The 72,089-nt window shown below is 34.8% G+C and overlaps 3 protein-coding genes across 7 annotated transcripts in view; all 3 read right to left on the reverse strand.

Moving 5' to 3' along the window:
- The window catches only part of LOC110622638 (BEL1-like homeodomain protein 9), a 7,889-nt gene extending 1,362 nt beyond the window's left edge, over positions 1–6,527 (reverse strand). The window contains exons 1-2 of the mRNA XM_021767227.2: positions 5,075–6,527; positions 1–182 (exon numbers count right to left, since the gene is read on the reverse strand). The exon at positions 1–182 is cut by the window's left edge and continues 189 nt beyond it. Of these exons, the coding sequence (XP_021622919.1) occupies positions 1–182; positions 5,075–6,010 (1,118 nt within the window). The 5' untranslated portion in view covers positions 6,011–6,527. The remainder of the gene's footprint in view (positions 183–5,074) is intronic.
- Positions 6,528–19,319: 12,792 nt separating this feature from the next.
- On the reverse strand, positions 19,320–42,349 carry LOC110622708 (DExH-box ATP-dependent RNA helicase DExH3). Of its 4 annotated transcripts, none has more exons than XR_006351950.1 (20): positions 41,871–42,349; positions 41,624–41,775; positions 41,456–41,543; positions 41,131–41,367; positions 39,936–40,031; positions 36,767–36,955; positions 36,469–36,628; positions 36,239–36,369; positions 35,332–35,502; positions 34,798–35,070; positions 34,166–34,360; positions 33,476–33,679; positions 27,435–27,504; positions 27,179–27,327; positions 24,067–24,375; positions 23,916–23,975; positions 23,052–23,204; positions 22,855–22,965; positions 19,749–21,096; positions 19,320–19,438 (listed from the first exon to the last, which is right to left on the reverse strand). XR_006351950.1 is itself a non-coding variant. In XM_021767311.2 (19 exons), exons 1-19 carry the CDS (start codon positions 42,084–42,086, stop codon positions 20,626–20,628), a joined length of 3,435 nt encoding a protein of 1,144 aa, XP_021623003.1. In that variant the 5' UTR covers positions 42,087–42,349; the 3' UTR covers positions 19,320–20,625. The 4 variants fall into 4 exon arrangements, 1 of the variants encoding a protein (XP_021623003.1); XR_006351949.1 differs by having other exon boundaries at positions 19,320–19,645; XR_006351948.1 differs by having other exon boundaries at positions 19,320–19,649.
- A 9,089-nt stretch (positions 42,350–51,438) lies between these two features.
- On the reverse strand, positions 51,439–54,377 carry LOC110623663 (protein NRT1/ PTR FAMILY 5.6). Of its 2 annotated transcripts, none has more exons than XM_021768668.2 (4): positions 54,030–54,377; positions 53,648–53,865; positions 52,550–53,088; positions 51,439–52,424 (listed from the first exon to the last, which is right to left on the reverse strand). In XM_021768668.2, the coding sequence occupies exons 1-4, from the start codon at positions 54,163–54,165 to the stop codon at positions 51,524–51,526; spliced, it is 1,794 nt and encodes a 597-aa protein (XP_021624360.1). In that variant the 5' UTR covers positions 54,166–54,377; the 3' UTR covers positions 51,439–51,523. The 2 variants fall into 2 exon arrangements, with proteins under 2 accessions (XP_021624360.1, XP_021624359.1); XM_021768667.2 differs by having other exon boundaries at positions 51,439–52,451.
- Between the last annotated feature and the right edge of the window lie 17,712 nt (positions 54,378–72,089).

A 72,089-nucleotide genomic window follows, 5' to 3' on the forward strand; every position in this document is an offset into this window, starting at 1 on the left:
TGACCCTTGTTGGTTAACTGAAGCTGGTCAGTTATTGCATTCTTCAAGGACCTAAAATGTCTCGACATGGTTTTCACTGCCAAGTTTGCATATGGAGCAGCATTGCCGAGCCCAGCAACACACTCAAAGGAAGTCACCACTGCTTGAATCTGCTGATAATAATGCTTGTACCTCCTGTAAACCTAGAGAAGAAATAAAACACTATTGAATTTCAGGAAACATGCACAAACAGGTATAATGAGAGTGGCAAAAAAATATTCTACCAATACTAAGTGATGAAGAACAGGAAGAAAAAGAGAGATCAAGAGAAACAAATTCTCAAGAATAAAGAGACATTCTAAAAAAAAGTTTATGAATGCTTAATAATAATAATAATAATAATAATACAACAAAATAATAGAAAATTTAGTCCTACATGTAGAGTTTTATCGTCCTATATAAGGATTAGAAACCCTAAAACAATTGAGTACTAAATAGAAATTCTAAGCAATAGAATACTAATTAGAAATCCTAAATGACTTAAGCCTATAATAATAATAATAATAATAATTACCACTAATAGAACGCCTAAATGATAAAACTAAAATTCTAAACTTTATAATTTTAGGATTCCTATTTTTAATTCTCTTCCAATACTGAATTATTCTCCCTTAGCTGAAGAAAACCGACTTCGAGCTCTGTAGCATGGAAGGATGACGAAACAAATTCAAAGAACAAGAAACTTTATCTTCTTGGAAGGCAGCAATAATTTGAAATAAAGAACTTCACATTTTCCTTTGCATCCAGTAAAAAAAATAAAGTAATAATAATAATAAATCTAATAATACTAAAAGTCACAAAAATAAAACTAAAAAATCTAAACTTCCCAATTTTATGATGAGTATAATTCCTTATTTTAATTCTCATACTGCATCACTAAGCAATACCTGGATGATCATTACACAATCATTTCTACCTTTTTAGCATAAATCTCAAGAGATTTAGAGCATTAGTAGCTAAAATGTTGCTGTCAATTTAGACTAAACCACAAATCACCACTTGATTCGTTGAAATCTCATTTATTAAATACAGTTATAGGAAAGAACTAAAAACAAATAAACGTATTCGGGACCTTATTAAAGGGGAAAATACAGTAGTGCACACATTTAGATTGAATAATGGAAAGGTTCACCCCATAAATCAACTTTGTGGTAGTTTTTTTTTCAAGTCACTATATGATGATCTGCACAAGAATAGCAAACCTGAACCTAGCAGAACTTCTGCTTTAGCTTGTTTGTAGTTTCTCTACTTTCCTTGGTTTTGAACAATGCCCAGAACAAATACAGCAGTAGAGTTCTATAGTCCTAATCATATTAGGATAATAATCCAAATTCAATAAGGGATAGAAAATTTGGTCCTATTTGTAGAGTTTTATAGCCTAATTATATTAGTATTAGACAACCTAAAACAATAGGATTCTAATTAGAAATCCTAAGCAATAGAATGCTAATTACAAATCCTAATAATAATAATAATCAATTTAAAAATAATAGAACTCCTAAATGATAATACAAAAACTCTAAACTTTCTAATTTTAGGATTCCTAATTTTAATTCTCTTCCAATACTGAATTATTGTCCCCTAGTTGAAGAAAACTTCAAGCTTTGTACTTAGTAGTGTGTAAGGATGACGAACCAAATTCAAAGGGCAAGAAACTTTATCTTCTTGGAAGGTAGCAAAGAGCTTGAAATAAAGAACCTCACGCACTTCCAATTTTATTATGAGCACAATTCCTAATTTTAATTCTCTTCCCATACTGCATCACTAAGTGATACTTGATCATTTCTCCTCTTTTAGCATAAATCTCAAAAGCTTTAGAGCATTAGTGGCTAAAATGTTGCTGTCAATTTGGACTAAAACAGCAAAACACCGTGCAAGTTGTTGCACTTTATTAAATATATGTTATAAGAAAAAGCTAAAAACAAATCAACTTAATTCGGACCTTATTCAAGGGAAACATATAGCTAGTACACACATTTAGATTAAATGATGGGAAGGTTCACCCTATAAGTCAACCCTGTGGTAGTGTTTTTTCAAGTCACTATATGATGGTCTGAACAAGAACCAACAGCAAATGTGAACCTATTAGAACTTTTGCTTTAGCTTGTTTGTAGTTTCTCTACTTTCCTTGGTTTTGACCAATGCCCAGAACAAATAAGGAAGGAGTTGGTCCTTAGTGGCAGCTGCAGATCCTTTTTTTTCAAGTGGGAGTGAAACATGCACATTGCACGCATGTGAAAAGACAAACAAAAAAATATCATTTATATGTAACAAATAAAAATAAATACATGAACATCAACAATGCTACTTCATATAAAAAATGCTATTTCTTTTTCTCGTGCCAAAGAGAGATACTAATGCGCTTCATTGATCAAGAGAAAACATACATTAAAATTATTATTAAGTACGTATTCAAGTGAAAAGATACAAATACAGATTTACAAGATCGAATGGAACAAATTTAACGTTCGATTCTATCTCATTTTCTACATTAAAATGACAAGTCTAATCAAATTCGATCAAGTTGATTAGTTTTTGGAACAAATCAAAATATAGCGATTAGATTGCCACATTGTTCTCTAGGGGCCTAAATAATTGAGTGGTGGCAAGCGAAATTAAACCAAAGCCGTCAAAGCTTATGCTTCATGACTAGTAGTCCTCCCTAACTTCATCCTAATTGAGGTTGAATTCAACTGACATCTCTAAGGAACCCCATGAAGTCTTCCCAATTAAATTATATAATGCTTTCAATGTTCACTAGGATAGGCACATCCTCGGGGAATGGCATTTTCCTAAGCGTTTAAACATAAATCAGAAAATTTTTTTTTATCATTTAAAAGACCTAAGGGCAAGCTATAACGTCTATCAGGCTATCAGCCAAAGACTGCACCATAGAGAACTTGAAGATAACTGCAAATCCAAGGGTGAGGATAACTTGTAGGAAGCTTAAAATGATTTTGTTCCAACACCTCAACACCAGATTGCCAAAAAATGGAATTGCTTTAACAACATATCCACCACAAACATAAAGACAACACTGATTAGCTTCAAACCATTTACAAATATCTTAAACATCATTTACTATGTCGATTTCAATAGAAACAAATATGACATGAAAATGCACACATCCACACACAAACACACACAAAAAAGAGCATATTGTGATATAGTTGTGCTAGCTGAAGCACAACAATAAGAGAGACTAATTACTCATGTGAATCACCATTGTGCTGGCCTTGTAGCTTAGTGGCACTAGATTTCTGCAAATGGGCAAGAAGGATCTCAGGACCAAGTCTTCTCTTTTTAGACTGCTAAACTAACAAACTAATAATTCACCAAAAGTTCACGTGTAATCGAATTCAACTGATAAAAAAGCAATTACAAGTGATGATTCCAACAGAAACAAAACCAACTCAGCCAGCTTAATAAAGTTTTTGATACAATCACTCATCTTGAATCATATTCATTAGCATTCAAGTGCAAGAGAGAAGTTATAGCAGACGGCACTTCTCCTCAAATACCACATAAGAGAATACATTCAATAAGGCATGCAAAGCAAGGGACAGGCAAGATGGTAAAAGACTCAACCTCTTGGTTAAGATCTAATTCATGTTTCTTCCTCTCTACCCAAATGACATCTCCCACATAATCATTTTTAAAAAAAAAATTTGAGGAAAAAAAAAAGAGTTACAAATAAACTTTAGCATACTTCAATCCTTGGTCTTCCTATTTCTAAACTTCCAAATGCATATACAAAAAGCAAAGATGTCCTACAATGCAATAATATCTTGTTGGTGAATATAGATAGATAAGCCTATGGCATATTTTGGACAAAGCACCACCACATATTTCATCCATAAGCAAAATTCCACATAGAAGTAGCAAATTATCAAATTCTACTAGTGTGCTTTATCCACTTCACAATCATGGCAATATTGTCAAATTCGGTCATATATTCCAAATATTTAATAGATCAGATGAATAACTCTTTCAATTAGCATGTATACTATGTACAACTTATCTCAAATGCATAGCAAGATCCATCTAACCACCATACATCATTTAATTCAATGTGACTCTCTCATGATGACCAACCACCAAATAGACTATCATAACAGGCTATAGGGATCCAAGTGTAAAATCAAATTCCATGATGAAGATGAGCACATAAAGTGCACATGAAGGAATAATTCCATCACTAACTTATCTTTGTTCTTCAGAAGGTCAGAATCACATCCCATATTGATAATTTTGATATTAGCATAACCCACTTGAATTGAAACCAGTCCTTGAAAAAGTCCAGACACCTTGTCTTCTACTCATCTGTTTTCTTTAGGAATGGAATAAAATTATTGCTTTCCATACCTACTTTTTTGAAGTATAAATCTTTTCAAGGGGATTCCTTCAATCACTTTATGCACAATGTGCCCAGAACATAGTGACACGGTCACTTGTTAGAACTCTTTCTATGGCTGTCAGACACTTTATAACACTAATCTTTGTGCATATATTCCCTTCTATCGACTTTTCACAAAAGATGATTTTGTGATCATCGAGGCCCTCTATTATACCCCTCGAATAACAAGAATGAAGAATCCTAATAATACAGTTGAAGGGAAGCTATAAATTACAGACGTTACAGAATCACTTATTCATGCAACATCACCATTTGTATAATGGTTCAAACAACGTCTGTCCCAGCACATTATTAGAATCAAATAATTCATTTAATAATAGCAATTGATGGCTCCCACAGCGACAAAATGCTTGGTTTTCACAGAGAGAGGTGTTGAAGGAAGATTGAAATATGCAAATTACATCTACCAACAGGAATTTAAAACAACCAGACAATAGGACTAAATGGCAGGAAATAAACAATATAAAGAGTGGTTTCACGAACCATCAAGAATACTAAACGTGAACTAAGTATCGACAAAACTAGAAGTTAAACCCAAGAATGGCTTCACTAGACCAACCTTTTTAGCTCAAATGCAAATGAGAAAAATAGAAGAAAGATATCACATGAGATGCATACCTCATCTAGCATTGAAATTAGCCTTGACTTCTTTCTCCGGCTTTCACCTCCATCACCACAAGTAAGTGGATCATCCACAATTCCGCATGCGTTCAAACACTCCACAGGAGGATCCATCAAAGAGGCATCCATCGTGATCTTCTCGCTGTAAATTCCCCGACCCATATCACAAAACTCTTCGAGCAGCTGCTGTGCAGGCTTCAAAAATCTCGATCCTTTTAAAATCGAAGCGTATCCCGTGAATGGCCCAAGAGGGACCGTACTTCTAGAGAGGTCGTTCGAGGTCGAGCCACTGCCTCCAACAATGCCAGGAACAATATATCCATCACCACCGCCAGCAGTAACCTTATCACCGTAAACTGCAGATCCGTATCTTTGCAAATTAAGCTCTAAAGGGATATTACCTTGGTGGGTGTGGTGAGAAGACAAAGATAAAGACAAGCCTTGGCCAGTGGTATTAGACTCGCGAGCCAAAGACAAAGGTTCTGGTTTAAACGCTACAGCTTCACTACCACCATTATATGGCTGGTCAAAATCTCTCAGGTTTTGAAGATTATGCGCAGCGTAAAAAAAAGGGTTAGCGTTAATATCTTGAATTGAGGTAGGATTTATTGGCAAAGAGGATTGCGGATCCAAGTAAGGATGATGCGAAGTAGTAGCAGAAGAAGAAGCAGCATTCACGATCCCAGCAACAAAACCCATTAGATTAACGCCTTCCTCTTTGACCACAGAAACTCCGTTTGCTTTACAGGTCTCACTAACACCCGAGAGAGAAGGATTAGCACAAGCTAGCAAATCTGAAGAGAGAAGCGAGGGATCATATAGAGGGAGTAACCCAGTACAACCCTGAAGGTCAGGATGGTTTTGAGCCACAACTCTTAACTTATCTCTTCTGCTTTGCTGTGGGACATGGTAGGGCTCAAAACCCTCCGCCATAGCTTACACAGAGACCCAAAAAAAAAACAAGTCTGTACTCGTACCCTTTTGTGAGAGAGAGCAAATTATTAAAAAGGAAAAATTAAAGAGAAAACAAGCAAAGAGAAGAGGTAGGATAGGGCATTAAAGACGAATAAACGAAAGAAAAAGAGAGAGAAGAGTGACAAAGAAGTAGTGGTGATGACGAAATGAAAGGCTATCACGTTCATCTGCTGCTGCAAAAATGGCAGGTTAGCAGAGATACGTGAAGTGAAGGGATAGCTTGAAAGAAAGAAAAAAAAAAAGGAACTTGGGCTATGTTATGGAGGTTGGGTTGCTCACTTCACGCATACATAGACACTCACTCACACACACACACACACAGACACACACACACACACACACAAACACAACAGCTGCAATAACAAAGTCTATGTTACTGAGTCCTCTCGTTCTCGCTCTCGATCTCACTGTCTCTCCATTGGGAGGTCACTGGAGAGCATAGGGTTTCGAGAAACCGGACGACGACCGTCTATTTCCGGTAATAATTGAAGGGAACTACTGTGTTGCAGATATTTCTGACATGGTTTTGTCGTTTTATATAATTTTTTGTGTTTCTGGCTTTTTTTTAATATTATTACTATTAATTTAGAAATAATAATTAGGTTTAATTTGGTGAAGGAGTAGAGGTGATGACGCACGTGAGAACGCGGGAACAGAACTATGAATGAAAGCTAAGAAAAGGCTGAGCGATTTAGAGTTTGGCCTTCTCCACACTCATCCGCCAAACTCTTGAAATAATAATTAAAATATACAAAAATTTAAAAAATAAATAAATAAATAAAGCCTCTTTTTTCTCGCTCTTTTGCTTACTCGTTTCTCGAGGGTTTTTTTCTTTTATTCTTTTTCTATATTATGATTAATTAATTATTTTATTTTATTTTATTTTATTTTATATTATTATACGTAAATTTTGAGAAAGCCAAAGGCAATCCCAAGGTGCTAAAGCCAGGATTTTCCTATTCAATTTCTGAATGAAAAATTAATAAAATAAAACATTAATATTACATAAAACATTGTTTATCTAAGGAATTATCAATGTTCTTGAAGTAAAATTTGTGGGTAAATAGTTACAAAGCTGTTTTAGAAACATTAAATGTTTTATCAATGGATTATTATTTTTATATTAATTAATAAAAAATTAAAGAAAGTATAATTTATTTTTTTAATCATCAAATATTACTTTTTTCCATAATTTTTATTTTTTTTAAATTATTATTTATTTTTTTAAATTATAATAATATATAAATTAACTCTTGTAATTTTAAGTTAATTTTTTTACTAATAAATTATTTAAAATTATAAATAATAAAAAAATAAATAGTTGTAATATTTATTATTGTATAATAAAAAGTTATATATATATATTAATTAAATCTTATAAATGTGAAATTTTTTATTTTTTATAATTTATTTAAATAAATTATTTTTACGACATTAATTAGATATAATTAAACCAAACATACGTATACACTATTTAAAAGTTTTCGAATAGAGCAAAGATCTTACTTTACAAAAAGTTAAAATAATATATCCTATTTTTTATTATAAGTTTTATTTTTATAAAATAAAGAATAAACATTTAGATTTATAGAAATACTCATCATTTTTATTTATAGTTATTTAAAATTATTTTTTATTTTTTTATACTTATAATTTTTATTTTTTTAATTATTATAAAATTATTATTCACTTTTTTAAACTATAATAGTATATAAATTAACTATTATAATTTTATTTAATTTTTTTATTTTAAAATATTTTTTAATATTGAATGTAATTAAAATAGATATAATTAAAAAATTAATGAAAAATTATATTTTTTTAATATTTATAAAAAATATAATGAATAAAAATTATAAAAATATATTTATAATATAAAGAGAATATTAAAAGAATGCTGTAGGATTAAAAGGGGCTGAAAAGGTAAAGACAGAAGAGGTTAGGCGTTGGCGCAGCGTTAAATGCATGCACAGCACATGTGATTATGATTGCTAGGAACTGTTAAATTACATAGCTAACTCCCATCATTTATAATCAAGTGGGCCTCTAATTCCGATTAGCCGCTTACCTCATCATTGCCATTTCTTGATTCTATAAAATCTCTCTCTTTTTTTATTTTTAAATTAAATATATACACAATTTCAAGTGACGTGGATTCCAATTTTATAATGTTTCTGCCCCACCAACTTAATAACAAATCACGTCTTTCCACGTTGTTTTTTTCTTAAAATTGCAGATCGTCTTTTTTTTTTTTTTTTTCTAACGTGCATGAGCATTTGCAAGACCTAAATGGTGTGTAAAAAATAAAGAGAAAAAATAAAATTCAATGGAAAATATTTTCACCGCTTTGTTTAGATGTTTAAAAGGAAAATAAAGGAAAAACCAGCCTGTGAAAAAAGTAAAATATTTACTTTACTCTTATATTTATTATTAATTAAAATAAATTATAACATAAGAATAAAGTTGTAATTGTATTAATTTACTATTCATTTCCTCTCTAATAGGAAAATAAATTTACTTATGGGTTCTACATTATATTTTTTAATTTATTTTTTTCTAATCTTTTATTTTCTTTTTTATTAAATATCTGAAATAAAAATTAATTTTATTTTTCATTATTTTTTTCTTTCTTCTCTTATTTTTGAGCGATCCAAACAGGGTATAAATTATAAAAATTCAGAGACTCGAACAAATAGCTCATTATAAATTTAAATTCATATACAAATCAAATCGCTCAAAGTAACCCAACCCAATTTAGGAACCCTAGGTAATAGTTGAACTTTGCCATAGGAAAGCTTACAAGAAACCCAAATGACTCCAGAATCTCCAGGCTTCAAAACTGATATAGCCTTTAAGCGAGACATATAACAAAAGAAAGGCTGAGAAAATCTGAAGAGGCTAACATTAATGCACGTAGAAACTTCTTTGATAGATCCCTCACTCCTTTTCATTTTATAAAAAGAAAAAATAAATAATTTTTTATAAAATTATGTAAAATTTTTATTTTTTTTAAATGAAATTTTTTTAAATTAAAAAATTAAATTTCTTCTATTCAAATAAAAAATTTATTAAAAAAGAAATCAATTGAATTAAAAGGAGGATAAGACTGCTGCAACATAAAAATCAAGATCTAGAAATCAAAATAAACTATAAATAAAGAACTACATAAAACCATGGTGAAAAGGAAAGACCAAAATCAGGCAGAGACACAGTAACAAAAGTCTTTAGACAAGGGAAGCCAAACAGAAGACCTAGCTTGACTTGATCGAACGAAAAGAAAAATGAGAAATCAAAATTTTAATTATTATTATTATAAAAAAATATAAAAAAATATATGTGATTTTATTTTTTTATTTTAAGATTTATAATTTAATTTGTGTTAAAATAGTATTTATAATATTGTGTTATTAACAAATAGCTATAATTTTATAATTTCATCAAAAAAAATTGACGTGACAAGTAAAATATAATTATTGGCCGAGAAAAAAAGATAATATAAAAAAATATAATATAATTTCTCATATTTTTATTTTAAAATTAATAATTTAATTTATATTAAATTAATATTTCGTGATATAATTTTTATATTAATATTTCTCGCTATATCTATAAATTACCGTTATTTATTAACAATCTAATACCACAAATGCTATTTTGATATAAGTAAAATATATACTCTTTGAAATAAAAAATTGAAAAAATTACATAATATTTTTTATAATTTTTCCTTATTATTATTATGCTTATGCTTAGGTTCAATTGTAATGTCTTTTGTGTTGTTTTGTGAGCTATGTCCAAACCAATGATATTATGTTATGAATGACATGGATCCATTTTACCATAATTAAAAATGTAGATGTAAAATATTTGGATTTTCTTACAAACGGTAAATGCAAAAGATATATATAGAATATGTCTGGCTTGCTGTAAGCTTTAGTAGCATTACATCTGCTTGTGCTCTAGCACTAACGATTTGAATCAAAGTCATTATTACAACGTGTACTTGACTTGCTAAGATTTGCAAGCCAGGTTATGTCTTAAATCTAGACTTAGTGTCAAAAGATAATATTATCTGTAGATGTTAGGTGATTTATTTTTTTATAAATAAAAATTATTTTTGACAAAAAAAATAAAGGGACAATGGGGAGTTACACTTCTAAACTCATATAGATAAACAATACTTTACACCTAATTTAGAAGCGCAATAATTTCTTCATACAACAAATAAATTGAATAAGTTAGGTGTGTGAGGTATATTAAATTTTATATCAATTTAATCGGGATAATATGCACTCTTATAACATTTTGGATATTATTCTGCTCTTGAATTAGATTTTGAGATAAGATAAGTTTAATATGTGTTATTGTTAAATTTCATATCGAATTAGAATAGGAATAAAGGGTTTTAGGGACTTTTCTCCCTTGAATTAATTAATTTTTAGGTGAATTAAGACAAATTCAAATTTAATATGGTATCAGTGTTTTTTTGTTAATATTAGGCATCCACTCCTGTACAGTCGGGAGGGGTATGTTAAATCCCACGGAATTTGAAGCAGGAGCAATGTATCTTTTATAAAAATTTTAGACATTTCTCTCTTAACTAACTTTTTAATGAGTTAGTTCTTATTTAAATTTAATCGTTCTTAAAAAATATTAAATTATTAATTTATTAACCTAATAATAAAAAGTATATAAAATAAATCAACATATCACTTAGATTTAATTAATTTCAATTAATTGAAACCACCGAATTAGTAGTCTAACAAACGTATGCTTTAATTAGTAGTTAAAAATTTAAAAATCAAAATTGAAAAATAAATCTCCATGTGCTTAAAGAATTGAAATTCTAAAGTATAGAAAACATAAAATTCAAACTAAATATACATTTATTTTTCAAATTTAGATACGACATATCTTTCTTGGTTAAACTTCCTAACGTCAATGATGATGGAGTGTTAGAGATGGTGGACAAAACAGTAGTGTGGAAATTAGAATTTTCAATTTCCTCATTTTCTTTTTTATTTTATTTTATTTTTTAAATATCTATTTTTATGTTTATTTTACCATTTATTTAATTTTTTCAAAAAACAGTAACCATTTCACTTAAAAATAGCTTTTTATATATTTTTTATTTTTATCGTCGCAAATTTTTTTTTTATAATTGATATTATATAAGAGTCGCTCAAAATAGACCACCATAAAATAGAGTCTACGTGGTAAGATCTGACAAGTGGATAACACCGTCTCATTTGAGGTAAAGAAATAGAGACACTTTAAACATCCAATTTATCATTAAAACTCATCATTCTCATATAAATCAAATCTAAGCATAGAGTTAATAAATTTTAGTATATCTTATTATGCAAATAATTGCAAAATTACTACTCCATTAGCTGACGAGATTTCTTATCAAACAGCCGATTATTCATTGCTGAATTATAAAAAAATGTTATATTTATCTTCATTTTCATATAATTTAAAAGAGGAGCAATCATAAAAATAACGGTAGGCAATTCTCTTACATAATTACCTTAAAAAATTCTAAATAATCTTTTACATTCTTTCTATTCGTCCTATTCTCTCATTTAATAATTTAAGTATTGGAGTGGCGGGCATCAACTCTCACCACCTCACATTTTCTTCCTTTCATATTTTAGCCAATCACAATAAATTTTACTTATGACTGTATAAATAATATAATAATATATAAATTGATTATTATAATCATATTTTATTTTATTTTTAAGAAATATTTTAAAAAATATATTAGTATTTAATAAAATTTAATATTTTTAATAGGAATATAATTAAAAAATTAATAAAAATTTATTTTTTTAATATATATATAAAAAAATAATATGAATAAAAATTATAAAATGAAAAAAATAGTTTATATAAAAGAACCTGATAAACAAATATAATGACAGGCTATATGTTAAGAACTCTATTTTTCTTCATTATAAAAATAAATATTGTATGAGGAAACTTAAATTCGAGATCTTGTTTATATTGGAAATTTATATAACTGAAGATCATAGCCCCACATGTTTATATAATGGCTTATCAGCCTAACGAGTAGATCATGAAAAAGGAAAAGACACAAATTGCTTTATGTTGGGATTTGTTTATATAAAAATGGAAAGAAAAAGATGGCAAATATTTTTATAATCAACAAGATGGAAAGCTCTTTTTTCAAAGTCTTAGTTCTATTTTGATTGAAATTGGAAATTTATTTACTTTTTATTTAGTGTGACATAAATATGAGTATAAATTAGTAAAATATATAAAAAGAGAACATTTTTTATTATAAAATAAAAAGATTTAAATTTAAAAACTCATTAATTTCTAAATGTTAAATATAAAAGAAAATCAATTAAATTTTCTTAAATTAAAGAATTTAAAATGATTTTATTTAATTTTTTAATAAAAAATTAATCGGATAGTAAGTGCATTTAAATAAATTTAATAAATTTTAAGTTCTATTTTCTTAATCTCTAATTTTCATTTTAAAAAAATAAAAATTATTTTGCATGAAACACAATTTTGGGTGAACATTAGCTCAATTCTTGTAATGCCTTTGGAATTATTGGAATCAAGTTGGACATTGGGAAAGGATAAAATAACTTTTTGACTTTAAAATTTGACATGAAAGATCAAGCAATAACAATTTTGGGTAAAAAAATAACTAAATCACATTCATTAATAAAATTACTTAATTTTAAAAAATTATTTTAATTAAAAGATAATAGTTTTTTCAAATTAGAAAAAAAATAACTATTTTATTTTAGGACTTTTTCTATCACTTTTCTGTCACTTTCTTCTTTTTTTTATATACTTTCTTTTGCTAGTCAAATTAACGGATGATTATTTATTAATACTATTATTTTATTTTATTTTAAATAAATTTATATTTATTAAATTTACTAATATATTATTTATTATTTTTAAAATTTTTCTATTTATCATTATCATCTAACCAATGCAAATTAAGGTTTCAATTTGTTAATTTTTTTCCAAATTATAAAAAAGATTCGTTATCAATTAAAAACTCTATAAAATTTAAAATGCTTAATGAGAATATGATTTTCTATATTACTAAATTGGTGATAAAATATTTTTTAAAATAATTTTTAATAAATAGTGGAATAAAGAAATTTTATGTACATTAAATCATTATGCAAATTATAAATCATAGCTTTTTTAAAATTTAGTTGTTCATTGGATGCTTGATTGGCAGATATTTTTCATTCATAACATGTTTTTATTACAGGATTGTGTCATGTCTTAAAATTTGGTGGATCTTTGCTATAATTTAATGAGTATTTTGGGAAATTTCTGTTAATTGTTGATGACAAAAAGTAAAGAAGATGTGGTATTTTCGATCTTGACAAAAGGTACGTGGAAAGAAAGAATTGAATTATTTTGCATACATATTAAATCTGATTGGATTTTATTTACAAATTGGGTTTCTATGACATATAATTTGGTAATTTTTTATGACTAAATATTTTTTTTCCCTTAAACTTATTGGGGATTTTCAATTTTATCTGAGTAATTTATGATATAATTTTTAAATTATTCGTTATTAAAATAATAGAGATTAAATTATGAATTTTAAGTGGGAGTTTAATAGTCACTCACACTTTAAATTATGTAGTATTCATTTTAAAATCGTAAAAATTTTATTATCATCAAATCTAAATTATTAATTTCATAATTCACATTGTAAGAAAAATAAAAAAATATAACTACTAAATTTCATTGGTAAACAATAAGTAATAAGGATCATCAAGATTCATACAAATGGTTGTTGCACTATTCAAGAAAGGTGAATAGAAAATAGGGGGATAGCTTGAGTTGGGTATTTTTTTTTTCAATTAAACGACACTTGATAGAAGTTAACACTACTACTGCAGCTCAGCAGTAATCAATTTAAATTGAAAAAATTGATCAAATCAAATTAATTTAAAATTTTAATTTAATTTTTTATTCATTTCAGTTTAATTTTTAATTTTAAAAATTTCAATTATTTCGGTTCGATTCGGTTTTAATCAGAAAAAATTAAAAAAATCGAACCGAATAATAATATATTATTTTCAATAATATAGAGAGATTAGATCATATATATAATGTTAAAATATTCCAATTAAATTTTAGAATACTATGTAAAAATTAAAAAATTTATTAAAAATTCAAATCGATCAAACCGAACTGAATTAAACTAAATCAAATCGATTTGATTTGATTCAATTTCTGATCAAAATTGATCGGTTCAATTTTCATAAATATTAAAATTTTAATTTTTGATTTATTCGATTTGATTTTAAACCGAACCGACTAAATACTTGCCCTTAGTTAATACTAACGAATATGAAAACTGTCGAATATTATTTAAAAAAATGGGATAAATTTTTTAGTTCCTTAGTCTTAAAACTTGCGTAAAGAAAAAAATAATCAATTTTGTTGATATTAATCAAATTTTTTGAAGAATCTTTGATTTTTAAACGGTGATAAATGGTTTTGGTCATAAGATAGTTAGTAAAGGATATTTTATAAAGTGGAAGCTTCATAATTGATTAGAGTTAGAAGAAAAAGAGTTAATAAAAGTAATTAGAGACAATAATGAGAGATGGGTATGGAGGTACTTAGCTAATAGCTTAAAGGTGAAGAAAATCATAGAAATTTGAAATGTTATGAAGAAATGACACAAACATACAGCAATTAAAGTACAAATAATGCAAGACTTTTTTGGTAATGAAGCCAAATGAAACACAGCAATCTTCAACTAACAAAATGAACGGTTGAAATCACTCCACACCAACAAGATTACGACTTGATGCACTGTCAATTAATGAGTGATGTACTACTAATTTTGATTAATTAATTAAATTTAATTTATTATTAATAATGGGTATTTGCTAGTAATATCAGACAATAGTTGTCGGTTCTCTTTTTCTAGATCCTACTTATGTCTCAGAATATTCAGCATCTGAATCCATTCAATAAAAAACTGAAAAAATTGATGTTATATTACTCTTCATGTGGAATAAAAATTTTATCAGAATTTAATTTAATTAATTTTATTTTTAATAAATATTTCGTTTAGAATGAAAAAAATTTATTTTTTTAGTTTAAAATATTTTCATTTTAAAATAAATAGAAAATTTAGATGATTTTATAAAAATTTATTTAAATTTTTTTTCATAAAGTGAATTATGCTAAAGGAAAGATATATGTTGAAGGATATATATTATAAATGTATAATTTTATTTATATCAAATGAATTCACAAGAGAGAAAGCAAGCTCAATTTGATTCAGTAATGGAGTTTTAATTATTATCTAATTGTTTGCAAGACCATCCTAATTTAATAAATAATTAGTAACTTTCCCTATTTGAAAAGGATAAGTGTTTAGTAGAGAGAAAGTTATGTAATCTTTATTCTATGTACACATATTTATTTATACATGAATGTGGATGAATTAAAAAAAAAAATTAACAAAATTTTGATAGCCGTACAAGTAATGGAAAAGGCAGAAAAACGTTCCTAAGAACCAAGTGAAATGGTGCATTTTGATTTTGCTTGAAATGCATCGTTTAACTTGATTCTTGGGAATGTTGAGCATGAAAACATTATTGTTTATTTTTTTCACTCGCCCCGCAAGATGAAGACGATAAAAACATTGGAAGTCTCATCTTGGAAAACAGGCGGTGGAAATTTATGGTACCGAGGGGCTTCATAAACATATCTGCAAGTTGTAATTTTGAAAGGACGTGATGAGTAGAGATGAAGTTTCTAGTTATCTGATCTGAATGATATAGCAGTCGATTTCTAAGTGTTTCGTGCATTCATGAAATATTGGGTTGGTCGTGATATGCTGAGCAGCCTTATTATCACAGTGAAGAGGGATGGAAAGGAAGAGATCGACTTGCATGTCCTGAAGAAGGTACAAAATCTATTGTAGTTCACAAATGGTAGTAGCCATACTTCTGTATTCGGCTTCTACTGATGATCTGCTAATTGTTGTTTGCTTTTTCATTTTTCAGGAGATTAAGGAGGAGCCTAGAAATATGCAGAATCTTGTGAGAGACTTGCGAAAGCTAGGGTAAGCAGCCCAATTAGAGTCACAATAAGTCGAAACTTGAAAACTATTGTTCGTTGGAAAGAATAGCCCTTTTCGTGAATTCCCTTTGAGGTAGCGTATCACATGTAGAGTAGCATCGAGGTGGGGTTTTTGGGGCACCTGCATGTATTGACTGAGTTGCTGCATGGAGTATGTAATATCAAGTCTGGTGAGCCTGAGATATAATAAACGTCCCACCAATCTTCTGTATTGATTTGGGTTAGGTAAAACTTTTCCTTTATCTTTATTGAGTTTCACTCCTATGGAAAAAGAGAGATGCATTTCTTTAGCATGTTGTGATCCAGTATCAAAGATCATATCTTTAACATATTTTTATTGATGCAGGAACATCCCTTCATTAGATCTAGCAATTTCAAGCCTTAGGAAGTATTGTACATGACTAAAATCTTTAATTGTGAAGACAGTGTGCAAATAAGTTTTTTGAATCTCTTATTAACTTTTCATTTGGGCCTGCAATGAGCATATCATCCACGTAGATAATTAAAGTTAGAAAGGTAGTGTCTGAACCTTTAGTGAATAGGCGGTGGTCTGTCTGAAATTGTTTGAACCCATAATAACATAGTTTAGAAGTGAGCTTAATATTCTATTGCCTTCCAGCTTATTTAAGCCCATATAGGCTTTTTATCAGTTTGCATACTTTCCTTTTAGGTACCATGTAACTTTCTGGAGCTTGAATGTATAAATCCTCTTCTATGTGATTATGTAGATAAGCATTGTTGATGTCTAACTGGTGTACCTGCAATGTTTTTGAAGCTGCAATAGCTAAAAATACTTTTATCGTTAGCAATTTGGCAACAGGGGAGAAGCTATTATGGTAGTCTATTCCAAACAATTGGTTGTACCCCTTTGCTACCAATCTTGCTTTATATTTGTCCATTGATCCATTAGAGTTGTATTTTACCCTGAAAATCTATTTAGATGCAATAGCTTTTTTTCCTTACAGGCAATTCAATTAGGATCCATATATTGTTACTTTCTAGTGTATCTAATTCAGTTTGCATAGCATGTATCCAATTACTGTCATTTCTAGCTTCAAAGTAAGATTTATGTTATGTTATAGTAGATAAAGCAGCCAAAAAATTAATATACTCATGATTGAGTGAAGGTGAATCTGTGAAAAAATTAAGGGAAGGAAAAGACATTGTGTCTATTGCAAGACCTAAGGTAACTTCTTTTACTAATATTTGAGTAGTATAGTCTTTTAGCCATTGTGGCTTCACAATATGTTTGGTACTTCTTCTGACTTCTGATTGTGCTGTGAGTGTTGAATTTGTAATTGCTAATTCTTGTTCCGTGTGTTTTTCATTGTCATTTATTAAACATTTGAGTAGTATAGACTCTGTGTGTTTCCTTGATATGACCATAGGATTCATTTAAACCCATTAAAAACTGTATAACCTTATCCCCATTCTCCAATTCACTAATGATTCTAGTCAACTCACAAGTGCAGGTTGGGGAGACTCTTAGGCAATTAAGTTCATCTCATAACCTTTTAAGTTTAGTGAAATAAGCTACAATAGTTATTTTAGACTGTGCGAGTGAATTTATTTTCCTTTTAATTTGGAAAATTAATGGTTCATTACTCTGCTCATAACTTTCTTTGATGTTCTCCATAAACATTTCACAGAGGGTGTATAAACAAAAACATTAGTTAATTCTTTGGATAAGGAGTTAAGAATCCAAGAAATTACCATTTTATATGCTTTCTGCCATTTTTTGTACAATGTTGAATCTTGATCTAGTATTTTTCCCTTTCCACCAATAAACCCCATTTTGTCTTTGATTCGTAATGCAATTATGATCGCTCTGCTCCGGGATAAGTAGTTTGAGCCATCCATTTAAATGTTTACTAGCTGTATACTAGGTATAGAGTGTCACCATCTCATTGATGACATTTTTTCATTAAATTTTTTACTTATTTCGGACATTTATTATATGTAAAATTTTAAGGAGCAGAAAAGCCGTACAAGTTGTGGGAAAGACAAAAAAACATTCCTAAAAACTAAGTGAAACAATACATTTTGATTTTACTTGAAACCCACTGTTTAACCTCATTTTTGAAAATATTTGAGTAAAAACGCACTGTTTAACCTGATTTTTGAAAATGTTTAGCATGAAAACATTGTCGTTTATTTTCTTCACTATTCAATGACTCCCTGTTATAATCTCTTAAAAATTCAACCTCTTCAGAAAAAATAAAAATAAAAATAAAAAGTTGAATTAATAAAAAATAAAAAATTGAATTAATAAAAAATAAATGAGAATTGGCCGATAAAACGAAACTTTTCCTTTTTAAATAAAAACTTAAAAACTTCTAATAAATAAATTTAATTAAAATAAAATTGAATTAGAGTCAACCTAAATCAAACTTGTGAAACCTTAATCCCCAGTTTTCGATACTTCTAAATTTAACCCTTGTTTGATTACCTAACGGAAAACCTTTCATAACGCCACTCGATTCTTTTGCGAAGCGCTTTTTCAGACGTTTCCAAATATTAAAAACTTTAATTCAATTGGTTTTTTCTATCAATTTTTTATTCAAGAAATTTAATTCTTTTGGAAAAAGCCCAAAGGTAATTCAGAAAGCCCAATTAATCGCTCAAGAGTCGATTTAGAAATACTTGAAGAGAATCTATATTCATAACAAGTGTTTTTTTTCCAAATTATTTTTTAATAGCATGATTTCATTTTTATACAATAATAAAGTTAAAAAAAATAAATTATTTTATATTAAATAAGATAATTATAAAAAATAAAATCAATTAAATTAAATTATTATAAAATTTTTTAATTCTAAATGGAGGATAAAGATTAGCGCAGATATAAAGACTCTAAGATGGCTCTTAGATGTGCATGCTGAATGGACTTAGTAGATTGTAGGACATATACAATTGTAGAATCTCATAATTAAAATAGATATTACTATTATAAAATACTGCTTTATATATTTAAAATCATTCAATATATTTATTTTTCATAATAAATAAAAAAATATTTTTAAAATTATAATCTTATTAAATATAAAAATTTCGTAAAAATTCAATTCCATTCATTTATTTTCTATAATTGGTAAACAATTCCATTTTCTAGTACAACCTTTTTCAAATACAGAGACTGTAATTCACCTCAACCAGCAGGGAATCTAATCCTGGGATGTGATTCAATCTTTATATAAGCTTTTTATCTGATAACCAATTCTCAAACAATCCAGCACAGTGGAAACTGTTAGCAGGTATGTTATTCTGCAAACCAGAAAGACTTGAGGAGAATTTTAACAAATATATTTAAGCCTATACCTTATATAAATAAGAACACAGCACAGAGAAGTAGGGAAAAGTGCAGATATAAATAGACAACAACAGGGCTTCAGAAGCTATATTAGCCTATACCCTAATCTAAAGTTCATTTGTTGTTAAAAATTTGTTCAGAAGGTAATCCTCAGTCCCTCGCTACCTTGGTGTAACAGGACAAATGAACCCACCAATCAGCACTATAAACAAATTTCTAGACTGACAATACCTTAAACAGAAAAGGGTAAGATGAGAATTGTACCTGAGTGAAGACCGCCGGCGAGATGGCTGTGAGAGCAAGGCCAAGGGCAAGAGCTATCCAAGGAGACAAAAGGAGCAGCACCACAAGTATCAGGGAGGATTTGAAAGATCTACTGATTGATAGCAATGACGAGGGAAAGAGATCCATTTGGATCTTAAATAACAAGATTAGGGTAGTCAATTCTGGATCCTTAGTTTTTAACCTTTGGTAAATATTTGTAAGTTGACACAAATTCAAATCCATTGTTATTTGAATATCCAACGATGTATTTACCTCAAATCCAAATCCATAAGATGAAATCCATCCATCCAAAAATAGAAGGACACCTTCCATTTCATGCATAGTGTCCAACTCAACTCTTCACCTTTGAGATGAAAATTGATTTCATATGCATAATATGAATGGACAAGGTCTAATACATGGAAACATTATTGAATCAACTACCAATTGAATAACTTTGAACCTTCTTGTTCATGGAAATTTTGCTATCAACTGCCCTTCAGTCTCACTATCAAAACTTGTTATTATCCTAAAATTTTACAACCTTTACAGGAATCCTCTCATCTGTATGGTGGTGAGTCCCAAGTTTGAACCCAAAACCAATTGGAGATGATTAAGCCTAAAAATATCTTAGCTTTCCAGATGTATATATCTTGCTCTGCCATTCTATCACTGATGCCTTGGCATATAACTACATCTATCAATAACTTAGAAATCTAATGAGAATGCTTCTCCTATAAACAATATCGCTTGCCCGTAATGCAGACATAGTAAAGTTTTAATACCAATCAGCAGAAACTTATCTCTCTCAAGAATTGTATTTTCTTCTCAGTTGTCATGCAGACTTCAAGGAGGTGAAGCACAGCAGAAGTAATCATCAACCAGAGTTACGCTTTGATCTCCGGCGTTTCCCCAGAAGTTTTAACATGTTGTCAGTGACATCAGGTGGGGAATCATTGTGCTCATCTTGATTGTTCTCAGAGGTGTGAGTCAACCAGGCCAGTGCTTCTATAGCAGCATCCCTCTCTGCCAGTTGTTTGTTTTTCCTTGGTTTACCCACAAACTGCATTCCCTTGAATTCAACCAGTGCCCGAAACTCATTTGTCTTGAGGTGTTTTGTTTTGTATTTTGGGGGGGAGTGCCCAGCTCTCATCAAAAGAGTTTGTAGCAAGCTTTTTGGATTTGTTCCATCTTTTGTAAATCTACTGTTTTCACTTGATTCCTTGGGCTTCTTGCTTTCACGTCCAAAAACAAACCTTCCTTCACATTGATCTCCTGAAACCAGCTCTTGAACAGCAAGCAGGAGGTATTTCCCTTCCTTGTAAATGTCAAGAGTAGGATCTTGAAGCTGCATCATTCCAAGGTCCCGTCACACAATGAGACAGATATTAATAAAATGGAGGGAGGAAAAAAAACAACTTTACAGAGATATGATAAATCCAACACTACAATCGTTAAACTGAGAGAAAAACATTATGGAAATGAAAATACAAGAAATCAAGAAGGTCAAGGTTTTTAGTCAAGGAATACCACCAGCAGTCAGATCTTTAAATCAGTGTCAGGTCATTCTCTAAGTAGATCTTGGCTAGGCTTTCAAGAGAAATAATTTGAGGAATTTAATAAATTCGATTTTAACCCAATTCTAGAAGCTGGGAAAATGAAACACAACTTGAACTGCTTAAGTCTAGAAAAGGGCAAAGCACATGTACATATACACATACATACATTATACATACATATATATATACACACGTGTACACTTACATATATACACATATATTTACATATGTTATGTACGATTATGTACTATGACTTGCAAGAGCTTAACCAGTGAATAGATCCCAGCCAGGCTTTCACAGAAAAGTTCAAGGTCACTGTTATATGTAACAGAAGTAAGGCTGTCATGTTGCTATGCAAGTGAAAAAGAAAATTGCAAAATACATTAAATGGATATATATTCAAGGAATTGAAAAAAAAATAAGAAATTTGTTAAAAAGTGTGCTTGAACTCATCGATCTGTGAATCATCTAAATATTTGATTTTTTTTTTGTCCTAAAATATTTGAATTCACATGACCTAAGATGCATAAATTTGCAGAACATAAATTTCATGTATAGACAATAATAGAGTCCTAGAAACTAATTAATATTATGCTAATTTATTAATAATTTTAGGTAAAGCAACTAAACTAGTAATAGTTTTTTATTCCCCATAATTCTTTAACCTTTAGGAAATCATAATAATTTGGTTCCACTTTGTTTAGTTTTCTTTGAAAATAATAGTGATAATTTAATATTTTAATTACTATCTCTAAAAATAGTTGTGAACTCTCTCAACCTGGCCTCAACATCATTTAGGAATTAGCTAGCTAGTAGAATCCAGTTAGCATGTAAGTGGAATGAGTTCAAAACAAATGAGATTAAAGATTTAACCATACTACTTACACCACAAAAGTGTGCTGTATACAATAAATAAAATATTTTTACCCCAAAAAGAAAGAAACCAAGTCAAAAACACGAATCTCTTTAAAAATAGCATAAAATATACTCCATTTTGCAATAGATCTGCTCTGTTACAAAGTGATATTAAGCGTATATTGCAGGTGGTGGAAGCTTTGTGAGATTCAGGTTGAAGAAGGCTAAAGAGAAACTGAGAATGGTAGCTAGAGAAGTGGGGAATCTGGAAAAGGCAGCCAAGAGAACAGAACTCTTTTATAAATGGTCATTGGCATTCAACTGGCACAGTACAGAACTAGAATTGAGCCCTTCAGTTCCAATTATGGTGTCTTGATGCAACTAAAAAGTAGAACTGTAAATCCATATTACAATTCCATGGATTTTCAACTGGGCTACATAACTCTATCCATTCTTAAGGGAACACTCAGGAATTGTAGTCCTAAGTTTTTAAATTTTTATCTTTTTCATTGCCAGAAGCATATTACATGATAAAATATTATTAAAATATTTCATAACAAATTTTTTAACTAACAAATTATTTCAACAATATTTAACTATTCAAATGAGATAATATGTTAAAAAGTATAGCTACTTTTCAGAAAGAACATATATAAACTTTTCTGTTAAGAAGACATCTTTTTCTAACTCACCTTCTCTTGAATCAGATTAACAAGTTCTTCCTTGAGCTTCAAATAGCACTCTGCTAAACTAGGATCCATGAAAAAATCAACATACCCATGTAACATTTTAAGATGACCAGCCTGCAAATGGGAAAATTTAATGCTTTTAATTCATTAGCCTTAAATTAATTAACACCATTATAAATATTTTTCAATGGAGTAATCACCTGCACACCACAACTAAGAGCACCGCCAAAAAGGATCAATATGGAATCAGATACACCAGTGGAATCACGTATGAAAACTGTATTGACCTTAACTTTTTCACCAAAGACCAGCCATGGAAAAGGAATAGTCTGATAGCGCGCATTCACAGAATTCTGAGGCAGAATCATAGTCAGTACCAAACTATATTGGCATAACATGGAATTGCTCATAAGTAATGATAATAAGCCAGATATCTTGGATACAAACACACATACACAGGAAAGTTCAAGGAACCATATATTTATATCATTCTCTTTCGTCAGAGAAAAAACAAACTCAAGTTTTGAAGTGTCACAGTAATAAAGAACATTCATTGCTTGGTTCCGTTCCATGGACTTGATTCTGAGTTCTTTTCTTTGCTGTTAGCAGCAACGATGGCAAGATAACATATATTGTTCAATTGTATCATTAAAGTCATTTGGAATGAAATTAATTGCTATTGTTTTCTCATGGCATTCAACTATATCTCCATACTTGGGACTTTTGGTTGGACTAGGAAGAAAGCTCAATCTTAAACCATGGAATGAGAAAATATAGAAAAACAAGCTACTCTAAAACTTTATTGATGTCCCGATGTTAGAAGGGACAGAAATAGATTTGAACTGTCTTGTGTTGGTTGGTTGGTTAGTTACAAAGATATATATAATTTAAATTCGGATGCGAGACAATAGAATATTACATTGCATATATGACTTCCAGCACCTTATCAAAGTTGCAGCAGATCCGAATGAAGGCAAGCAAACAATCTTATCAAGACTAGATTTACAAGTACACAAGCAGTAAGCAAGCAAAATTATAAATTTGGTTCATAGATTTACACTTACAGCGTATAACAGAACTTGGCCATCGTCCATAGTCTTGAAAGACATGGATGTTTCTCTGTGCTGCACATTAAGAGAAAACAGCAAAGTATCATCTAATAACATTCAGGAAGAATAAGAAATGGAAGAAAATTTCCGTGCAAACATAGCCCACCACTACTGATGCTATGCCAGGATAGAGACCAGAGCATATGATAGCTCGAACCAACGACTGGTTGTGACTTAATCTGTTGTTGGCTCCTGCATCCACATCTATTAACCCAGCATCCCTTAAAATGAAGTTGAACTGCTTCCTCAGAGAATGGATGGCTTGAAGAGTTTGTGCAGAGAGAAAATTTCTCCAGCAATACTCGTATGCTGACCCTTCTCGTTCTGCATCTTTCCATCCTTCATATGCACGGACAAGAGCCATGTGATCACTGTAGTCTTTTGCTGAAAATCTGGATTTTGCTGTACCAGCCAACTAAACCAGAGAGAGAAAAAACATATATATATAATTTAATCGTGTGTCCACAAAGGAAACCTGACAGCCATTCATCCAAACAAGTAGCAATAACTTAATACAAGTTAATGAAAAAGCCACACTGGAAGGGTGAGCTACCACTTGCATATTAATCATGATTTAAGATAAATCAAGTGCCAAGGAGGGCTTTGAATAATAGAATTGGAATTGAGAAGATTGCTGCAGTAATGGACAAAAATCAGACTGAAGTAGCCATCAGTACCATGAGTTTTTTCTTTTTCACCAATTCTCAGAATGAGACAATAAACCATAACCCAAAATCTAAATTAAATATGCAATATATCAAATCAATGAACTCTCATAAAAAAAATATATTGAATGGCAAACCATGACAACTTAAGAAATTAATTTTCAAATTATTTAAAATAAAATCATTTTCTGGAGGAAAATAAAATCATTCTCAACTCCTTGTGTATATTTACCAGCAGCCTCTTGTTATTAAATAAACTGAATACTTAAAAGAAAACCCAATAAACACATTAAAAAAAGAAAAACTCCATTAAACTCGAGGCATCATACCCTAAAGAATCAAGGAAAGTCTCAAGCAACTGTTAACCAGAACCAGGATGCTCCTCATTCTTTTTACCTACAATTTTCACCTATTTTATTTGATCTAGTTAAAGGGTCTAATTAAAGTAACTATACATCGACCTGTCCATTGTCAGATAAAAATGCTAAACTTAAGTTTTCATAATTATAAAATGACTAGAACCAAAACTGTTAAATTTCAAAGTGTTAATACAATATAAACACCATAACAAATTTTTAAATATATTTTCTATTCTCCTGACTCCTCCCACCCTATCCTTCTTTTTCATTTTGCTGCATAAACAATATGTGAAATGAAAAAAAAAAAAAAAAAAGGTGGCACTCAACCTCTCTTCTTAGTTCTGCTCTTTATAAGCAAAGTGTACTTAAAAAGTTCCGTATAATTGAAACTTGGTTTTTGTGATTATATTGTTACAAAAATCAAGGTTATGATCTTTAGGAGATTGAAATTTAATGTGATCTAGTTGTCCCAACATTTGGCTCTTGAATCCCTATCCAACTAAACTGTTGACTGATTAAGACTCTCAAGTCTCCATATGAATACACGATAGAAATATCCAGCATCAGTTCTTAGAATATTGCAGTGATAGTTAGAATACTTACAGCTTAGAAAATTGAAGGCAATTGATCTTATTTGTTGTGTTCTTTGTTTTTTTTCTAAGTTTGGATAGTTAGAATACTTCAGCTTAGAAAATTGGGGTGATTTTTATTTAAGAAACTTGGTTTTATTCCTATCACTAAAATTTAATTTGTTTAAAAAATCACTCAACTTTAATTTTGTTCCAGAAGAAGTGATTTCACCTATTAAAGCAGGTTTCTAGTTTACCAAAATAAAAAATAATCATTTTAGAGATCTTTCAATATTTCTCTATTTCTTTTTTGTTCATCACTGATAACTCTCATTTTATGTTTAAAGAAATTAAAATTTTTAATTATTTTATCTTAAATGAAATCTTAATTTAATAAATTTATTAATATTTTAGTTATTATTTTATATTTTTATTCATTTTATTATTATTATTATTATTATTTATTTTTATTAAATTAATTAATTCAAAATGAAATTAAATGAATACTGAAACGGATGATAAAAAGAAGAAGAAAGCAGAAGTTGAGAGAAAATACTTGATTATTCCTCTCAAACCAATTGAGGTATATATACTACTTACAAGAATACATACTAGATAAGAAAATAGATTAATTCCCTAATCACATCCCAATCATATCACATTATCATATCCCTAATTATCACCACAAATCTAGGCTATTTATGGAAAGAATCTCAACACTCTCCCTCAAGCTGGAGCATACATATCACATGCTCCAAACTTGTTATTTTTATTTTTTAAAATTAATAATCTTTAATTAATATTGAAATAAATTACTTGTACAACTAAATCGAAAGATCTAGCCTAATTTATAAAGTCAACTATCAGCAATAGGAATTTTCATAATTATATTTTTATCAGATATTTAATTATTTATTTTTAAAATTAATTAAGTTTTATATTTATATTTTTACATTTTATTATTATCTAATTAATTATCTTTCAAAGATAAATAATATAGTTTAAAAAGAATCTTATAAACATATTATTAATTAACCCTTAATTATAACTTGGAATAAATATATAAACTCTTATTTTTTATAATGAGAATTTTTTCAAAATTTAAATTCAAGTAATCATATTATATAGTAAATATATCATATAATTTGATCATAGAATTTAATAATAAAAATTTATTAAAAATTAAATAATTCTATTAATAAATAATTATCAATTAATTAAATATAAAAGATATGAAAAGGGAGAGGAAATAGATAGAAGGCTTGGCAACCTAGAAACCTACCATAAAAGGTTAGAGTGCCACTTAAAATCCTTTCCTACTCCTTGGAACAGCCAAACATGAGAAATTACTCAACCTCTCATTTCCTTTATCTTCCTAATAAACATTATTCTCTCCCTTCTGATAAAACATAAATTTCTCAAAGAGTATAATTAGCATCTAATTTGAGAGTGCAGAGTTATCATTTCCCCCCTTAAGATGCCATCTTTTGAAAGCCACAGAAACCATACAACCAAAAGCATAAATGAAATAGTGCTGGAATACTTCTCTACAAAGTTTCAAAGTTACCAAATCAATAATAAAACTTGATGGAGCTGAATAAAATACTGCACTACACTATACTTACGTCTTTTTTGTCTTGAGGAAGAAGGAAAGGATCCCTGACACTCAGACCGGATACTATTGTCAACACAGGGTCAAAGCAGCGAAAGATGGCACCCATAATTAGCATCTTACCAAGCTTGGGGTCTACTGGAAGCATTGACAAGTACTTGCCTGAACGAATTTAGAAATGAGATTATCATAACTCCGCAAAATTCATGATAACAAGTAAAACTTGTTACAGTAAATGCCTTCTTTCCAGCAAAAATTAGCAAACTAACCAAGATTAGTCAGATTCTCCTTCTCGTTTAGTGCACCTATCATCTTCAGAAAATCAATGGCATTTTGGACCTGTTACACATCAATTTGTCAATTTGTGCCATTGATTGAGAAGCAAGGTGGCAGGCTATATCAAAACTTGCAAAATCATAAAAACAGAAAAAGAGAATGCCCACAGAACATGATTATCATTTGCAAAGTGCATTGATTTACTTGTGCACGTAAAATCATGACTGAGATAATAAGATAAGGCTTTACATTTTTATCCCCCACATCAAACTTCCAAATGTACACATCAATTGACTCAATATTTACAATAAGCCAAGATTAAAAACTAGTCGAAAATGGCAACAATGACAGAATGGAACAACGATTATAGGATCAGCCATAGTAAATACACAAATAATAGAAAACAAGAAAAATTTTTGGGACAAAAAGCTTTTCTGTGGACAAATGATTTTAGATATAATGTTGCAAGTAAATGATGCAAAGAAAGTCTAATGATCTTTTTTTAGAACTTATGCATAACAGCATCATAAAGTGATAGTCATCATGCAGTGCAAGGTCCCATCAGATAGGCCCTTTACTTGTAATTTTGTTTCAACTCTTAGCAACAAAATAAAAAGTCATCAACAACCACAAGAATACGGTCTTTCCAAAACACAATTTACATACATTTCCCTACTTTTTAGTTTTTGGTTAAATCATATTGAATATTGTTGACTTATTTAACTAATCCTAGCTGATTCTAGAGATTTGATTTGATATGATTAGGATCCTTAATTATCTCTGTAATTATTATTTGATTATTTACTTCCTATTTAGATATGATTCTCTGTGTATAAATAGTCATGTAGACCAATTGTAAAGATTAAGAGTGAAATACAAAAATACTCAAAATTTTTCCAAAATTCTTCATGGTATCAGAGCTTTTTCCTGATTTTTTGGGTCCAAATTCAATTTTTCATTTTTAGGGTTTCAAAACCCTAGATCTACCAATTTTGGTACTAACCCATCTAGGAGCCTCTTTTTCTCTCACCGCCGGCACCAGGAGAACCGCCAGACTGCCGCCGGCCAATCGACCAGCTTCGACGTCGAAAAAGCCTGCGCGTGAGGCTCACGCGCCACCCCTTCCCGGCGCGTGACCTGTCGCTTCCTGGCGCGTGATCCATCGTCTGTCACTGTTTCGCCGCTCAGATCACTCCAGCGACGATTCCGACCATCTTTCCGGCTCTCCCGTGCTGTTACCCGGTCTTTTGGTGAATCAATTGGGCTTTCTTGCGTGTACAACCTTGGGTACCTCCTATTCTTTCACTGTTCATAAATCTTTACTATGGCAGAAGGTAAAAGGGTCTCGATTCCTAACTCTGATAATCCTTCCTTGCAAATTAGTCCTATAAAACTTGATGGAACCAATTATCTTGCTTAGTCAAGGTCTTGTTTGTTGTTTATCAAGGCTAGAGGACTGCAGCGTTATGTCACTGGTAATAAAAAGCAACCTGATGAGAGTGATCCGGATTTCCCTCAATGAGACTCGGATAATTGTCTTGTTATGACCTGGTTACTGAACTCTATGCAACCTCATATCTCTAAAGTTATAGAAAGCTTTGTCCTTAACTTATTCCAAGATTGGGAATGATGCCCAAATTTATGATATTCGGAATAAGATTCATGGTACTAAGCAAGGAGAAATGACTATCTCTCAATTTTATTCTGAGTTATGTGGCTTATGGCAGGAGCTTGATTACTATCAAGACTTCCAGGCAGATTGCACTGGAGATGCAGTCAAATTTCGAAAAATGATTGAAAAGGAGCGGGTCTATGATTTTCTTGCAGGGTTGAATAACGACTATGATTCAATTCGGGTCCAAGTGTTGGGAAGAAATCCTTTTCCTTCTTTAGAAGAGGCCCATGCCCATGTTCAACAAGAGGAAAGTCGTCGACATGCTATGCTCCATACTGCATCAGTTGAAAAGGCTGGGTTGACTACCAGTTTGAGCACACCACAGCCTCCTACTTCTGAGAAAGATCACTTACACTGTGACTATTGTGGGAAACCAAGGCATACCAAAGAGACTTGTTGGAAGTTACATGGTCGTCCCACTAAAGGTCGTGGAGGAAAACGAGGTACCTCTAGAAATCAAGCTAAGTTAGCAGAAACTGTGGAGGAGCCCTTTAAGGAGACAACAACGACTGAGTTCCTTTCCCCTAATGAACTTCAGAGTCTCAAGCGCCTCTTGTCTCATATTGACACCTCTTCATCCTCTGGTGCTACATCTAACTTTGTAAAGTCAGGTAATGCTTCCTCTTTTAATAATGTTCCATGGATTATCGATTCTGGTGCGAATAGACATATGACAGGCTCTTATAAAGGCTTTCTCAATTATTCTCCTTCTCTAACCAAAGATAGTGTCAAAATTGCTGATGGCTCTTTTACTCCCATATCCGGAACAGGTTCTGTTATTTGCACATCCAACATTAAATTATCATCTGTCCTTCATGTTCCCCACTTTCCTGTCAACCTTTTATCTGTCAGTGCTATCACCAATGCTCTTAACTGTAAAATTGAATTCTTTCCTGATCATTGTGTTATTCAGGATCTTCGCACAGGGAAGATGATTGGCAATGGTAGGCTGCATGATGGCTTATACATGTTGGAGGGTGATCCGGCTTCTTCGATATCTCAAGCCTGTTTTGGAGAAAATAAGGATGTCAATCAGGAAATAATACAGTGGCACCGGCGGTTAGGGCATCCATTATTTTTTGTTTTAGAAAAACTTTATCCTGATTTGTTTGCTAAAACCCAGTTTGGCTCTTTATGTTGTGATGCTTGTGAGTATGCTAAACATACTAGAACATCCTATCCTTTGAGTCATAATAAAAGTCAAATTCCTTTTGCAACTATTCATTCTGATGTTTGGGGGCCTACTCAAATGGTCTCCTTATCTGGTAATCGATGGTTTGTCACCTTTATTGATTGTTGCACTCGAATGACTTGGGTCTATTTGATTAAAGCTAAAAGTGATGTCTTTTCTTGTTTTCAATCCTTTCATAAGATGGTTTGTACTCAATTTGATACTAAGGTGAAAATTTTAAGAACTGACAATGGAAGAGAATACATGGATAGTAGCTTTTCTGCTTATTTGGAGAGTAATGGGATAACACACCAGACTAGTTGTCCTTATACTAGTGCTCAAAATGGCGTTGCTGAGAGGAAAAATAGACATCTATTGGAGGTAGCTCGATCTCTTATGTTCACCATGAATCTACCCAAAACATATTGGGGAGATGCAATTCTTACATCTGCTTATCTTATCAATAGAATGCCTCTCAAGACCCTTGACTTTATGAGTCCTTTGACGGCTCTACAAGGGAAGAATTCATACGTTGTTCCACCAAAAGTATTTGGGTGTGTTTGCTTTGTCCATACTAGGACGGCAGGAAAACTGGATCCCAAGGCCCTTAAATGTGTGTTTGTTGGGTATTCTCCAACACAGAAGGGATACAAGTGTTATCATCCTCCCTCTAGGAAATACTTCGTCAGTATGGATGTTACCTTCCGAGAAACTGAACCCTACTTCAGTACCACCCACTCACCTCTTCAGGGGGAGAATAATGAGCAAGAAGAGGTGATCCCGAATTCTGTGATTCTGAATGATATGGTTCAACTAGAAAGTTTGAGTTCTAGTAGACAGGGGGAGATGTCCAATCAGGGAGAGAGAACTGGTCGTTTGGACAAGCCAGATTTGAGAAGGTATTCAAGGAGAGATAAGGCAGAAGAAGCCATTATGCAGTCTACTCAAAGTCAAGAATCTTCTCCTGGTGAGTTACCCACAACTCTTGAATGTTTCAATGACTTAGATAAACCTATTGCACAAAGAAAAGGGGTCAGATCTTGCACTAAACACCCTATTTCTAACTTTGTTTCTTATGAATCTTTATCTCCTTCCTATAGAGCCTTTGCCTTGTCTATTTCCTCTGTGTCTATTCCACAAGATTGGAAGAAAGCTCTTATAGATCCTAAATGGAAGAAAGCAATGATTGAAGATATGAAAGTATTGGCTAAAAATGAGACTTGGGAGCTTGTCACTCTCCCACCTGAGAAGAAACTCGTTGGCTGTAAATGGGTGTTCACAGTAAAACACAAAGCTGATGGCACAATTGAACGGTTTAAGGCCAGATTGGTTGCTAAAGGATTCACCCAAACCTATGGAGTGGATTACCAAGAGACATTTGCCCCAGTTGCAAAAATGAACTCAATCAGAGTTTTGTTATCTTGCGCAGCCAACTTGGACTGGGACTTGCAACAGTTTGATGTGAAGAATGCTTTCCTCCATGGAGATTTAGAGGAAGAAGTGTTCATGGAAATTCCTCCTGGGTTCGCTGATGAGAAGACACAAGGAAAGGTGTGCAGGTTAAAAAAGGCTTTGTATGGGCTAAAACAATCTCCCAGAGCTTGGTTTGACAGGTTTAGCAGAGCCATGATGTCCTTTGGTTACCAACAAAGCAATGCTGATCACACTCTGTTTATCAAACATCATAAGGGTAAGATCACCCTTCTTATTGTGTATGTTGATGATATAGTGGTGACAGGTGATGACAAAGAGGAAATGGCTCAACTAAAGAGGTTGTTGGCCCAGGAATTTGAAATCAAAGATCTGGGAAAACTGCAATATTTTCTAGGTATCGAGGTGGCTAGATCAGAAAAAGGAATTTTCATCTCCCAAAGAAAGTACATTCTGGATCTTTTGGAAGAAACTGGTATGATGGGGTGTAAACCAGCAGAATCTCCCATTGAAAGTAATCACAAGCTGAAAGCAGGAACTGGTGAGTCCGTGGATATTGGAAGATATCAGAGATTGGTAGGAAGGTTGATTTATCTCTCACACACTCGACCGGATATAGCCTATGCTGTTAGCTTAGTCAGCCAATTCATGCATGACCCTCGCGAGACTCATATGCAAGCTGTACTTCGCATCTTGAGATACCTAAAGTCTGCGCCAGGGAAAGGGCTTCTTTACTCCAAACATGGTCATCTCCGAATTGAAACTTTTACAGATGCAGATTGGGCAGGATCTCTCAATGACAGGAGATCCACCTCTGGCTACTGCACAGTTGTGGGGGGAACCTTGTCACCTGGAGGAGCAAAAAACAAAGTGTTGTTGCTCGGTCAAGTGCGAAAGCAGAATACAGAGCAATGGCCCAAGGAGTATGTGAACTCTTATGGTTATAAAGTTATTGGAAGAGTTGAGATTGTCCGAGAGAGACAAGATAACTTTGTATTGTGACAATAAAGCTGCTATAAGTATAGCACAAAATCCAGTCCAACATGACCGAACCAAGCACATTGAAATTGATCGGCACTTCATTAAAGAAAAATTAACAGACGGTGTCTTGAGCCTAGTTCATGTGACTTCTACGGGGCAACTTGCGGATGTGTTTACCAAAGGGCTTAACAACAAGATCTACCATAATCTGATTTGCAAGTTGGGCATATGTGACATCTTTGCACCAACTTGAGGGGGAGTGTTGACTTATTTAACTAATCCTAGCTGATTCTAGAGATTTGATTTGATATGATTATGATCCTTAATTATCTCTGTAATTATTATTTGATTATTTACTTCCTATTTATATATGATTCTCTGTGTATAAATAGTCATGTAGACCAATTGTAAAGATTAAGAGTGAAATACAAAAATACTCAAAATTTTCCCAAAATTCTTCAAATATTGATTTGAATGGAATAGTAACAATATTTTCAAACAGTACTAAATATAATTAATGGGATAGTAAATGCAAGAGTACCGTAAGGAACATTCATGTAATTTATCTGCAAGTGTAGCTTAACTCATTCAAAACATCAATATAAAGGAAGGCAGTTTGAAGCATATTTAATAACAAGCACTTTGAAGCTGGAAAGAGAGCTTAATCACCCATCCTTTAACATTAGACTGGATTTATAAGGTTCAGACAAATATATCAGCATTCTGAACTTGACATTAACATCAAGAGAAGTTACACAATAAATGATATCACTTACAGCCAATGGTTCTGGAGGTTGGAGAGCTGCTGACAAAAATTCTGCTATACTTCCAACCTGCAAACTCTTTATTTGCAGGCAAAGAGAGTTTAAGGGAGTCCTCAGAAGTTCAGGAAGTTGATATTCAGCAAAAGCTTCATAAACACATTTAGGGTAGAGGTGATAACATTCACCAGGCTGCACACGGCCAGCCCTACCTCTTCTCTGCAAACCACATGTATCCCAATAAAAAAAAATAATATATGTAAATAAGACCAAAAGTAAAATGATGCATGAAGAGAAATAAAAATATTGTTAAAGATGCTCCATTTAAATCTAACACTTCATATAAAATAGAATACCTTGCAATTGAATTCATAACTTTTAACTCTTAGATCTAGTCCAATCTATGAAGAAACACCTCAACCTGTTCAGACTATCTAAGGTGACACAAGAACCCAAGCATGCCCCCTACACTGCTACCAAGCAACACATAAACAGTCATGACCCTGAACCAATAAGCATGAATAGGATAAGCAAATAAAAAAAAAAGGTTATCCATCTACACATGCTTAACCCAGAAATACTTGGGCAGAGATTATATAAAAAAAATTGTAAATAAGAAAAGGTTCCCAACTATGATTAAACGAACTACATTTAGACACTTTAAGAAGTCCAAGTGAAGGTAACATCTGTGACAAGGATACTTACTTGCCGCGCAGAAGCTTGTGATATCCATGAGGGCAGCAGACAAGGTGTATTATTCAAAGCATCATATGTTGTCTCTTTAGCTTTTCCACAATCCACCACGAAAACTATGTCATTGATAGTAATACTTGCCTCTGCCATATTAGTTGCAAGAACTATTTTACGTATATTAGGAGGAGGTCTCTCAAATATAAGTTTCTGCAGAAAGTAATAGCAGAAGAGGTGAACAATATGCATGAAATCATAAATACAAATGATAGCCTTTTCCAACTTCATAATCCATTTGCTAGATCTTTTGATCTCTTAGTACTCTCCTTTCAATATTATTACCTACTGATCTTTTGATCTCTTTGTTCTCTCCTTTCAATATTCTTACCTACTCTACACACTAAGTAGGGTTAGGGTTAACTAGATACATCAATATTTGCTGTAGATATGAGGATGCAACAGTGGATGTTGCAAGACTTGCAAGAGTACAGAGGTCAACACAACAGTGTATACAGTTAAATATATTCACATAGAGTCATCCTTACAGATGATGTGTCCACATCACTTTCATGCAGAAATGAAATCCTGAACCTTAAGAAAAGAGCAAGGGTAAAACAAATCTTTAAGTCAAACAGAAACAACCTTACCTGTTCAGAGGTTGCCATAGAACCATGGCATGTTAAAAGCAAAACCCTGTTAGGATCACCCAAAAGAGGATGAGCTTTAAGTTGATCCCTCAAACAGCTAATATCCTCCCAGCCAGTCATGAATACCAAGACAGCACCAGGTCGTTCCTTCCGACATATATGGCACAGAACTGCCTCAATAAGGTTAAATCCAATGCCATCAGACGTCCAGTATGCTAGAGAATCACGAACCCTGGAGCTATAGTTCTCAAAACTTGATTTATTAAGTGTGTCCTGTGTTAGGAAAAAAAATCCAAAAAAAGCATCAGGGTAGCTACATTTATGTTACTGCAGAGATATAAGGGAAAAAGAATCAACTCCTATATGTTTTACCATCCATACTGTAGAAAAACATAATAGAACCCCCCCCCCCCTCAAAAAAGAAAAAAAAAAAAAAAGGAATCAAGACATTCAACTCCAATCACACAAGACTCACAGAATCCTACCAAATTACATAAATTGTAAGTGTCAAATTTCCAGTGCTAGATATCATACCTCTACAAGAGAAGCAATCTGGTTTTTCCTTTTTCGTGGTGCAAGTTGCTTCTGTGTTTTCCACACTTTCTCTTGGCCATAGTCATCAATTTGATTAAAAGAAGTCAACTTATATCCAGTCATTTCCAGTACATCTTCTAAAAAGTGTGCATTCACAGGATATGTAAAGCCCTGAATTAGATAAAAATATGCTTTTAACTATCATATTCATGGTTCCATGCGATAACTAAAGCACATAAATAAATCTCCATTCAGCACATCCACTCTAAGCAACTAGATTCAAATATTCAACAATTCCAGAAGATATCTGGAGACACAAATTTCAAATGAAGAGGGTTAAATGCAGAAACATCAAGGAATTGAAAATTGACCTCAAAACAACAATGTTATATGTGTTTCTTCATGAAATTTAATCAAGATAGAAACCCCAAGAAGTTTTTAGAAAATGACTTGAATACTGCACATGCAAAATATAGTAATCTAACTTCTCTTGCATTTACTAGCAATAGAAAGTTCAACATGCTTTTCAAACAGTTATCACAATTAACTGCACATGCAAAATATAGTTATCTAACTTCTCTTGCATTTACTAGCAATAGAAAGTTCAACATGCTTTTCAAACAGTTATCACAATTAGCGAGCCATTTTTCACATGCAGTTTTTCAACATGAACCTACATATTTCTCTTGTGCAATTTGTCTGTCAGCTAATGGCAGCAAGCCCCAAGACCAATGAAAGAGCAACATAAAAACTAAATGCACAAATAACTTAAGTTATGAAATCAAAGTCAATGGAAACAGATAACAAATACAACCAATTATTCAATTGGCTGATACTCACTATTCTGTCAAGAAAACAATTTAAATACCAACAGTCAGTATACAATGACAAAAATCATTTAGCTTACTGGAATATGAATTTTGGGTGCTCCACCAAAATAGTTGGAGAAGAGTTCCGCATTCAATGTAGCACTCATTAAAATCAATCTCAAGTCCTGACGACGGGGAAGAAGATCCTTGAGCACAATCAATAGGAAGTCTGTCATAAGAAGACAATGAGAGAATAATTTACACTTAGGCAGTTTGAAAAAATAAGGAAAAAAAAATACATGATTAACTAAACTTGAAGGAAGTCTACCTTCATTCATGCCACGCTCATGAATTTCATCAACAAAAACGTGGGTTACACCATTCAAATTTCTGTCACTTAGCAGCCGTCTAAGTAAAATTCCACTGGTACAAAAGAGCAGATGGGTATTTTTTCCTCTCATGCCCTCTAGTCGAACTTTATAACCAACCTAACAAAAAATTATCTGTTTTCGTGTAGCAGCAAGAATAAACAAGTTTTCAAATAGAAAGTTTAACTGTTTTATTAGAGAAACATACAGGTTTTTGTGCAAACATTTATGTTTTACTTTGAGGGAATGAAAGCTCACCGTTTCACCAAGAGGCTCTCCTCTCTCTGCAGACACTCTATCTGCAACAGCCATAGCAGATATTCTTCGAGGCTGTGTGCAAATTATACTACAGAATGCTCCGCGCCCAGATTCAATTTCTGACTCCAATATATACTGAGGAAGTTGAGTTGTTTTACCACATCCAGTCTCCCCAGATACTACGATAACCTGAAAACAATAACATGTCAAGAATGCTCATATGAACTGTCCACTGCTTGTAAATAACTATCACTCATGTTTTCCCATGGCTTTTGTCAATGCATTACCACTATTTTGGCTTGCCTTTAAAGCATGTTTATGTTGCAATTTTTACCCTTTTCCTTTTCTTGTTTTCAATATAGCACGCTCTCTTTCATAATCTCCTTTTTCCTTTAAATTTACTGCATTAGTTTCGAGCATCATCCCATCTCATTTGGCAAATATAATTGTCTTTTAATTCCTAACTATGTACATCCACAAATAATATTTTATCCTTACGCTATGTATATTCTACCATAAATTCACAAATAACAGACTATTACATTCTGTCCCAGCTCAGTCTTAGAACACGTTATGACGCAGGAGCAAGTGTCCTTATCATAATTCTGTTTTTTTTTTCTCCTTTAGAGCTTGTTTGGTTCAAACGAATTCTACAAAATTTTCTGGAACTCAATTGAATTCCATATATCATGTGATTAATTTATAAAAATTTTAGAATTAAATTCCATAGAACTGGTTACAACTACAACCAATTCCCTTAAAATTAGATGAATTTAAAATAAATTCCAGGAAACTTAAGAAAACAGATAATTCTAGACTATAATGCCCATGTATTTTGTTAAATACCCCATATCAGCTAAGCATGGGGAATGTACCTCTTATAAAGATTTGGAAATTCCTCCTCCCTTGAGCTAGATATTGAGTTTGAGTTAAGCTTAGATCCATTTTCTTAACATTGTTTAAAAGCAGGTCATATTACGGGATACAAAAAAAAAGATGGAGCACACTGGATAGTGCTGCAACGTGATAGAATTAGGTAGAGAATATGTAAAATAAAGAAGAGATAAATAGCAGATTTGTGCAAAACCATAATTATTTTGATGGAACCAATGGCCAAAGCCTTAAATTACTATAAAGCAATTGAATTTTCTCCCTCCTCTCGATTACATCCAAAAACAATAACGAAGTAAGCACCACAAGAAGACCCCCAAACTAGCCAAGCTAGCCCCAGCACAGCTGCTGAAATGAAGAACTTGCTGCCTGCCCTCCTCCTTGATAACAAGCTTATTTATAACTGAAAAATGGTGCCTCCATTCCATGCAGTGTTACCCTGAATTTCTCTCTAACGACTCCTTGAATAGTCAATTCCAGCTGTCCAACTCGAGAACCTTCCTCATTTCAATTCAAGAATCCTGAGACTATCCCTCCTATTTTCTTCTTCCATTGCTTCCTGTGATATACTCTTCGTGACCTAGGGCTTTGATCCATTCTTCCTAGGGCTTCAGAAGAGTTGCTATCATAACGAGCCAAACCAAGGAGGATACTTGAACTAATAATATATGTCTCACAAAGGATGAAAGACCTTTTGATGACCCAAAGAGGTACAAGAGGTTGATTGGAAAGTTAAACTACCTTAGAGTGACAATTCGGCCAGATATTGTTTTTACAGACAGCGTTGTAAGCCAGTTCATATTTACGCCTACAGTGAAATATTGGGCCACTTTAGAACATATTCTATATTATCTAAAAGGGACTCCTAGACTCGATATCGTATACTCTACAGTGATTCTAGGCATACTGGGTCGACTACAGGCTACTATGTTTGTTGGAGGAAACCTAGTGTCTTAGTATTCCAAATCAAGCGCGAGTCAGAATACAGAACCATGATTCAATCCACTTGTGAAATTTTTTGGATAAATCATATGTTGAAAGAAATTGGCTTGGATGTTGTGTCACCGTTAAACTTTATAGCGATAACCAAGCCGCTCTTCACATTACTTTCCAATACAAAATAGCATATTGAAGTTAATTGCCATTTCATCCTTGAGAAGATTCAAAAAAATTTAATTTTTACCAGTTATGCGAAAACAGGAGAGCAACTGGGTGATTTACTTACCAAAACTTTAAATGGAGTCCAAAGAAAATATCTTTCTAACAAGTTGAGTACAATAAACATCAGTGCTCCAAGTGAGAGGGAGTGTTAGTGTGTGAATATAATTTGTACACAATTTAAAGATATTACATGATTATAGGCTAATTGATATTAATTGATTGATACAAGATTCTTAAGAGTTGACTTAACAAGATCTTGTAATCTGTATATAAACACACTTACTTCAACAAAGGAGATAAACAAAATTGCCCAATTGTTCTTTGTCTCATTACAGCTACAATAGCCATAGTAAATGAAAAACTATTCAATACTTTTTTTTTTGAAGCCATTATTTCAAAACTTCTTAGTCAATACTAATTTAGCAGTGTAGGAATGCTTACATCAAAATTATGTTTGAATTGATCAAATCACATAGGCGTGGACATGAAGGTCTTGTTTGTAGTTATTAAAAGCACAAGGCACACAAGAACCCAAGAGGTCCTGAAGCATAGGACCAATGACAAAATAAAATAAAATAGGAAATGATTGTAGCTTAGCAAACCAGCTCCAAGAAGAAGAAGCTCAAGAGGAGCACAGCACATGCACATGCAGGCTGCAGCAGCAGCCAGCAGCCAATCCAGGTCCTTCTCCTCTCCAAGGTCGCCGACTTTGGGTTCCTTAGGTACTGCCTAATGGGTGCCTCATCTATGGCACACCTCAGCACCGGCCTCAGACACACCTTTGATAACTATGGTTTCATTACTTAGGACAGTAAATCTGTTAAAGATGATAAATTATACACATAATCTAATACTTATTAACTAACACCATAGAAATTTGCCAATAATGGTCTCAGCAGTTCAACCCACAAGATAATCCCAATTGAAACTGTATTTAAGACCAAAATCCAAAACAAATTTTATAAATGTGTAAAATCTATTAGAGGACCATGATAAAAAGAGGCACCAGCAGTTCTCCAAAATTAAAACAAAAATAGAGGCATCTTCTTCAAACTCCATGAGATTAATAACAACTTAGCTGAAAATGCGCCTATCCCTATCTGTTTCATAGTCAAACCTGATTCCTTGCTATCGCTTGGAGTAGCTTTTCCTTTTCCTTGAATGCAGGCAGAGATTTCCGGAAGCCCATCATCTTCTTGCCTTCAGGTGATTCCTGTAAGACAGGTGGAATGCATATAGACAAGAGTCAAAACTGTTCTCGTTTTCCCATTCAAGATGTTGCAACTTATTATCTACATCGCAAAAGAGTATCAAAAGGAAACTTACCCTAGGGAGTTTAAATACACAAAGAACCAGGTAAACATTGTTTAAAGCAGTTACATGCATTACAAGAGACAAAATTTCCATCTTAAGGCATAAAGAACCAGCAGATCTATAAAGCCACGTTCCAGAACAAAGAGTACCATTCATTTCTTCTCAATATAAGAATCAGACCGATAAGCACATGCATTGCATATTAGCACCAAAGCTAAAAAACTCTAGTGAATAGACTGAAAACAATATCCTCTTTTACACAGGAAATAATTTCCAAGAAATATTAATTGAAGTTTAGATTTTCAAAATCACTCCAATTATACCTTGAGAAATAGTGGAAAGGAATCAGTTGAAACTGATCTTCATAAATGAAATTGCACAAAGGGAAACATAAAGAGGTTAGCCTCTTAATTTCATTTTCATTGCTAACCTCCAGACTACACCATAACAAAGTGATGACTTGAATTTATCATGAACGTAGAAGATCTATTGAAGCTAGTGAATTTCGGTAAGAAGAGGTCAAGAGAAATTATTAGGCTCATGAAATCATATTCACGTGGCAAGAAATTATGAGGAAAATCAAAACATACAGAAATAAGGAAATAAACTAGAGCACCTGGAAGTTTTCCATTTAGCATCAGGAAAACGCCTAAAATAGAAGAGGCAGAAGACAAAGGGGACTAAACTTAAAAGCTATTTGCATACATTTGACGATGTATTAAAACCTGTTAATAGCAAACCAAAGGAGGGCAATTGATTTCTTATACTTGGGAAAATATTATTCAGAGAAGCCCAGAGTTCAACTTTCCCCATCAGCACACCAAATACACTTGGAGCCGACCTTAGAGATTTTATCTTGACAGTTACCAGCTGTGCAGGACAGCATAACTATGTATTCTCAAGAATAGATTGCAAGCTTAAAAAGATGCAGACACTCCCCCATGAAATGTATGGTAATTCACTTACAACTTTAAAATAAATAAATAAATAAATGGTACCTCCCAAGCTCTTTGCATATTACGCATTCGCAAACTCCTTCTCTGAAGAACCTTTTCCATAACAGATCCATCTAAAAAAGAATCTGGATTTTCATCTGGACTAAAATCATCAACCTGGTCTATAGGCTTAGAATCATCTGCACAGTCACCGGCTTCTCCAGAAAGTAGCCGAGTTCTATCAAGATGTTCCTGTAGTAAACTCTCTACCCTCCTTTGTAAGCTTAGCGGGATTACCACCTTAACCAAAATAATAATAATAATAATAATGCATTCGAAATTTATAACATAGATATGAATGCATCAGAAAATTTTCACCAAATATTACCTCCCTCTGGGGCCGCTTGTCATCCAAATCCGGTCTATAGTTAGGAAGAGGAACCTTGCTTGCAACCACCACTTTTCCATACATTTCACTAGAACAATGGTATCAATCATAAAAGTGCAAAAACTAATTAAGTAATTGAAAATTAAAAACATATTCTGCTAAAAGCACCTGTAAAGTCCCATCCTTGTGGCAAGGTTCGAAATCTGCTCATAGTCCCTCCTATCCTTTCTATCTCTAGACACAATCTCTTGGTCAGTTTCGTTCCGCAATAGCAAGCTAAGTTTCCATTTCCACTCGTCAACATTAGCCACCGAGGATGCCTGCAATTAACAAGCCACTCCAAGTAGAACCCACCAACATATATTAACAAAATGGCAAATTTAAGAGCAGTTTTGGGAACTAAACGGAAGAAAACCTTATGGGTCTCGAAATCGCACTCGTACTCATCATCAGAGAACTGCTCAGCAGCAGAACCGGAGAAAGGGCGAGTAAAAATGGAAGATTGAGGGACGGATAAAATCAAAGTAAGCAAATTGGCGGGGCGACGGCAGCCGTATGAATGAAGTATGTGATTGCTAGATACAGACTTGGTGCATCCCACAATGAAATCTCTTAACTTGGCATTCCGCATTCTAAGAAAGCCTCTATATAAACAACAGGATTCTTTACAAAATAAAAATAAAAACAAGATCTTTTACGAACAAAAGATTCTTGCTCTACCTCTCTCCCCCTTTCTATCTAACCCTTCTTGCTCTCTCTCTCAGTCCCATACTCTCTTACTCTCTCAGAAAGCTTTTTTCGGTTAGGCTGCTTGAAAATCTAATTCGTCTCTGTGTCCTCCTTTTCATAGGTATGGATATTTCGGAACAAAGCTCATGTCTACCCTTCAACTTAAACTCTGGAGTCTGAACAATAAGATAAATTAAACCCCTATATTTTCAATTAATTTAAAATTTTGGAAACAATTAAATTTTTATATTTTTATTAAAAATCAAATAAATTCTAATTTAATATATTATTATATTTTAATAATAAAATATTAATTTTTATAATTTAAAATACCAAAATTTAATGTTTTAATTATTATAAAAAATTTTAAAAATATATAGATATAATAAATCATTTTTAAAATTATAAAAATAAATTTTACAATATAAAAATAATATTATATTATTTAAAAAATAATATTATGCTAAAGACTTATTTAATTTTTAAGTAATAATATATAGATTTAATTGATCTAAAATTTTAAATTAAACTTATTTTATCATTGAATAAAAGTACAGGAATTTCATTGAATTTATATTTAATATTTAATTTAATGCATTAAATTTAAATTAAAATTTAATATATTAAATACTTAAATTTATAAAATTATAATAATTAAATACATATTCATATCATATTATTACTGATTGATAAAAAAATCAAAATTAATTATTTTTTAAATTTTATTATTATGTTTGAAATTTTTATAGAATGATGAAATTATTATTTAATTTTATTAATTTTAAAAAAATTAGAGTGTGTGAATAAATTTTAGAAAGTAATCAGTATATATATGATTATTTTTATTTTTATAATTTTCAGGAAAATATTATTAACATTTTTATGAAGTACTTTTGATTTTTTTTTAAATTTTTATCTTTACAGAGTAATTTTATTACATGTTAATTTTATTAGACGAGTTAATAAAAATTAACAAAAATAATCCCAGTGATTTTTATATAATGTTATTAGAGATAAAATATTTTTATATATTGATGCTACGTGACACTCGTTTAAAATAAATAGTGAGCTATCACTATAAGACAGGTTCACGTGGTAGAAATCTAATGATTAGGTAATACGGTTCCATCTGAGGAAAGGAAAACTCGGATATTATAACACCCGATTCATTACAAAATTCGCTCTCTCCTAAATAGGTGAGTCTTGACACAAAATTACTGTTATCAAGCACGATTCAGTGTATCCCCATTATGCCTATAATCATGGGATCACCGACCTATCCGCTGGCGATATCCCTTATCATGCAGCCGACCACATCATTGTCAGATTATCAGAAAATGTTGTATTTATCTCCATTTTCTTACAGTATAAAAGGAGAAGGATTACAGAGACAAAAATACACTATTCTCTCACGTCAATACTCTAAGTCCTAAAGATTGTACTCGCCCTTCTCTTCAGCTTTCTGACTTGAGCGTCAAAGTGGTTGTTGTAGACGCCAACTACCTCACATTCTCTGTCTTGTAAGTGGACCAATCATAGCATAGTTCTATTAGACCAATCACAGCACAACTCCATTCTGGCCACGTCATCAATTTATTTTCAGCAACATCATTTGGTTTCATTACCGAAAAATCCATTGAATTCTCTTTATTTATTTGGATTAAAACCGGTCTCTTATCCCCTTTTCTCTTAAAAAGAAATCTCAACTTTCTCTCTCAACATGACCAGAGATTCCCAGACTGCTGCTGATGTGAAATGTTTGTGCAGTGATGCATCATATGATAGCATGTTTTAAATGTGATTTTTTTTTATAGATTCCGCTCACTGGGCTTTAGCAGCTCATCCCTCTCCCTAACCCCATTTTTCAGGGCCTCAGAGAAGAGAAAGAGAAAGAGATAGCAAGGGTAAAAGGCATATGTAATAGTATAGAATAGTGGACATGAGAATGATGTACAGTACAGAGTTTATGTAATGTATAGAAATGATGTAATAGCAAGTTATATAGTGAGTTATAGTATTGTGCTTGGCCCTAGTGCTTGTTATCCCTTTGCACATGATCCTTTTATGTTATATATGATTGAGATAATGTTGTGATGATGATGAGCTAAGCTTGGTGCATGGTAGTCTTTCTATCTCTGTAGTCACTGTATGGTACCATAGCAGGTATCACTCTTCGAGTGCATACAGACAGAGCATGCATAGTCCAGGCTTAGTGGAAGTTATACAGAAAGAAAACATAGTCAAGCAAAGAAAAAAAAAAAAGAATAAGTAACAGTTTTAAGCTTAAGTATGATCATGTATGGGGTTTATCAGGTACACAGAGTTGACAGTAGGCTTACTACGGGTCCCGGCGGCCTTAAGCCGATCTGGATCCTAGTGCCGGTGATGGTCCGGTAAGCGGGCTGTTACAGCTGCTATCATTTCTTCCACCCCTGACAGTAGACAAAATGCGCCCTCAATAGTCAATGAAGCAAATCTCAACAATTTGAGTATTGAGCAAATGCTCTAATACGTCAGAAGATTGCAGGTTACTTTCGAGCAATGCAAACCTCAGGAGGAGGCGTTGCTCATGGCTCCTAGAGGAAGGGAGGAAGTCTCTATTGATACCTCAAGGCCTCAAACAGGGGGCAATCCAGACACGGTCCAAAGAGAAGGATAAGTTCAAGGAAAAATAGTTATCAGACGATGCTCCGAAGGACGTTAGCTGGAAGCTAATAAGGGCTGCTCCAAGGCACCAGGGAGTATAGGAAAAGGATAAAAGAATAAGCCTAAAACAAGACCAAAAGCCAGAGAAGCAAGAATACAATGGAGAACACAAATGTTATCCAATCTCTCGAGGAAGGGACGACCAAAGTAAATATAAGAATTACACCCCACTGAATGGCTCATGAACACGTATTCTAATGTGGATCAGGAAAAATGATAAGAAATTCAGGTAACCGCTCAAGCTCAGTCTCGGAAAAGCAGAGAGATGAGATAAGACCAAGTACTACCATTTCCATGAAGATCATGGTCATACGATGAAGGAGTGCCGACAAATGAAAGACGAGATCGAGAGGATGATAAGGAACGACACTCTTCAAAAGTTCGCCAAGAAGGGTAGGGAAGAGAGGAGACCAGCACCCGAGGCAACAACTCTGGAAACCACCCCCGACCGGGAGCCTGTGGAGATTATTTATGTAATTGCGGAAGGACATAGTGATGATAAAGGGAAGTAAGCAAACCGCAGATGTAACAGTCGATTTGGTAAGCTCAGTGAAAACTGGGAGACTATTCAAGATCTCAAAGTGACAAGGAGCGATGGAATTGTTGTCTTCAAAAAGATAAGGAGAACTCATGGTAGATCATAATCCAGGCATCGGACTATGGAAACAAACATTAATAAAAGACCGCAGCTCCATTGGGCATGTGTCTCGCATATAAATCTGGGCGTTGGTCCGCAGAAATAAACATTCATAAAAGATTGCAGCTTCGTCAGGCATAGGTCTCGCATATAAATCCAGGCGTTGGTCCGCGGAAACAAACATTCATAAAAGACTGCAGCTCCGTGGGGCATGGGTCTTGCATATAAATCCAAGCGTTGGTCCGTGGAAACAAACATTCATAAAAGGCTGCAGCTCCATGGGGCATGGGTCTCGCATATAAATCCGGGCATTGGTCCACGAAAACAAATATTCATAAAAGACCGCAACTCTGTTGGGCATGGGTCTCGCATATAAATTCGGGCGTTGGTCTAGTAAACAAACATTCATAAAAGACCGTAGTTCCATTGGGCATGGGTATCACATATAAATCCGGGTGTTGGACCGTGGAAACAAACATTTATAAAAGACCGCAGCTCCATTAGGCATAGGTCTCGTATAACAAGGCATCTCATACTAGGCCACAAGGCCATCCGGGCATGGGTCCCACATATAATCTAGTTCATAAAAGACAATAGCTCTATTGGGCATGGGACTCGCATATAAATTCGGGCATTGGACCGTAAAAGCAAACATTCATAAAAGATCACAACTTTGTTGGGCATGAGTCTCGCATATAATTCGAGTGTTTGACTGTGGAAACAAACATTCATAAAAGACCGCAGCACCGTGGGGCATAGGTCTCACATAACAAGGCATCTCATACTAGACCACAAGGCCATTTGAACATGGGTCCTGCATATAATCCAGGCATTGGACCGTGGAAACAAACATTCATAAAAAAAAACTGTAGTTTCGTTAGGCATGGGTTCAACATAACAAGGTAGTTATATGCTAGGCTGACTGATTGGGTGTTAGTCTTGCCTCACAAGAAGATTCTATGGTATTTCATGCCAAGCTGCAGGGCAGGTATACGCTAAGCTGACTGACTGGGTGTTAGTCTTGCCTCACAAGAAGATTCTAAGGCATTTCATGTTAGGCCGCAGGGTGGGTATACGCCAGGCCGAACTACCGAGTGTTAGTCCTATTTCACAAGAAGTTTCTAAGACATTTAATGTCAGGCCGAACTACTGGGTGTTAATCCCGAGAAGTTTCTAAAGCATTTGATGCCCAGGCCTCAAGGAGGGTATACACTAGGCCGACCTACCAGGTGTTAGTCCCGCTTCACAAGAAGTTTCTAAGGCATTTGATGCTCAGATCTCAGATGCCCAAACCTCAAGGCGAGTATATGCCAGGCCAACCTACCGAGTATTAGTCCCATTTCACAAAAAGTTTTTAAGGTATTTCATGTCAAGCCGACCTACCGAGTGTTAGTCTTGAGAAGTTTCTGAGGCATTTGATGCCTAGGCCTCAAGGCGGGTATGAGCCAGGCTGACCTACTGGGTGTTAGTCCCGAGAAGTTTCCAGGGCATTTGATGCCTAGGTCTCAAGACGAGTATACACCAGGTTGACCTACTGGGTGTTAGTCCCGTTTCATAAGAAGTTTTCAAGGAATTTGATACCTAGACCTCAAGGCGAGTATGAGCTAGGACATGCGACCAAGAGCATTGGTTCCATCTCACAAAGAGAATCATAGGCATGTGTCGCTGCTCTTACAATCACTTCCGGAGATTTAGAACTTTTTGCAAAAGAAGGAAGCCTATTGTAGGCAGAAGAGACTTTTTTTATCGATGAAGGTAGGACATGCTACCAAATGAGCAAATCAAATTTGCTGAGAGCTCGTTAGGGCTGAGAAAATGCTCAGAAGCTCATCAAGGATGAAAAAATACATGTAAGCCCATTAGGGCGGTAAAAGGCTAGGAAGCCCGTCAGGGCTGTAAAAAGCCAAGGAACTCGTTAGGGCTGAGAAAATGCTCGTAAGCCCATCAAGGCTAGAGAAATCCTGGAAGCACGTCAGCATTAGGAAGTGCCCATAAGCTCATCAAGGCTAAGAAAATGCTCGGAAGCTCTTCAGGGCTGGAAAACTATGCGGAAGCCCATTAGGGCCGTAAATGGCTAGGATGCCCGTCAGGGAGCTCACAAAGGCTAGAGAATGCTCGAAAGCTCGTTAGGACTAGTCGAGGCAAGAAAATGCTCGGAAGAATGCCAGAGTTAAAAAATGCCCAGAAGATCGATAAGGCTAAAATAGGCCAAGGGGCTTGTAAGGGGTAGAAGATGCCCAGATGATCCTGAGGCTAGAGAGACCTTGAAACTCATCAAGGCATTACTATATCACTCGAATCAATATTTTTCAGACAAGATCCTGGACCTGACTGGTCGATAGGGCAAGTAAGAAGAAAGCAAGGACATCGTGCGCTCAGCCTAGACAAACAAAAGCCACATGACCTCGATTATGAATACAATTGTCACCTTCAAATCTAAAGAATCAAAGACTAGCTGAGGGACCTTCAATGCCATATGAGACTCACCCAAAGTAAGCAGTGAGTTGTCACCACAGGATAGGTCCATATGGCAGGGATTTGATAATTAGGTAGCACAGTCCCACCTGAGGAAAAGAAGACCCGGACATCATAACACCTGGTTCATCACCAAGACTCGCCCTAGTCTCGGCACAAAGTTACCGTTATCAAGCACAGTCCAGCGTATCCCCATTACACCTATAATCGCGGGATCACTAGTCTATCCGCTGGCGATATCCCTTATCAGGCAGCCAGCCACATCATCGCTAGATTATCAGAAAATGCTATATTTATCTCCATCTTTTTATAGTATAAAAGGAGAAGGATCATAGAGGCAAAGATACACTATTCTCTCACACCAATACTTTGAGTTCTAAAGATTATACTCTCCCTTTTCTTCAACTTACTAATTTGAGCGTCAGAGTGGCTGTCATAGATGCCAACCATCTCATCCGTGTTTTGCTTGCAACTGGATGTTAAAATTGCCTTCCTGCATAGTGAGCTCGAGGAGAAGATTTATATGTAACAACCTGAGGGTTTTGAAGTTGAAGGGAAAGAAGACCATGTTTGTTTGCTAAAGAAGTCACTATATGGTTTGAAACAATCTCCTCGATCATGGTATAAACGATTTGACTGTTTTATGGTTCGACGTGGCTATTCGATGAGCCAATTTGACAGTTGTGTATACTTTAGAAAACTTATTAATGACTCATTCATTTATTTATTATTGTATATTGATGATATACTCATTCTGCCAAGAGTATGTCTGAGATTAATAGATTAAAGAATGAGTTGGGCGGTGAATTTGAAATGAAGAATTTGGGATGGAGATTCACAGAAATAGAACTACATGTATATTATGTCTAACTCAGAAGAGTTAAATTGAGAAAGTCTTAAAGCATTTTGGTACGAAAAACACAAAATCTGTAAGTACTCCACTTGGTGCTCATTTTAGATTATTAGCTGCTTTATCACCTCAATCAAAAAATATATTGAATATATGTCACATGTTCATTACTCTAGTGTTGTTGATAGTGTTATGTATGCTATGGTTTGTACTTACCCTGACATTTCATATGCAGTTAATGTAGTTAACAAATTCATGTCTAATCGTGAAAAAGAACATTGGCAAGCAGTGAAATGAATTTTGCGATATTTGCGAGGTACTACTAATTATTGTTTACAGTTTGGAAGGATCAAGAGAAATGTGGTTGGTTATGTTGATTCAGATTATGCAGGTGATCTGAATAAAAGAAGAACCATTACTGGCTACGTGTTCAGTCTTGGCAATTCTGCTATTAGCTGGAAAGCTACTTTACAGTCCACAATTGTATTATCTACTATTGAAGCAGAGTATATGGTAATAGCTGAGACTATAAAGGAAGCTATTTGGTTAAGAGATTTATTTGGTAACCTTAATACAAATCAATAGGTGACTGTTATCCATTGCGATAGTCAAAGTGCTATTTATTTGATAAAGGATCAAATGTTGTATGAGATGACGAAACACATTGATATAAAGTACCATTTTATTCATGATATTATCAGTCAGGGTAATATTTTAGTTAAGAAAATTGATACTATAAATAATTCAGTAGATATGATTACTAACCTCTCACTATTAGCAAATTCAAGCATTAATTAAACTCGATTGATATTTATCAGAATTAAAGGCCTACAGGGCATACTAGAGAAGGTGGAGAAAATTCGACTAATTTTAAATTATGAAAAATTCAAGTCAAGATGGAGATTTATAAATGTGCCTTGAATTTATTGGCTCTCACAATTTTAAATACCACCACAAGCTTGGAAATTTCAAAAGTGGCTTACTTATCATACCAACTTTTCCATCTCATTTGCTGTTTTGAAAACATGCATCTATGTGGATGCCATGCATGTTTCTTCATGCATGTAAAGTCCTTTATCATGAAGGAAGCCATGTGGATGACATGCATATCAAGTCTTTCACTGAAACAACTCGATTCAAGCTGATCCAAATAAATTTTGGACCTAATTTTCACTTGACCCATAATGGTTAACTTAAATTATTTAATAATTTCATACTAGCTATTATATACAATTTTGATTTTATCGATGTGGAATGTAGAAGCAGCTGAATATCACACTCTCCCCTACTAAATTCGCAACGCGACGTCCTCGTCGCAACTGAATATTGAATCAGATACAATTGCTAAGTCAAGACCGAACCCTCGGGTATTGTGGTTCGCTAGTACCTCGGACGGCTCAACCTTATCTCATACGGGTAGCCCTTTTCTTAGAGTATCACTAGCTCTGCACAATTTTTCTGATCTAGGATGACTCTGATACCAATTAAAATGGTTCGGCCCAAATTGATCCAAATAAATTTTGGACCTAATTTTCACTTGACCCATAATGGTTAATTTAAATTATTTAATAGTTTCATACTAGCTATTATATACAATTTTGATTTTATCGATGTGGAATGTAGAAGCAGCTGAATATCACACTCTCCCCTACTAAATTCGCGACGTCCTCGTCGCAACTGAATATTGAATCAGATACAATTGCTAAGTCAAGACCGAACCCTCGGGTATTGTGGTTCGCTAGTACCTCGGACGGCTCAACCTCATCTCATACGGGTAGCCCTTTCCTTAGAGTATCACTAACTCTGCACAATTTTTCTGATCTAGGATAACTCTGATACCAATTAAAATGGTTCGGCCTAAATTGATCCAAATAAATTTTGGACCTACTTTTTACTTAACCCATAATAATTAATTCAAATTATTTAATAGTTTCGCGCTAGTTATTATATACAATTTTGATTTTTCATACTTTGCGAATGTGAAACGTGGAAACAGCTGAATATCATATTCACCATGAAAGAAGGATAGTCGACCAAAAAAAAAAGTCAACATTGGCTAACTCCTCATTTTTTTTATATATATGTATCTTCTTGTAAAATTTAAATCCAGTTCCACATTTTTCTATATATATATTGTCTTGTAAAATTTAAATAGTGTATGTGAGAGAAAATTACTTGAGATTTTGGGTTTAATAAAGAAAAATATTGTGAGTTTAGATAAATTAATTTGAGTGATATTCTTCCTATTTATTTTTATAATTCTCTTATTTTATTAATAAATCTTTGTTCCCTTTACCTATAGACATAGGCTTTTGCTGAACCAGTAAATATTATGCTGCCTCTTTTATTTTATTTTCTATATTTATTTTATCATAGCATAAATAAATATTTTTGATTTAGTCTCAAACACATCTCAATAATTGGAAGATTGTCAGACTCCATAATCAATTGAAATCTAACCATTCATATTAAATAAAAAAACTTAATGAATGTTTGAAAATAATTTTTACATAGTTTTTGTACCAAATAGCAATCTCAATTTTGAGAAGTATTTGACTCTACTTTTTATCCCTTTTGTGACATCTGGAAGGAAGATCTTCTCTTGTACAGATCCATGCTACTATTACAAAAATTTTATCATGACATTGTTCTATCATTACAAGTAATAAGATCATCTCTTAACTTCAATTTCTAGCACTAAATCACCCTGATTATTATTATTATTATTAGCTGGTGGGCAAGCAGCCACAGCCACATTCCTCTGCACATTTTTGTACGAATATCTCCGAGCCAAGAACACAAAGACGAACAAGTTAGCTGCAGTGATGGCTGCTAAAAGCCAGTAAAAGTTTGCTAAGCGGCTACTGTTCAAGTCCTTCCCAAACCAACCGTTCCCATATTTCTCTGTGACATGATCCACGACTGTTATCAGGAGACTACTAAGGAAGTTCGCAGCTCCAATCACACTAAGATAGAAGGCAATGCCTAAACTCCTCATTGAATCAGGAACTTGGTCATAGAAGTACTCTTGCAACCCCACTAACGTAAATCCATCTCCAATGCCTATGATGAGATATTGTGGAGCCAACCAGAACACACTCATTGAAAGACGTGACCCCTTCAGTGGATCCTTCTCAGCAACACTTAGCCTCTTTTTTTCAACCAAGGCTGCAACAACCATTGTGGCAATTGAGAACACCATTCCAGTACCGATTCTTTGGAGGATTTTGATTCCTCGCTCATTTCCAGTTTTTCTTCTTAGTGTTGGCACTAGGATCTTCTCATACGTTGTGACGGAGATTATCATTCCAATGGCAGCAAGTGAGAAAATGGAGGCTGCAGGAATCTCAAAATCATTTCCAATCTTTCGGTTCAACGTGGTGGCTTGCTTGATGAAGAATGTGGAGCACTGTGCTACGCAAATCCCAAACGGCAAGGTGGCTAGCCATACTGGGATCATGTTGATAATAAGCTTCATCTCCTCAACATTAGTTACAGTAGCAAGCCTCCAAGGACTTTGCTTCTCAGCAAAATTCTCTGTGCCTTCCAGAATAGCCGCTTTATCAAGAAACCTGCAACTCAATGGGGTACCTGATTTACTTATACTCCCAAAAAGGGATGAAACAAGATAGAGCTGATTAATAATCAGTCATGAATTTGGAATCAGAAAAAATTAAGACTTCGATCACTTGCTTACTTGAGCTTCTCGGTATGGCAGAGAAGTCTCCCATGGTCCACCTTGGAGACTTGATATAATTCAGCAGGATTGGGAGGATGTGGCAGATTTCTTTTTCTAACGGCAGCTACAAGAACCTGCAACATTGGCTTTAAGGGGCTGCCTGACGGTGCCCGATATCGATAAAATGGCCTTCCAATAGTGAAGATAACTAGTGATAGAGCCATAACTATTATCAGAATAATATCTGCAGCACCCCAGCTCATATGGTCTTGTACATAAACTATAAGAGTCACACCAAGGATGACTCCAAAACAAAGGCCAAAATTCCACCAGTTAAAATATGACATCTTTTTCTTTCTTTCTTCACAGTGATCATCATCGAATTGATCAGCTCCGAAGCTCTCCAAGGAGGCCTTATGTCCTCCTGTTCCTATGGAGATTAAGTAAATGGCAAGGAAGAAGACGATTTCATGAACCTTCCTGGCCTTGTGGCATATAGCTTCTTCACAAGCCTTTAAGCATGGAAGAAACTGGGACATTGTTAGAAGAGTTAGACCCTGCATTCGGGGAAATTATTAGTGCAAACGTAAACTGCTTTACAACAAACTAATAAAAATTAGACAAATATTTAAATATAATATACAGATAAATGAATGAATTTTAAAAGGATAATAATTAAATAATTAATATTTTTTTAAAAAATATTTTATATAAATATCTCTATTTTATTTATTTATCATATCATATAATATCTAAAAGCAGTTGAAATTTTCCGTTTTCCTAAACAAAACAAGAAATCATAGTTGACTTTCTGAACAAATAATTAATGTGTAATAAATAGAAGAACTGAATACATAGCTATGAGACATTGGGATTGTCACTAAATATTCTTACATTACCAGATAAATGATAATAAAATTTTAATTTTAAAATTTTGTAAAAAGAGTTATTTATATTTAGTAGATATAATAGTCGGATAAAATTAATTAATACTCTATAATCTTTTCGAAATAACACATAATTTTCAACAAGATAATTTCTAATAGGTGACAAATGAAAATGGATAAAGGGAATAATTGACTTTCCGCTATGAAAATAGTAAGGTGAGATGATAACCAGAAGATAGATGAGAGATGAAAATAGAACAGTAGAGAATCTGCCCAAGTAAGCATCAGCGACAAATCCTCCAAAGAGAGGCATTAAAGTAGTGACTCCAGACCAATAGTTTACACTCTTAGCTGCAGTCTTGAGGTCTTGATGAATCACTTTTGTGAGGTAGATGATTAAGCTGGTTGCTATTCCAAAGTAACTCAATCTCTCACTGAATTCAATGGCTGTCAAAGCAATAACACAACATGGTTATCATTAAAGCTTCATTTAATATAATTCTGAATCTCGTCGGACAGGCCCATTAAAAGGTAAAACTCAGGAGAAGTGAGCAATATTATGGGAAGGAAAACGATAGATCGTTGCTAAATCTATGCATATTACTGCTTACCGATGATAAAGAGAGAAGCTTTCCAAACACCAGTGTGAGCTCTTAGAGGAACTCTTCCTTTATGATCCACAGAAGAATCACAAACCCATTTTTCTCCATCAACTTCTATTGAATCTGCTCTTTCTGGTGGCTCCATCTTCGACCAGACAAGTCGATAAGTTGATAGCGAGTATTTCTATATATCTACGAAGCAATGACAACCCTAAGCTAGGATTTCCTACAAGCATGGATGTATGGTAATAGGATGTTGGCTAAAGTAGCCTTGCTTGCTTTCGACCTCATGTATGGAGAAGGGATTTGCTTTGTAACTCTTATATGGAGAAGAAAGAAAGATTCTTTTGGGAAATGGGAATTACTGTGAAAAAAGAAAATGGGCATTTTTTCACTGAATTATGTAAGATGCATTGTCGGCGTTTAGATGGAATGGCATGAAGGAATTTTTTGTCGTTATTTGGAATTATATTAACAATTTACACAAAGCCCCACATGCGTTCTGATTATTTTTATTGCCACCCTGCAGAATTAGTAAATAATATTTAAAATATAGTGAACTATTATACCTAAAAATTCAAGGTAAAATTAGTAAAAGTGTAAAAGTTTAACTGTTGGATATATTTTTTTTTTAAATGGAAATTGAAGGAATAGAGCTTAAGATCTCTTAAATTTATTCAAATACATTTATTATCAGATTAAATTTGTGAGTACATTATTAAATATACTTAATAGATGGTAACCGATAATTGATAATTAGTAATTGATAACTGATTGCTAATTATTATAATTGAAACATTCGAAACTTGTACTGCTGGTAAATTATGCGGTAAAATGACGAATAAAATTATATATTATATTATTTATTTATTATTAAAGTATATATAAAATTTATAATTTAGGGTATATGTATATAAAATTTAATGATATATTAATAAAATAAAATTTATTTTTTTATGTATATTTATATTTTTATTATATAAAAAATATTATAATTAGTTATTATTTTTATAATACTTACATTAATTTTATAAGTATAAATAATTTATTAATAAATACAAAAAAGATAATATTATCAAAATAAAAGAAAAAATCTCATCAGCTATAATAAGAAAAAAATCTAAAAGTAAAAATTAATAAAAAATACAGTTAATAGGTACTTATCACCTGTCCGCTGAAATTTCTTAATATCTCAATATTCCAAAAAGTAATTTGATATACATGCAGAGTGAATCTGAGTCACTTTTATTACTGATCAAATTATTAAAAAGAATTATTGATAAAATAAATTATTAGATAATATTCATATTAAAGATATTAAATTTTATTAAATATTAAAAAATATTTTAAGAAATTTTTTTAAAAATAAAAAATTATAATAGTTAATTTATATATTATTATAATATAAAAAATAATAATACTTTTAAAATAATTAAAAAAGTTAAATAAAAATTATAAAACAAAAACAATACGACGGAAATATCATGAAAAGGTAAATCATCCATTTGTTTTTTTTTTTTTTTCTCTATCTTACATACTGTATTTAAAGATTTAATAAAAATGAATTATTGGGAATGAAGTTCGATCCCGATATATCTAAGAATTGATACCTACAGTTGGAAATAGGATTGATCAACTTGAATGCGGATGGATAAGCAAGTAGGACTGAGAGTGCTTCTTGATTTCAGTGGCATTTTTTGTTTGAATATTCTGTGTGGCTGAACTCAATGCAATGCATAAAGCGCCATAGAGGAGCTGTCACTCTCTGTCCCTTTTTTGTTTGCGTTATTGGTATATTATTATCTTTCAGAATACACATTTCTAGACAAATAAAATTATTTGTTATTCTAACAATTTATTTGACCAAATATCTTTTTAAGTAATTTTGGGCATTCCGATGATCGCTTAGAGTACATTATAACAATTAATGAAAATACACTATTTCTTAAAAGTGAGGAGTAGGACCATACTTGTTTCATAGTCGAGTACTTCTCACCGTACTTGTTTCATAGTCGAGATCACTCGCTTACTTCTTACAACCATGAATTACCACTATATTCCCACTAACCTTTAACTTCTCGGACTTTTCGATGTCAAAAAGACTTTTTCTTATTAAGTTACCATACATAAGAAGTCACCATAATTGGAGAATCAATATTTGGCATAGTTTCAAGTTGCAAATTATCCGAAATTAAAGAACTGTAGAGGTTTAGGGAGACTCTCTGCAGTTGGTCGAGTCAAGCAGTTTTGCCTGACTCATTCTCCTAACATTTTATTTCTCATGGAAACTCGGGTTAGTGATGATAGATTGTCTTTCTTGAAAATTGTTTGGGGATTTAATAATGTTTTTATGGTAAGGGATTTGAATTGCGGCGGTGGTTTAGCTTGCTTCTGGAATGATACGGTATCGTTACCGCTGTTATCTTACTCATTACTCCATTTAGATTTTGCGGTGAACTTGGATGGAGGGGGCATCATGGCAGTTTACTGGTTTTTATGGATGGGCAGAATGGCGACATAAAACGTTGTCTTGGCAGTTATTGCACAGATTGAGTATGGAATCCCCTCTTCTGTGGCTAGTTATGAGTGATTTTATTGATATTATGATACTTTCCAAAAAGGTTGGGGGTGCAACAAAGCCCAATTGTTACATGGAGGCATAAAGGGATACTGTTGTAGATACAAATTTGGCAGACTTGGGTTATTTTGGATATCCCTACACATGGGATAATGGACGATAGAAGCCTCATTTTATTGAGGAATGATTAGATTGTACTCTCGGCTCATCTAATTGGATTAGTCTGTTCCCTCATGCAGAGCTTTCTCATCTGGTCCATTCTGGCTCTGATCACCTCCCGATTCTTTTACATTTAGAGAGTCGTGGGGATATGTATCCACCTCACAGACGGCGCTTTCATTTTGAATCTATATGGATGACGGATTCTGCATGTTTGGATATTATTCACAGCTCATGGGTTGATAGTGTGATGGGTTCTATTCCAATGCAATGGGCAAAAAAAGTATCAAATTGTGTTTTTGGGTTGCAATCTTGGAGTTGCACATCATTTGGAAATCTAAAAAACCAGCAACGATTTATTACTAGGGAGTTGGAATGGATGGGTACTATTTTTGATACGGAGGATTGATGCCATACCTTAAAGGTGCAACTTACTAAACTTAGCCTACGTGAGGAAATGATGTGGCAACAATGTTCAAGGCAGCTATGGTTAAAAGAGGGGGACTGCAACACACAATATTTTTCATGCAGTGGTAAACTCTCGGCGTCAGAATAATTTTATTGATTGTCTACCGAATGGTAATCGGGAGGTAAGAGGAGCTGAATTGCATGAGCATGTTATGCACTTTTATCAACATCTTTTCTCCACAGAAGTGGTTGGAAATAGGGATCATGACTTGAGCTTTCTTCCAACAAATGTGAATACCGCTATGAATGGAGTTTGACTGCGTCCTTATGAGTTTGAAGAAATTTGGCATGCAGTTAAAAAGATGCATCCAACCAAAGCTCCTAGACTGAATGGTTTGCCTCCTTTATTTTATCAAAAGTATTGGAGTGTGGTATAGGGTGATATAATTGCATTAGTTCAACATATGTTATAGGGTGGTGATGTCCTAGACGGTCTAAACCATACTCATATTTGCTTGATACCCAAGGTTAAATACCCGAAATTGATAACAAAATATAGACCTATAAGCTTATGTAATGTGATCATGAAGATAGTGACTAAAGTCATAGCCAATCGGTTGAAGGTCATTCTTGTGGATATTATAGATGAGTCGCAGAGTGCATTTGTTCCTGGCCATTTAATCACGAACAAAATGTTGGTAGTTTTTGAGGTGTTCCACCATATGAAGACTTAGGGTCCATCGAGCCGTCCTTTAATGTCGTTAAAATTGGATATGACAAAGGCTTATGACAGAGTTGAGTGGTCCTTTTTGGAATCTGCTATGTTAAAGTTGGGTTTCTCTCCATCTTGAGTATCATTGGTTATGTCTTGTGTACAAACTATTTCATATTTGGTGCTTATTAATGGTAATCCTGTGGGTTCTATCACCCCGACTAGAGATATTTGACAGGGTAATCCCATTTCTCTTTACTTGTTCCTTTTTTGTTTTGAAGAATTATCTAATCTTTTGCGATGTGCAGTGAATAGTGGTAGTTTAAATAGCATTCATATTTGTAAAGGGGCACTTATGATTTCTTATCTTTTGTTTGCAGATGATTATATTATTTTTCTGAGAGCAAATTTCACAGAGGTTGGCATTATTACATCAGTGCTACAGCGGTATGAACTTTTATTTGGCCAAAAGATTAATTTGTATAAATCGAAAGTTGTTTTCAACACAAACGTAGTGGATCCTTTGGAAAATGCTTTATCTGTTGAATTAAGAGTGAGATTAGTAGATAGACACCATTTATATCTTGACTTACCAAAAATTGTTGGTCATGATCATAAATTATTTTTTTCTAATCTTAAAGATCGATTATGGTGTCGCCTCCAAGGTTGGAAGAAGAGACTATTGTCTGGAGTAGCAAAAAATATTCTCATTAAAACTGTGGCACAAGAAATACCTACACATTTTATACAGTGCTTTCGACTCCCTATTGGTTTATATAATGATCTGTAGGAAATGATTTGCCATTTTTGGTGGGGACAGAAGAAGAATGAAAGAAGAATGCATTTGTGTTCCTGGAGGAAGTTATATCGGCTGAAAGAAGAAGGGGTCTTGGGTTTCAAGATTTTGAGTCCTTTAATCAGGCCTTGTTGGCAAAGCGAGGCTGGTGCATTCTACAATATCCGGATTCTTTACTTGCTCGTTGATAGAGCCAAATTTAGACCCATTTCCTATATTGTTATTTATATTAAATTACACATTTTCTGCCTAATTTTGTAGTTTTGATCTTATTTTGCAGAAAATAGAGTAACAAAGTAATTTGGCAAAAATGGCCTTAAATCTGCCCAAAAGAGAGCAAGTATGGTTTGCCCAAACCAAAGTGAAGCTGAAATGAAGAGAAGAATGAATTGTTGACTGATCAGGTTGTTTGCCCAAGCAAACTGGGCAAACAGCGGAGCAAAGCAGAAACAATGCACAGATAGCAGGCAAGACAGCCTGTCAGCTCGCGCCGTTTGCCCGCACAACCTGGGCAAACAAGGAACAGCCCGCAGACAGCAGAGACGACAGACAGCTTGCCCAGTCTGTTTACCCACACAACTCAGGCAAACAGCACCAGCAACCAGCAGACAGCAGATACGCCAAACTTGGAGACCAAGTCATCAAGAGTCCTTTTTCACTCCAACCACGTGGGATAGCTCAGCAACTCACTAATACACCTCAGCACTCTCTCCTACATAATTAGGAAGCCAAATATCAAAAAGATACAAATGCCCTCTAAGAATCCAAGTCCAAATAGGAAAAGGAGTCCCATCTCAACAAGGAAACCTAGGGCAGCCTCTTCAAGCTATAAAAGGACAAGCAAACCAGCAAATGTCTTATCTTCTGATCATCTCTCATCTTCGGGAAAGAGCTCCAGCAGCCTCGTACGCCTCCAGCCAGCCTTTCCTCTTCCTTTTTCTTGCTTTCTTCCTTTTCTTTTATGTTTGTTTCAGCCATGAGTGACTGAAACCCTTATTTCTAGTTGAAGATTAGGTGAGACTTTAGTTGATTATGGATTGGGAGATATAAACATATTATGTTAATATTTTATTTATCAATATTTATGCAATTTGATGCTTAATTCTATTGTTGCTTTGTTATTTAGATCAATAGGGCCCATTGATTCTTGATTGCAAAGTGATAATTTGTTAGTTTGGATAGTTCAAATTATTCAAACACAAGTAACTCTTGGTGTAAAAACCTAGGAAATTGCATAATCTAGTAATATCACCATACGTTTGGATAGCTAGAATTATGTAATATCCGGCTCGAGTCCGGCCTCGGAATTCCTGTAGTTCGGTGGAATCTCGAGTGTCGGAACCCTCGAGAAGGGTAAGACATATGTTTTCATGTGTGTTTTAAGAGTTTTGAATGTTTTCAAGTGTGAAAGGAAATGAGTTTTGAAAGAAAAGCAACAAGGGAGAAATGCAAAGGTTCGGCCGCCGAAGGTCACTTTCGGCCGCCGAACATTGCATGGTTTCGGATTCACGTTCGGCTGCCGAAGGTGGTCTGGCCAGCCACCTATAAAAGGGCCAAGGGTCGGTGGAAGGAGGCTATTTCTCCTCCACTTGCAGCCAGAGGTGAGTTCCAGCCTCTCTCACATTGACTTTCATGGTTTTTATGATTTCCTTCAAATCTTTCCAAGGTTTTAAGAGTTTTGATGATTTTTGAAGGTTTTAAGCAAAAAGAACAAAGTTTGAAGCTTGGAGAGTTTGAGAACGGATTTCTCTATATCTCCATGTTAGGATCATGTAATCTCTTGTTTAGAAGAGGTAAGTACAGATCCTGAACCTTCTTTGTTGATTTTTGAAGGTTTTATGAAGTGTGTATGGGTAGTATGCATGTTTAGGTTTAGGTTTGGTGATCTTTCATGTTTAAGTGTTATGTGCTATGTTTGTTTGGGGTTTAGGATAGTTTGAGACCCCTTTGTGCATATATATGTGTATGTGCTAGTTGGGAGTAGTTGATATACATGTTGTAGGTTTTTGGGCAAAGTTTGCATGAAACAGAGCAAGGTTCTGTCCCCTGGACAAAACCAGATTCGGCCGCCGAAAGAAGGTTCGGCCGCCGAACATGCTTGGAGGCAGTTTCGGCTGCCAAAGCTTGCCCCCGAAAGCTAAGCTTTCGGTTTAGAAAGGGACTTTCGGCCGCCGAAAGAGGGAGTTCGGCCGCCGAAAGTATGTGAGTTTCGTCTCTGGACGAGACCTTCGGCCGCCGAAGGTGCCGCCGAACATGCATGAGTTTCGTCTCTGGAGAGGGGTTTCGGCCGCCGAACCTGCCGCCGAAAGTGCCCTGTCCAGCCTTCTTTTGCATGTTTTCTGTGAATGTTCTAGGATGGTTTAGAAGGGTTTTGGGGAGTTTCTTAGAAATGTTCTTGAGTGAGTTTGGTCCCTCATTTGAGTCCACCTGTGTAGGTACGGACCAGAGGAATCAGGGAGGTCAGCAGTGAGTCCAGTTTCAGAACCTGCAGAGTCAGTTCAGAGTCAACCCGAGGTGAGTGGAACTGAACTTAGTATTTTAATATGAGAAACGAGTATTTTATCATGCTTCAAGCATCATGAATATGCTATAGGATGAGTGCATTAGTGTACACGAATATGATGCATTGCATTTATCCTTGATTCTATGACTGTATGGACATAGTAAGGATTCAATAGCCCTCAGAGGAAAGACCTGGAACAGCCCTACGGGGACCAGGCATAAAGACCTGGAACAGCCCTACGGGGACCAGGCACAAAGACCTGGAACAGCCCTACGGGGACCAGGCATATGGTATAGAGGGAGTGTTGATCCGTCCATGCTGAGATGTGATTACTTGTGATGTGATACATTGCATGAGAGCATGTTTTATCACCTGTTCTTTATTACTGTTCTACTCACTGGGCTATAGTAGCTCATCCCTCTCCCCTAACTCCAGTTGTGCAGGTTCAGAATTCAGAGGGAAGTCAGCAGGGTACAGGAAGAGTATATAGTTTGTAATAGTTAGTCAGTGTGGACATGTAAATGTAAAGAGATAATGTATGTGTACAGTGTATAGAATGGTGCTTGATTATAAGAGTTGTAATCCCTTTTTGTGTTTTCACATGATCAGTTTATGTTTATATATTGTTGTATGTTTATGAGAAAACCAGGCTTAACATTATGAGTTTTATCCGCCTAGAGCAATGAGGAGCTTTAGTAGGGATTGGTAGAGAACAGAGATAGTGCATGCACAGGTTAAGCCTTGGAATGAAGAAAAGTTTTATGTTTTTTACAGAAAATATATGATCATGTATGGGATGTCACAGGTTCACAGTCAGGATAGCAGGCTTACTACGGGTCCCGGCGACCTTAAGTCGATCTGGATCCTAGTGCCGGTGGCAGTTCGGTTTCCGGGCTGTTACAGATTGGTATCAGAGCATTAGGTTCACATGGTCGGACCTATATAGACAGAGTTGGGCCTATAGAGGTTTTAGCAGGTCAGGCACCATAGGGAAACATGTCCACTAGGATAGGATGTCAGTCCTGTCGCTATATGCTGATGTGCAATGCCATGATTCATACATGTGCATTAGTTTATATGTGATGTATGCTGATATGTGTTGCTTATGTGCTCTGTGATGTGTTGTTTTCCAGAGAGAGTTAAGATGCGAGGAACTCGTCGATCCGCGAGATTGACTGGAGTCCCACCTGTAAGTGAGGGTACAGCTGCTCGTCCACCTGCCTTGCCAAGGGCAAGATCTCACAGGTCAAGCAGGGAGGGAACGTCAAGAGACCCTAGAAGGTCTTCTGACGAGAGCAGAAGAGGAATAGGCAGAGGGGGAAGATCAGACAAAGAGAGAGTTTCTATGGAGGAGAATCAGAGGAGAGAGGTCAGTATGGGTATAGGAAGGTCAGAAGAAGGTATGGGGGAGTCCCAGGGAGGCGCACATGCCTCAGGGTTTGGCTATCCACCCTTTCCTCAGGGCCCAGAGTATCCGATGGGAGGCACGTCGGATTACTCCAGCTTTGCCCCATATCCACCCTACATGCCATCTATTCCCCATCCTTCCTTCTATCCACCATATCATATGTATCCACCCCCACCTTTTCAGCCAAGTTCAGCATCGCCTGAATCCAGAGAAACAGTACCTCCACCACCACCACCTGAACCAGTAGCCCCTGTTGTTGAAGCACAACCCAGTTCTTCAGGGGGAACTAAGGTGAAGATGACTGAGTACTTAAAGTTGGATGCTCCTAAATTTAACACGGGAGATGATCCCTTTGAGTATCTCAGTGCAGTCAGAATGATAACAAGTAAGTTGGGAGCAGATGAGAGCAGGGCCATTGAGATGGCAGGGTTCACATTAAAATGCAAGAAAGCCAGAGAATGGTTCAAGAACTATGTGGACCCCAGAATTGACAGTATGACATGGGAAGAGTTCGCCAACGAATTTGCTGGGTGGGCTTTCCCTGACAGTTCCAGGGAGCTAAAGGTTGTGGAGTTTGAGCAGTTGAGACAGACGGAGGAGATGAGTGTTGATGAATATACAGATAAGTTCCTGGAATTGTTACCATACGTGGGTCAGGCGTATGATACAGATCAGAAGAAGGCAAAGAGATATGCCACAAGGCTTCATCCCCGGTATTTCTCTTTGATTCTCCACGCGGAGAAGGAGAGTTTCCACTCCATTGTAGATGCTGCTAGAAAGATGGAGGCCAGTGCCATAAGTCAAGGAGTAGTCAATCAACCAAAGGCACAGTCTTCTGGTACTAAACCAGGTTCCTCCTCACAGAGTACAACAAGTGCGAGTAAGAAGAGATGGGACAAACTCAGAGGAAAGAGAGGCAAGTTCTGGAACCGGATTAAAACGGGTCTGGGAATGAGGAGCGGCTCCAGTTCTGGCACAGATATTCCAGTTTGCAATAGGTGTGGGAGACCACATAGCAGAGCTTGTTTGCTGGGATCTACAGCCTGCTATATATGTGGGCAGGAGGGACATTATGCACGGGAATGTCCTCAGGCGACTTTGGTTACACCATCCCAGCAGATGACCTCAGGTAGTGTCGTTCAGTCAGCAGCTTCAGTCCGTCCACCAAGCAGTGGCAGAGGTAGAGGAAGAGGGGCAGCCTCTTCATCAGGGATGGGTTCCCGAGGTGCAGGTCCGTCAGCCCCAGCACGGATTTTCACCACGACTCAACAGGAGGCAGACACTTCGAACACAGTGGTGTCAGGTAATCTCATCATTGGGTGTTCAGAGGTGTATGCTTTGATGGACTCCGGTGCTTCTCACTCTTTCATTTCTTATAGAGCCGCAGAGAGATTGGGGTTGATAGTCTCCGAGTTAGAGTGTCCTCTTTGGGTCAGTGGACCTAGATGTGACCCATCATTGGCAGAGTCAGTCTGTCAGTTCAGTCCAGTGTTTATAGAGGATAGATGCCTTCCAGCTGACCTTGTGGTTCTAGAGTTGACAGATTTTGATGTCATTCTAAGAATGGATTGGTTATCTACCTATAGTGCTACCTTGCACTGCAGGGACAAGGTAGTGAGTCTCAGAGACCAGGATGGGTCAGAGTGTGTCTTCAGAGGAGACAGGAGAGGGACACCTAGGGGTTTAATATCAGCCCTCCAGGCTCGTAGGATGTTGCGGAAAGGTTGTCAGGGGTTCCTAGCTTATGTGAGAGAGCTAGACAGTCGGGTTAGGGAACCGTCCTCAGTACCAGTTGTGAACGAATTCCCAGATGTGTTTTCTGAAGAGCTTCCAGGACTACCACCCAATAGGGACATAGAGTTCGAGATAGAGTTGATGCCCGGTGCTAGACCGATCTCTATTCCTCCCTACCGGATGGCACCAGCAGAGTTGAGAGAGTTGAAAGAGCAGTTACAGGATTTAGTAGCTAAGGGTTTCATCCGTCCGAGTACCTCCCCTTGGGGTGCTCCAGTCTTGTTTGTCAAAAAGAAGGATGGACCTCTTAGACTTTGTGTCGACTACAGACAGTTGAACAAAGTCACTATCAAGAACAAGTATCCTTTACCCAGGATCGATGATCTATTCGACCAGCTGGCAGGAGCAGGTTGTTTTTCTAAAATAGATCTGAGATCCGGATACCACCAGTTGAAGATCAGGGAAGGAGATGTATCCAAAACTGCTTTTAGGACCAGATATGGGCATTATGAGTTCCTAGTAATGCCGTTCGGGTTGACTAATGCCCCTGCAGCATTCATGGATCTCATGAACAGGGTTTTCAGGGAGTACTTGGATCGTTTTGTGATCGTCTTTATAGATGATATCTTGGTGTACTCCAGGAATGCAGAGGAGCATGCCCAGCATCTGAGGATAGTTTTGCAAACGTTGAGAGAGCATGGCTTGTATGCCAAGTTCTCCAAGTGTGAGTTCTGGCTAAGGAGCATTGCCTTTTTGGGACATGTAGTCTCAGAGAAAGGAATAGCAGTAGATCCCAAGAAGGTAGAGGCAGTAGCCAATTGGCCTACACCCACGACAGTGACCGAGATCAAGAGTTTTTTGGGTTTGGCAGGCTACTATCGGAGGTTCGTTCAGGATTTTTCAAAAATAGCTGCTCCTATGACCAGACTGACCAGAAAGAATCAGAAATTTGTATGGTCAGAGGATTGTGATGTGAGTTTTGAAGAGTTGAAGAGACGGTTGACTTCAGCACTGGTGTTAGCTCTGCCGATTAATGATGCAGACTTCACAGTGTTCTGTGATGCATCCCGAGTGGGATTAGGTTGTGTGTTAATGCAGAATGACAAAGTGATAGCTTATGCTTCTAGACAGTTGAAGAAGCACGAGCTAAACTACCCGACACACGATCTTGAGATGGCAGCTGTTATCTTTGCACTTAAGATGTGGAGGCATTACCTCTATGGGGTAAAGTGTGAGATCTATACGGATCATAAAAGCCTGCAGCACATCTTGAGTCAAAGAGAGTTAAACTTGAGGCAGAGACGGTGGGTAGAATTGCTCAGTGATTATGATTGTAAGATTCAGTATCATCCGGGTAAGGCTAATGTTGTAACTGATGCCTTAAGCCGGAAATCACTTGGCAGTTTATCCCACATTGCAGTAGAGAGAAGACCGGTGGTGAAGGACTTTTATAGACTCGTGGATGAAGGACTACAGTTGCAGTTATCTGGTACAGGTGCTTTGCTTGCACAGATGAGAGTTACACCAGTGTTTCTAGAGCAAGTGGCTCTGAAACAGCACGAAGACCCTGAGTTAGTGAAGATTGCCAGGACTGTTCAGTCTGGCAACAGTGCAGAGTTCAGATTTGACAGTGAGGGAATTCTTCGTCACGGTAAGAGATTATGTGTACCAGATGACGCCAGTTTAAAGGAAGACATTATGAGGGAAGCTCATAATGCAAGATATAGCGTTCACCCTGGAGCCACCAAGATGTATCAAGACCTGAGAAGAGTATATTGGTGGCCAGCAATGAAGAAAGAAGTGGCACAGTTCGTGTCAGCCTGCGAGACATGTCAAAGGGTGAAACTAGAGCATCAGAAGCCGGCTGGAATGCTTAACCCACTGCCGATTCCAGAGTGGAAATGGGAGAACATAGCTATGGATTTTATAGTGGGGTTACCGGCGACGTCTAACAGACTAGACTCCATATGGGTGATTGTGGATAGACTCACCAAATCTGCCCACTTCATTCCAGTCAGGAGTAACTATTCTGTGGACAAGTTGGCGCAGGTGTATGTAGACGAGATAGTGAGGCTGCATGGAGTTCCAGTGTCGATAGTATCAGATAGAGGACCTCAGTTCACCTCCAGGTTTTGGCGGAGTCTGCAGAGTGAATTGGGCACAAGATTGGATTTCAGCACTGCTTTCCATCCACAGACAGACGGTCAGTCAGATAGGACCATCCAGATCATAGAAGATATGTTGAGAATGTGTGTGTTAGACTTTGGCAGTTCTTGGGGGCAGCATCTACCTCTGGTGGAGTTTGCCTACAACAACAGCCATCATGCTAGCATAGGGATGGCCCCTTATGAAGCTTTGTATGGGAGGAAGTGCCGAACACCTGTTTGCTGGGAAGAGGTAGGAGAGAAGGCTCTTGCAGGGCCAGAGCTATTTGAGATTACCAGCAAGTTAATGCCTATCATCAGAGAGAGGATCAAGACAGCTGTTAGCAGACAGAAAAGTTATGCAGACATCCGTAGGAAACAGATAGAGTTCCAGGAGGGGGATATGGTATTGTTAAAGGTGTCTCCAATGAAGGGAGTGGTTCGCTTTGGAAAGAAGGGTAAACTGGCCCCACGGTACATTGGTCCATTTGAGATTTTGCAAAGGATCGGAAATGTGTCGTATAAGCTGGATTTACCTACCTCTATGGAAAGAATTCACACGGTATTCCATGTTTCTATGTTGAGGAAGTTTGTGTCAGATCCAGAGAAGGTTCTTAGTGAACCTGAGGTGGAAATCTTAAGTGATCTCACCTATGTAGAGCAGCCAGTGTGGATCTTAGACACCCAGATCAGAAAGCTGAGAAACAAGGAGATACCAATGGTGAAAGTCCTATGGAACCACCACAATCTAGAAGAGTGCACCTGGGAGACACGGGAGTCTATGCTCCAACAGTACCCATATCTGTTTTAAGGTTAGTTTTTCCCCTTTTCTATGTGTTTTATGTTGTGTTAGGGACATTCGGGGACGAATGTGCTTAAGGGGGGGAGAATGTAATATCCGGCTCGAGTCCGGCCTCGGAATTGCTGTAGTTCGGTGGAATCTCGAGTGTCGGAACCTTCGAGAAGGGTAAGACATATGTTTTCATGTGTGTTTTAAGAGTTTTGAATGTTTTCAAGTGTGAAAGGAAATGAGTTTTGAAAGAAAAGCAACAAGGGAGAAATGCAAAGGTTCGGCCGCCGAAGGTCACTTTCGGCCGCCGAACATTGCATGGTTTCGGATTCACGTTCGGTTGCCGAAGGTGGTCTGGCCAGCCACCTATAAAAGGGCCAAAGGTCGGTGGAAGGAGGCTATTTCTCCTCCACTTGCAGCCAGAGGTGAGTTCCAGCCTTTCTCACGTTGACTTTCATGGTTTTTATGATTTCCTTCAAATCTTTCCAAGGTTTTAAGAGTTTTGATGATTTTTGAAGGTTTTAAGCAAAAAGAACAAAGTTTGAAGCTTGGAGAGTTTGAGAACGGATTTCTCTATATCTCCACGTTAGGATCGTGTAATCTCTTGTTTAGAAGAGGTAAGTACAGATCTTGAACCTTCTTTGTTGATTTTTTAAGGTTTTATGAAGTGTGTATGGGTAGTATGCATGTTTAGGTTTAGGTTTGGTGATCTTTCATATTTAAGTGTTATGTGCTATGTTTGTTTGGGGTTTAGGATAGTTTGAGACCCCTTTGTGCATATATATGTGTATGTGCTAGTTGGGAGTAGTTGATATGCATGTTGTAGGTTTTTGGGCAAAGTTTGCATGAAACAGAGCAAGGTTCTGTCCCCTGGACAAAACCAGGTTCGGCCGCCGAAAGAAGGTTCAGCAGCCGAACATGCTTGGAGGCAGTTTCGGCTGCCAAAGCTTGCCCCCGAAAGCTAAGCTTTCGGTTTAGAAAGGGACTTTCGGCCGCCGAAAGAGGGAGTTCGGCCGCCGAAAGTATGTGAGTTTCGTCTCTGGACGAGACCTTCGGCCGCCGAAGGTGCCGCCGAACATGCATGAGTTTCGTCTCTGGAGAGGGGTTTCGGCCGCCGAACCTGCCGCCGAAAGTGCTCTGTCCAGCCTTCTTTTGCATGTTTTCTGTGAATGTTCTAGGATGGTTTAGAAGGGTTTTGGGGAGTTTCTTAGAAATGTTCTTGAGTGAGTTTGGTCCCTCATTTGAGTCCACCTGTGTAGGTACGGACCAGAGGAATCAGGGAGGTCAGCAGTGAGTCCAGTTTCAGAACCTGCAGAGTCAGTTCAGAGTCAACCCGAGGTGAGTGGAACTGAACTTAGTATTTTAATATGAGAAACGAGTATTTTATCATGCTTCATGCATCATGAATATGCTATAGGATGAGTGCATTAGTGTACACGAATATGATGCATTGCATTTATCCTTGATTCTATGACTGTATGGACATAGTAAGGATTCAATAGCCTTCAGAGGAAAGACCTGGAACAGCCCTACGGGGACCAGGCATAAAGACCTGGAACAGCCCTACGGGGACCAGGCACAAAGACCTGGAACAGCCCTACGGGGACCAGGCATATGGTATAGAGGGAGTGTTGATCCGTCCATGCTGAGATGTGATTACTTGTGATGTGATACATTGCATGAGAGCATGTTTTATCACCTGTTCTTTATTACTGTTCTACTCACTGGGCTATAGTAGCTCATCCCTCTCCCCTAACTCCAGTTGTGCAGGTTCAGAATTCAGAGGGAAGTCAGCAGGGTACAGGAAGAGTATATAGTTTGTAATAGTTAGTCAGTGTGGACATGTAAATGTAAAGAGATAATGTATGTGTACAGTGTATAGAATGGTGCTTGATTATAAGAGTTGTAATCCCTTTTTGTGTTTTCACATGATCAGTTTATGTTTATATATTGTTGTATGTTTATGAGAAAACCAGACTTAACATTATGAGTTTTATCCGCCTAGAGCAATGAGGAGCTCTAGTAGGGATTGGTAGAGAACAGAGATAGTGCATGCACAGGTTAAGCCTTGGAATGAAGAAAAGTTTTATGTTTTTTACAGAAAATATATGATCATGTATGGGATGTCACAGGTTCACAGTCAGGATAGCAAGCTTACTACGGGTCCCGGCGACCTTAAGTCGATCTGGATCCTAGTGCCGGTGGCAGTTCGGTTTCCGGGCTGTTACAAATTAGGTCTCTCTATTTCTCAATGCAATTAACAGTTGTTAGATGCCAAAGGCCCAAGGACGTTCCTTGGCAACTTGTTGATTAGTGGTTAATTAGAGGACGTTCCCTAATTAACCTATGCTTAAGGAGGGATATGGAGGTGAGAAGCGTCTTCCACCTCCATAATTAATTTATTGAGTCAAATAAAAGGATATAAGCATCAATGATCAATCCCAACAACTAAAGTGGATCCAATTCTTCAACTAGGTTTTTCTCATTATTGAATTTTCTTTACTTTATTACTTGCTTTACTTTGCTATTTTTAATTCTAGTTTAGTCATCAAACTTCAAAACCCCCCAATTTACTTTTATTGTCTATTTATTTATTTGGTCTTAATTAGGAAAATAAGTAAGTATCAATTCCTTGTGGATTCGATCTTTTTGCCACTATCTACAGTTGTAAAATTGTGGATAACCAAAAAGGTTATTTTTTATCAGTTTCAACAACCGCACAGTCACTTGTAAGCTAAAATCTAGACACCACCCATAGGATTTTTTTTACCGTCGTTTCTTGTTCCCTTTTGAGCTATACTTGGAGGAGCATTCTATTTGGTGGAGATCTATTATTGCATGGATCACATTAGGAAATCGAGGATGGTAATACTACAAACTTATGGTCGAATCCTTAGATACCACAACCAACAACTTTTCGAGTCATTACTCATCCCAATACAGTCCCATTGGATGCTATCGTGTCTACCTTAATTGTTGGTCCCAAGTCCCAACAGATCGTGGAATTGGAATTTGGTGTCACGTACTTTATTGTCGGTTGATGTGGAAAGATTGCAATCGATCCTTTTAGGTCTCTTTGGGAGGCCAAACTTTTAGGTGTGTCATTATGAGCGACGTGAAAAATATGCTGTAAAGAGTGGATATCGCTTGGCATTCTCTCAGAAGTTAGCTGCTACTCACATTGACATAACTTGCTTAAGCTATATCTCTTCGGATATGTGGCACAAATTATGGAAATTGGCTATTCCCTCAAAGGTCCTTCAATTTCTTTAGCGTGTGGTGCTTAATATCCTCCCGAAATGAGCTACTTTGCATTAGCAGCTTCCATCTATTCCTTTACACTGTGTGTTATGTCCTTCACTAGAGTCAGTGATTCATCTATGCCATGATTGTCTTTTGATATGGGAGGTATGATCAAATTTATCTTTGAACCGAGAATTATCTGTCACAGGAATTACCTTTAAATAATTGTGGATGGGACTTCGTGAGAAAGGATCACTAGAAGGTTTGAAAAGCTTATTATTAAATATGGGGCCGTAATAAATTATTGTTTGAAGGGAAGGTGTTGAATAGGCAAGATGTTTGGGCAAATTCAAAAGGGATGCTTACAGCATTTCAAGTGATTCATTCACGCCCTCAAATTGTGGATGTTAGTGATCCAATTCTCCAATCTCCTTGCCGAAGGCTTCCTCCTCCTCTTAGAGTTTTCAAAATGAATATCAAGACAGGTTATGGCTAATGCTTCAACATGTGTAACGGTGCTTAGGATCCGACTATTTCTGAAGCTAAGGCTATGGCTTTTGGATTAAAATTAGCCTCTGATCTTAGCTTTAATCTGTTGATTGTTAAATCTGATAATAAGACTTATGTTGATTTATTGTTAGCCGCTGATTATTTTGTTAATGGGCTTTGGTTGAGCATACCGTTTTATTCTCTTTCAAACATGTTCATGGTCCTTTATTCTTGGAGAAGGGAACACTCTTGCATATGCTTTAGCACACTGGTGCATGAAAGTAGGCTAATATAATATTTGAATAGAAGAGACTCCTGTTGCTTTAGATCCTTTATTTGCTCGATTCTTCTTAATGGAAATGCCATGAGTATGTTTTTAAAATATATATATATTTTTTAGGAGCTCAATCTTATTCTTTCTGATGCATAATTCATTTATCCCAAATTAATTGTATTAACTACCTCTAAAAGTTTATCTTCATGAAGAAAATATAAACTTAAGTTTAATTATTAATTTTTGAAGAAAAATATTTTTTAGACATATATATTATTTATATCTAATAGCAAATTTCTAAGGCAAAAATTGATTAATATTATTATTTGTCTTTATTTGATTCATTAAATTAAATTTATTTAAATTTTAAATTTAAAAAAAATCTAAAATGTTATCGACTAAAGAATTTCTTCTTGCCATCTACAAAGGATTTTTAGTAAAACGTCTTGCACAAAAAAAATAAAGTTTTAAATATTTGTGTTAATTTATATTTATATTCAAAATTTTAAAATTTAAATAATAAAATAAATTTTCTTTAACGTGATCAAAATTATAACATATAAAACTAAATTAAATCCGAAAAAGTTAATAATGGATTGCAGAGTTTCTAAAGTTTTTAATTTATTAAATATATAGTCTCTTAATTTAAATTTTATCAAGCTAGCACGTGCAAAATTCCATGGCAAAGCTATAATATCAAATCATTTGAATCTATTTTAATCTAAAGATTGTATTTTTTATGTCAAGTTTTCGGGCATATTAAAGACAAAATTAGACTGAGATCTCTTATGAAAGTAGTATATTATTTTTTTTTTTTGAAATGAGAATTGA

Source organism: Manihot esculenta, chromosome 9 (genome assembly GCF_001659605.2).
Source record: "Manihot esculenta cultivar AM560-2 chromosome 9, M.esculenta_v8, whole genome shotgun sequence".
NCBI lineage: Eukaryota > Viridiplantae > Streptophyta > Magnoliopsida > Malpighiales > Euphorbiaceae > Manihot > Manihot esculenta.

Excerpts from the sequence above, each read along its gene's own strand:
- LOC110623663 (XM_021768667.2), bottom strand. The coding sequence starts at position 54,165 with ATGGAGCCACCAGAAAGAGCAGATTCAATAGAAGTTGATGGAGAAAAA. Across the intron at positions 53,089-53,647 it reads CATCTCTCATCTATCTTCTG|GGTCTAACTCTTCTAACAAT; the intron begins GTTATCATCTCA and ends CCCCGAATGCAG. Across the intron at positions 52,452-52,549 it reads TGCCATACCGAGAAGCTCAA|TAAATCAGGTACCCCATTGA; the intron begins GTAAGCAAGTGA and ends TGGGAGTATAAG.
- LOC110622708 (XM_021767311.2), bottom strand. The coding sequence starts at position 42,086 with ATGCGGAATGCCAAGTTAAGAGATTTCATTGTGGGATGCACCAAGTCT. Across the intron at positions 35,503-36,238 it reads CACCCAAAATTCATATTCCA|GGCTTTACATATCCTGTGAA; the intron begins GTAAGCTAAATG and ends TATCTAATTCAG. Across the intron at positions 21,097-22,854 it reads TTAATCTGATTCAAGAGAAG|CTTCAAGATCCTACTCTTGA; the intron begins GTGAGTTAGAAA and ends GGAATGATGCAG.